The 71,725-nt window shown below is 40.7% G+C and overlaps 5 protein-coding genes across 5 annotated transcripts in view; 1 reads left to right on the top strand and 4 right to left on the bottom strand.

The window, feature by feature from the left end:
* The window catches only part of LOC141008112 (tetraspanin-8-like), a 10,944-nt gene extending 29 nt beyond the window's left edge, over positions 1 to 10,915 (top strand). Inside the window, exons 1-9 of the mRNA XM_073480335.1 lie at positions 1 to 370; positions 2,558 to 2,614; positions 5,277 to 5,396; positions 5,876 to 5,950; positions 6,639 to 6,734; positions 7,488 to 7,610; positions 8,183 to 8,215; positions 8,302 to 8,385; positions 9,749 to 10,915. The exon at positions 1 to 370 is cut by the window's left edge and continues 29 nt beyond it. Coding sequence (XP_073336436.1) covers positions 311 to 370; positions 2,558 to 2,614; positions 5,277 to 5,396; positions 5,876 to 5,950; positions 6,639 to 6,734; positions 7,488 to 7,610; positions 8,183 to 8,215; positions 8,302 to 8,385; positions 9,749 to 9,841 — 741 coding nt within the window. The 5' untranslated portion in view covers positions 1 to 310 and the 3' untranslated portion in view covers positions 9,842 to 10,915. The remainder of the gene's footprint in view (positions 371 to 2,557; positions 2,615 to 5,276; positions 5,397 to 5,875; positions 5,951 to 6,638; positions 6,735 to 7,487; positions 7,611 to 8,182; positions 8,216 to 8,301; positions 8,386 to 9,748) is intronic.
* A 5,458-nt stretch (positions 10,916 to 16,373) lies between these two features.
* On the bottom strand, positions 16,374 to 18,011 carry LOC141008179 (E3 ubiquitin-protein ligase TRIM21-like). The gene has a single exon (XM_073480427.1). The coding sequence runs from the start codon at positions 18,009 to 18,011 to the stop codon at positions 16,374 to 16,376; it is 1,638 nt and encodes a 545-aa protein (XP_073336528.1).
* A 25,517-nt stretch (positions 18,012 to 43,528) lies between these two features.
* LOC141008178 (uncharacterized) lies at positions 43,529 to 44,811 on the bottom strand. The gene is made up of 3 exons (XM_073480426.1): positions 44,713 to 44,811; positions 44,358 to 44,545; positions 43,529 to 44,261 (listed from the first exon to the last, which is right to left on the bottom strand). The coding sequence occupies exons 1-3, from the start codon at positions 44,809 to 44,811 to the stop codon at positions 43,529 to 43,531; spliced, it is 1,020 nt and encodes a 339-aa protein (XP_073336527.1).
* Positions 44,812 to 45,641: 830 nt separating this feature from the next.
* LOC141008177 (uncharacterized) lies at positions 45,642 to 47,333 on the bottom strand. Its single transcript, XM_073480423.1, has 3 exons — positions 47,163 to 47,333; positions 46,423 to 46,610; positions 45,642 to 46,326 (listed from the first exon to the last, which is right to left on the bottom strand). The coding sequence occupies exons 1-3, from the start codon at positions 47,331 to 47,333 to the stop codon at positions 45,642 to 45,644; spliced, it is 1,044 nt and encodes a 347-aa protein (XP_073336524.1).
* Positions 47,334 to 50,705: 3,372 nt separating this feature from the next.
* On the bottom strand, positions 50,706 to 52,061 carry LOC141008176 (uncharacterized). Its single transcript, XM_073480422.1, has 3 exons — positions 51,891 to 52,061; positions 51,304 to 51,491; positions 50,706 to 51,201 (listed from the first exon to the last, which is right to left on the bottom strand). The coding sequence occupies exons 1-3, from the start codon at positions 52,059 to 52,061 to the stop codon at positions 50,706 to 50,708; spliced, it is 855 nt and encodes a 284-aa protein (XP_073336523.1).
* Between the last annotated feature and the right edge of the window lie 19,664 nt (positions 52,062 to 71,725).

The raw sequence follows: 71,725 nt of genomic DNA, 5'->3' as shown, positions 1-71,725 counted from the left end.
AGGGTTATTTGCAAATGACTCATCTGTTGTTACCTTTTTAACCTTTTAAAATCAAACGAGTCACTGGCGCGTGAAGGTTGGGAGCTCTGCGTGACTTCAAGCCGAGACTTGTTCCTGAGAGTCTTGCGTGGGTCCCGTGAGGTCTCAGTCGGTCCCACGGTTTGACTGCAGATCAGCTCTGTGTGACGTAGCTCTGTGTTAGCAGGCAGTTTATCTCAGCACACACTGCGGCACATCATCACACACGCTGTGTTACATGCAACCAGGTTTACTTCTTCATCTCTGAGAGCCAAGTGCTTAAAAACTGAAGATGGGAAAAATAAACGGATGCCTGAAATGCCTCTTTATCTTCTTCAATGTGCTGTTTGCAGTAAGTGGAAATACTTAATTTTGGATGATTTATGATTTATTTTTTAATTTCTTTCCTTTTTTTGGTTATTTTTCACGAGTTCGGTGTTTGTGTTTGGAGAAAAAGACTAAAAAAAGAAAACTGAAAGCACAAATCCACCAAAAACAACACATATCATTTTTTTCCTGTTGTTTTTGCTAAATGGGTTATCATCCAGGTGGAGAAAAAAGACTAAAAATATAGTTAGTTGATTTTCAGCTTTTACAAACAAGAAAAAGGGTGTGGAAAACTCTAGTCTGCTCAAAAGAAAGCAAAATATACGGATTTTCTTACAAGAAAGAGAGAAAATAGATACTTAAAAACTTCTGTAAGTCTTCAAATTTAAAGTTTTAATATTAAAATAAGCACATATATGAAAAAAAACACTAAAAACGTCATTTTGTCTGATTAAAATGAAACGTGATAAAACATCAAATAAAGCTGTGAATCATGTTTTTCTGACAGAAAGACGGACCAGATTTGTTTTTATTGTTTATGTTCTGTAAACCGTCACTTCCAGTAACAGAAACAGGCAGTGTGTGTGTGTGTGTGTGTGTGTGTGAGTGTGTGTGTGTGTGTGTGTGAGTGTGTGTGTGTGTGTGTGTGTGTTGGGGTGCATCAGAGGACGGCGTCATGTTTCAGCCCCACCGTCCGACAGAACCGCCATTTCTTCTCCCTAATGAAGTTTCATTCCTCTGGAGGACGTTTTCAGCTCCGAGCGCTGATGGAAACATTTTTTTTTTTTTTTTTCCTTCTTCTTCTTTAAAGATTCAATTTAAAGAGGGCGGAGTTTGAACGGGCTGTTTTTTGTTTTCAGGAAAGTTTAGGTTTTGTTTTTTTTTGCTGAGAAAAATAAAGAAAAACAGCAGAAAAAACATTTTATCAGAATAAAACAATTAATAATGTATGAAAAGAGAAAGAGGCTGGCTTATTTTTCGTGTTTATTTATTTATCTATTTATTTATTTTTACAATAAATGAGACATTTTTTGATTAGATGATGTTAATTATAATCAAGTGATGTTCGGTGTCTGAAGTTAAAGCAGATGTCTGCAGGTGTGACGGAGGAGGTTCGGTTTTATGAGCTCTGTCTCCCTCTAGTGCCTCAGCGCAGGAATTACAGAGAGACTGAACAAAAGTCCCAGCATGCACTAGTACGGATTTAATTGCCTCCACATGTGGATGTAACAGAGATAGTAAACACACTTGACGCTGTGGAAACCGAACGATGTGGTGGTTTTATGCCCTGAAAGAGATCTGGAGGAGATGTTTAAGCTCCTCCTGTGTTTACTGTGTGTCAAAGTGTGTATTTTTTCAAGCCTATCAAAATCCCTCTTACATAACTTTGAGTCGTAACAACGTATATCTAACCTGTCAAATGTGAGCTGGGTTGACCAGCTAACCCCACCTCGCTCAGAGAGCAGAGTCACAGGAGGAAGTGAATGTTTGTATCAGAGCTGGAAAAAAAAAATCCTTTCTGTAACCAAACTGCCCATTTTCCATTTTCCTCTGAAACACGTCACGACAGCTGTTTCGCTGTGACTGTGACGTCCTTTAAAAAGAGCTGGATAACAACAAACAGATCATCTCGCGTGTTACTTAATAACTTAATGTACAATTTTTTAACCTTTTTAAAGACACAAAAATGTAAACAGTGACTTTAAAGCAGTGCTTCACAAACAGTTTCGGCATTTTTCCACAGCATCATCATCATCACCGCGGCTCTGCGCCCTCCGTGGGGGGTCCTGCTCCGCAAATTAGGAAATCTGCTTCACAAACTCATCATTTGTATAATTTTTTTGTGTTTAACGTTTTTATTTTAACTTCAGGACAAACGAGGAATTACAGAAGTAAACAGAAAAAAAACGTGACAGACGTGCTCCTGTGCTTTCAACACACTAAATCTGATTCATGTGTTCTCGTTGGACTTCTGGATACTTTTAAAGTTTTGTGGGTTTGACAAAGTTTAACTAAACGTGATGATGTTTATAAACGCGTCGTCTCATTTTCAGTCGATTCTTGCTCCGTCCTTTTTGTCCTGTTTACACTTCTTCTTCTCTTTATTCAGATTTATTAAGTTGTTTTTGTTGTTTTTAAGAATAAATATTTGTCGGCATGTTCCAGCCTCTGCACTCTGAGCTGTGATCTAACTAACGTGATGTGTCCTCAGATCTTCGGATGTCTGCTGATCCTCGCGGCGGTGAAGTCCAGCGCCTACAACCACCAGGTAAACAACAACAACTGTAATCCATTGTGTCATAATCACGTATTAATGCATTTTTTAAATGTAATAAAGGTAATCTCAGTCAAATAAAGACCAGATGCAGTAAGATTAAATTGCTCGCTCTCACTTTTGTAATTTCAGTTACAAACGTTCTGATGTTACGTTTGTAACTTAAGTTAAAATCTGAGTCTCTGTGGACGTTTGGTTTCACACTGGACACGAGCAGCGACCTCCTGGATGAAGTCCTGAGATTTTTTACCCCGACCATCAACTTCGACCTCCTTCGCTATTCAGACTTTTTCGCCTGACTTCCTCCTTTGCTGCCGTAATAATTACTGCAGCCACTAGAGGTCGTTGCCTTACGACAGACTTCAATATGAGTTGTAATAAGCTGCTTTCACGGGCAATTTACGAGGATAAAGATCTGTGTACCAGCACCTCCAACTCTCACTAGTTAACTTTATATCTCATTACTAAACCTGGAAGTAGATTTGTTTTGTATCATTATGAAGTTAATGCTGATTGGACGATATAAAACACCACTGGCTTTTAGATCAGTTTCCTGTAAAGCCCACGTTCACTGTGCTGTTCTGTCTCTACTGGGCACAAAGTCTCTGAAGCCGGGCCGGCAGCCTGGCGCCGCTTCTATCTGCTTTATTTGTCTCCATTTTGTCCCGAGCTGTTGGCGGCTGTGACTCTGAGGAAAACGGAAACGATACGATTGTGACGGCGATAACATCAGTTACAACTATTTGTAAAACACAAGTGGGGAGAAAGTTGTTTCCGCTCGGTCTGAATGTGTCAGACTCTTTTCTTCCCTCTCACTCTCTGAACTTTCTCTCGCTATGTCAGCATTAAACTACGTCCACTGTGACGGCCGCTGGTCAGGAAAACATCACCTCATGAATCCACCAGATGAATTCTGTCCTCGTTGATTATCTCTGTCAGATCGACGGTCGCTGCCAAACATTAGCTCGCAGCCTCCCATGATGGGAAGCCTGTTGGCAGGACGAGCTGCAGATTTACTGTAACGTGACTCGCGGGGTGAAATAAGGGAAACTGAGTCACATGTGAGCAATTAAATCAATCAAGTGTCAGTTTGGAGAAAAGCAGAGAGGGTTTGTTTCTGTTGATTACTTCAAAATAAACCATCTGGGATTCATATTTTACTGTAACCTTAAAGAACCTTTTAAAACCAGCAGGATAAAAACTGCATCAGTCCGGATTTGGTCGTCAGGTCTTTCAGTGAAAACAAAAGCAGCTGTTTTGTGAAAATAATGTCTGATTGTTTGAGTCAGGACGTCTCGTGTGTAATCCTGCAGAGAATACAGAATACCTGTTTAGAAACGTTGAGGGGCTGTAAGTGTTTATAAGGAGGCGAGCTGCCAAGACGTAGCGGAGACTTTGATTTCTCTTCTTAATGAAGAACACATGCAGCAGTTTTTCCACTCGCTCAGTCGACTTTCTCTGCCGCAGAGAAAACAGGAAGGTCTGTGACAAAGTTATCAGATCTGAGAGGCTGTTGGCAGCGTGACAAAACAAAAAAAAGAAAAACTCCTCATGGCATGCAGCCTTTTAGCTCATTGTTTTAACAAATCAAATGTACTTTCCATTACCGCTGCCAAAAGCAAATCATCAATCAGGTTTGCATCGGCCATTTTGTGGAGTGCAGCTGTTGATGAAACTTGATGCACACACTGACGGTCCTCTGTGCAGCGTGGGCACGTGGGAAGGAAAATGTTTTCGGTGGGAAATTACACAAAGACAGTCAAAGACAGAGGACACCAGTGTGAGCCTTACCAACAAAGCTGGTTTCAATTGAATGTAATTATATTTAACTGGTGAATGTATTTAAGGATATACTATATTCTTCTTGTTGCCAGCAAATCCAATGAAAACACCTCAACCAAGCCTGGACTCTTCCTCTGTGAAGACATGTTCACTGACGTTCAGCAGATAAAGTTCCTTTGAAAATGTTCTCTGTCAAAAACATTCAAGGTCTTACAACATTTTTCTGAAGACAAATCGTTCTTTATCGTTCTTAAACTGTGTAATTACAACATCACGTGCTAACATTGTGAAAGAAGCGTCTGTAAAATGGCAGATACATTTTTTTGAGCGTCACAACTGCCGAGAAATGACTCGCTTCACTGTCAGAATTTGAGCCAATTGATCCAATAAAAGTCTAGAAGAGCCGCACGATTAAATTATTTTATCTCTATTCAAGTTAGTCGGGCGCTAAACTGGAAGTTAGCCGGCTCGGTTGGAGGAAGTCTCTAGTGCGCACCGAGCAGCTTTCGTAGGAATGAGCGGGGCTCCACCTCCAACGCTGTGTCCAGATGTAATATAACGTCCTTGGCTGGCTAGTGTTAGCAAAGTTAACGTTAGCTAATATTAGTAATGAGCTAAGCTACTCTGGTTAGCTAATGTTCATGGATGTCGGCCATTTGAGATGCTGCTGTACATGAAGAATATCTCTTATTTGGCAGTAAACAACATTTTGGTTCCTGAAGAAAAGAAAGCTTGTCCTTTTAAAACTGGAATTAATTGTTAAAAAATTCTCAAACTTTTCTTTTCTCAAACAAAATGTGTTTTGTTGCAGTTTGAAACGAAAGCTTTGCAGTAATTAAGTGTTTGTGTTTGTGTTTGTGTGGTGGCGGAGCAGCTGTCTGCAGTCGGGACTCCGAATCTGGCGTGGAGCTGGGTGTTTGCCATCGGCGTCCTCGGCATCTCCGTCCTGGGAATCTACGCAGGCTGCTCTGAGAAAGTCCTCGTCCTCAAAATAGTAAGTACCAGAGTCCACGTCAAACAGAGGAATTAACTGCATATCAGGGTTTTTTTGTTTATTTGATCATTCTGTCGTGATCAACCCGACCGCTAGAATAAATGTCGGAAATGTGCATTTCTGCAAACCACAGACATGTTACAACTATATGTTTGTGTTATAGTTTGGGACGCACAAAAACCACTTGGTTAGGAAAAGATCATGTTCGCTCACCTGGTTCAAGACTGTAAAATGTCCTGACGTCTCGTAAAACAACACCCGGTGGTTTCATGCTACGAACGTTAGCACGAACATGTGGTCTCTGGCTTGTCACGTCACCATCATCCCCTCCACCTCACAGCATAAAAGCCAGCTCGTATGACGTGGACGTGATACGACACAAACGTATCTGTGGTTTGCTTAAATGTGAAATGCCGGCATTTTATTGTGCCACCGGTCATGGTGTCTGTGAATATTGCTCATATTGTTTTCATGTACAGTTTGCAGGATTCATGGCGATTGGAATGGTCATCATGATGATCTTTGGCATCATTATCGTTGTCACAAGGAACAAGGTCATCTATCTAGCTACCATCTATTGATCTATCAAGTGTTCGTCTCTGTGTCTTGATCCTATTGTTCCTTCTGTCTCTGTATCTATTACTCTCTCCTTTGGTTATTTTGACAATTTTCTTGATGCCAAAAATGCTAAATTGCCTCTACGTATATAGTCTGTACCTTGACGCTACCTTTGCTTACTCTTTTCTGTATGCTAACGTTTTTAACTCTACCTTAATGCTAACACTCTCATCTTGACCCTCTTGATTACTTTTCTCTGTATGCTAATGGTTTTCGCTCTTTTGATGCCGACACTCTTATCTTGACGCTACCATTGCTGACCATTCTTTCTATGCTAACGTTTTTTGCTCTCTTGATGCTAACGTTATGATTTCAACTCTACCACTGCTTACTCTTCTCTACCTGCTTACATTTTTTGCTCTTGCTTGATGCTAACACTTCCTACTCTGCTCTGTAGCCATATGCTAATATTTTTGGTCTAACTTGTTGCTACCACTGTGTGTCTTTCTACCATAATACTAGTTCTGGTTCATTTATTATCTGTTTCTCAGTCTACCTTATCCTGTTGTGATGCTAACAAATTCTCCCTATTGCCACCGTGATGCTAATGTGTTCTCTCATTGTCTTGATTCGAATGTTTTCTAACATTTCTTTCTTGATGATGACAACGTTGTTTTTTTCCAGCTGAAATCAAGCTTGGAGGACGCCTCCTCTGAGGTGGCTCAGCCCTTCATGCAAGACAAGGAAACGAGAGACCTGCTCGAAGCGCTGCAGCAAACTGTAATGTTTTCTTTACATTGTCGATGTCTATGATGAATGCTTGCAGAAAACCTTCACATAATCACATTTCTTACAGTTAAGAGTTTCACATTGATGATTACCGTCACAATAACAGCCTCTTAATGTTAAAAAAAGTCAGCAATTCATTATTTTTACAACAACGTACTGTAAAGTCCAACCAGTCTTGGTCCTGCAGCTACAAACATCTTTCCTCTGTGATACAGACAATTTTATGCTAAACTGAGAATTTGTAATTAAAATATAGTCATAAAACAAGAGAAATTAAAAATAAAAGCCCTGCAAAAATATACATAAATGAGCTAAACACACCCACTGTGAGGATATACAGTAATTAAAATATGTTTAAATTTGTTGTTTATGTCTTGAACCTGTTGAATTTATACTCAAAATAAATACGTGGCAGCGTATCAGTAGCCGCTAACTGTAGCTACCATTAACTCAGTTAGCTGTGCAGCTAGCGGGCCGGACTAGCACTAGCACAGGAGTTTTGGAGCAGGATGGGCCGGGGCTAGCTGGTTAGCATGCTAACTTCAATAGATCTCTCTGCAACACAATACACAGACCTCCTCACATCATAACTGTGATTTCTTCACATTTTGTTTATAGTTCATAGTGGATTTAAAAAAAAATCTTCCATATTGCACCTTTAATATTATTGATATCTACAGTAACAGTGCAGGTCCCGTTGGAGACCATTTCCAGCTGTTATAACTGGTTCTGGTGTGATTGCAGTTCCAGTGCTGTGGAGTGGTGAGCGTCTCGGACTGGGGTGATAGGATCCCCGACTCCTGCGCCTGCTCCTCTGGACGTGGTTATTCAGGATTTGGAAGCTCTTCATGTAAAGCCAAGCCTCAGGTTTGTTCCCGTAAAACGGAAATCGCTGATGTTAAATGGCGGTGATTACCAGATTGTTGGTTTTGGAAAGTTAGCAAAATTGTTGGACACAGCACCCCCAACAAAAGAAAAATGGTTTCAGATGCTTCCTGACAACCTGACACACTCCCCAGTCTCATCGTTCTTTGCATTTTGTGATATTTGACAGAAGATAAGCAGCAGTCTGTGTTTCTTTATCTGTTTAAATCAAATCAAATCAATTTTATTTATATTGCCCACAATCACATTGCCTCAATAGATGAACAGAACAGAACAACAAAATCACAGTTTACAAGTTGCATTGACAGAATATCTGATACAAATTATAATATACGTAAAGTGTGTGGATCCAGGAGACGACTGAGCAGGACGAGGCATCGCCAAGCAGTAAAACAGAAAAGATCAGAGCGAAGAAGCATCAGATTTTACAGAAATACAGATATAAGGAAATAGTGAAACAGAGGACAGCAATGACCCAGCAGAGCCCAGGGTGACGATCCATAAGCATCAGTGTGTGTTTATGATGAACTTATTTTGCTCTTGTTTTCTTGCAGGGAATCTCCGGCCCGGACCAGGTCTATTCACAGGTATTTAATGAATCAATCAACCCATCTAAGCTACCAGTCAGTGATGTGTCCAGATTATGACCGCGTCTCTGTCTCCTCTCCTGCAGTCATGCGGTGACTTCATCATGCCGTGGGCCGACTTCTTCTTCCGGATCGCCATGGGCATATTCTTTGGATTTGCTGTTACCGCAGTAAGTTATGCTTTTATTCTCTCCTGTTGTTTTTGACACGTTCTCAGACTGCGTTGTTTATTAAGACAATGTCAACAAAAAACACAAAATGTGTCAAAATCCGAACTCGTAACGAAGGAAAATCCTCACGTGGTCGCTGACATAAGTTCATTTTAGTCAAATTTATAAAGAAACTTAAAGTTCTGCTGGTTTTGTGTTCTGTGTTCTGGTCAGTCCCACCCTCTTCTGGTTTAAGCTCCGTCCATCCAGAGTACGGACACAGATAACGGTTTTCTCGCTCATCATTAGTCTTGGACGTACATTAAACCCTCCTGTGTTAGAAAATCTTACTTTTTAAAAATAAAGTTTAAAAGGTTCAAGCCTGTGTGATTAAAGTCCCAAAATGCATTTTTGGTGGAAACGTCCAATCACTGAGCCGTCACTGAACAGCAAATCGAAGCCAGATATCAAACTCTGAGAAACTTGACAACAGTTTCGATCAGTCCTCTTCCAGATTCGGAAGAGACCACGGTGAAGTGTGTCGTTCCCAACTGTAACGACAAAGTCTTAATCTTAACTTTACTTTACGAGAATGTTTAGCAAGTCACTAGCAGGTCATGTATTTGTAAAGATGTTCTGAGTCAAGTAAAAGACAAGCAAGTCTCACGTCAGGTTAACTTGAATGAATAAACTTCAGTCAGCTACTAAATTATACGCAGATGACACTGATACCTGTAAAAAGTACATTATCTGTACCTGATACTCGTCCCAGCCTCGTACTTGTTCAACCCTTCAGCTAGTATTAGATGAAGTAAAACAAAAAGAAGAGTCTTGGGTCACCCGTGTTCACTAACTCCACCTTTTAGTGTCCGATCAGTGTGCTCGGTATCTCAACAGAAGGTTGACGATTATAAAGGATGGCACAGAGCGGTTCTTTTGGTACCGAGGCTGCGTTCTCAGCATTAGCCCCTGAAACTATAATCCTTTATACCAAACTGGAGAATGAATCTTGATTTATCGGATGCAAAGTCATAATAATTTGATCCGATGGCCACAACGTTTACCTCCTTTGTTTAATTATCCAGGAGACTTGTTTATTAGTTAGAGTATCTCAGTAGAAGCACTTGATTTTCAGGAACCAGCAGCTGTATTTTGTCCTTTCAGCTTCACTCACAAAGCTCAACAACTCCTTCAGCTATCAGACTAACAACATGCAGGCAGTTAACTGGAAAAAAAAACATCTTTATAACAGCTGCTGGCCTCCAGACAGCAACTGTACACAGTGTGGATGGGACAGATGGTTGCCTCTGTGATGTCTGTAGCTTCTGATGTGGATCCGAGGTGTCTGAGTGCTCGTCTAATGTTGGTCTACCTGTCTCTGTAGCTGATGGGCCTGCTGGTCTCCATCCTGATGATCCACCAGGTCAAACGTTACGACAGCGCCGGAGGAGCGTCCATCGCTATGAAGGGCTACTGAAGGGAACCCTCCGCCCCCTGACCTCTGACCTTTAACCTCTACACTATAACAGGAGGTCACAGCGGTCAATGCATGACCTCTTCATCTTTACTTTTAAACGACATCGCTGCATTTTAAAGAGAGCGTCAGGGAAAGCAGAAGAAAAAGGGACGGTGAGGTCGTGCTGCAGGAAGATTTAACTTGGGAGCGAAAGTGTTTCCTCCCTCCAGCTTTCTGTTGTAAAAAATATTACAAACATTTATTTTTTTGTGAATCGTTGTATCTCTTATGTGTTATTAGACATTTTGTAGAAAAGAAGCTCAGCCTTCACCACATCTGACTGTAGCTCGATTAACCCCGAGGAGGTCACGGCAGCAGAGTTATCATTTTAAAACCAATAGAGAAAAATTTCATGAAACTGCTAATTTTCCAATTTTAAGCACTAGTCGCACTTACAAATATCAAAACATCCTGGGCCCTCATAAAAATATCCAATGGCTTCAGGCTCACATATGCCTAAACGTTATGTTCCCACGTCGGAGATATCCAGTGGTTTCATGCTTACAGATGTTAAAACACAGTCTTGAACTGTGGTCACTGGCTTGCCTTGTTGTAACTTCAGGTTTTATTGCTCTTATGTCCGTTAGCAGATATCAAATAAAGACTTAGATTCATTGTTTCTGGGCGTGGTCAGTAACCCCGACATTATTTCTGAAACAATCACCAACACTAAATTTGAAACATTTTCAGACCTTCCTCGGTTAAAAAGATAACGTCAGACGAAGACTTCAGCTCGTTGTTGTGCTTGTAAAAAATGTAGACAATGAACTTGCATATTTTCCAAAGCTACGTGTACGTCTATGTAAACACTTCAGTCTTGTAAAAACAGATCACCTCACAGGTCTCCTGGGTTCAGTTAACGAATGTCCCCATGAGAATTTAAATTCATCTGTCCAGGGCATTTAACACAGAACAACACCTTAATAAAAAAAAAAGGGACAAGGATTTAAACGGAAATCAAATACTGTAACAGGAACTGTTTCATTGTGAAATCTGCACTCATGTAATTTCAAAATAAACTCGACTGGATACCCACGTTGCTCTCTTGTTTTCTGTTGTGATCAGTTTTTCCTCACGTTCAGCCGATCTGACACCGCGTGAAGGGTTGAAGGAGGTCGATCCAGAGGGCGAGCAGGAGGTAAAGTGGGCTGATGAACGGGTTGAAGGGTTGGAGTAAAGCTACAGGATGAGATGGGATGGATGACAGAGGAGTGAGTGTAATGTGGATGAAAGGTATTTTTTTTAAAAGCAGCTTTTACTTCAAAAATTATAATAATAAATATATTATTATTATACATAATATAATATAATACATTCATTTAAAAATGTGCTGCTTTGGCTTTGATGCAGCATGTAATCTGCAAAGTAATGAGTAACTAAATTTATCAAGTAAATGTAGTGGAGTAAAAAAGACACAAAAGAGTCAGAGTGGAGGTATGAAGTAGCAGAAAATGGAAATACTCAAGGAAAGTACAAATACCTCAAATTTGTACTTATTTACAATACTTGAGTAAATATACAGTCATTTCCAGGTGTCCACATACTTTTGGCCATATAGTGCTTCGTCGCAGAGGAATCCAGCAGCCATTAGATGGCAGCAGAGACCAGAGAACAGCTGATGCGAAACAGTTCATGTATCATCTGTCTGATCCTCCAGAGTCAGACTCCACCTCCACTTTACCGATTCACCAAAAACTCATGTTCGTCTTTGTGTTTGTGGCAAAAATCCACAAATCTAAAACCTGACGGAGGATCTCTGAGCTCAGGAGTCGTGTTAGCAGTTAGCATTTCTTATCTTTTTTCACTGCCACTGCTGTCAGGTGAGCTGAACGCACCTCTGTGTTCAGTCACCGCTGCTTTATTCACTCAGTTCATCAAACAGCACCACAACAAACACAGTGAGAGATGGTTTCAGTCGGTGACAGCGTGCTCTTTTAAAAGCGCTGAGAAAAGCAGCGAGGGAAAACACAAGCTGAGCAGGTGACAAAGATTAAATTCACGGACCTTTTCCCTGACAGATGAGTCCTTGCTTCAGTATTTTCTCGTACGCCTGCTTCACACTTTTCATTTCCCAAAAAGACAGCGTTACCTTGATCTTGGATATTTTCTCAGGAATTAAAAACATCTTTTTTAAAACGCAGTCTTACAGGACGGTAATCTGACGGGCAAAAATACAGTTCGGTGGATCAAGAAATTTCAGTTTGGACATCCTGGTGATAAAACATCCAGGTATTAAAACCATCCACATGCTTATGAGAAGAAATAACTGTGACTAATACAATCTGAGGGCGACAAACACTCAAATCAGCAAGAGGCTGCAGACTTAATAAAAACACAGACAGCTGCTCATGTTTGGGATTGTGTCTGTTGCTTTACGTTGCACCGCCGGCCTTTAGCTGGAGATTAATGGACATAAAGTGCACAGCTGCCAGCGCTCAGAGGGAGAAACGTCCGACGGCTGCTCAGGGTGAAGTGAGCAGGACGGTATGAGTTCAGGTACGAGTCAACAGCGATGACGTCGGTTCATCATTTTTACATCACAAATGATGACACAGTGTTTTCAGAGCATTCATGTGAACACATTCATACGAGGAGTCCACGGTGAGAGGATTTGTTGTATCCATCGATTTTCTCTGAGGAGCAAACTAAATGTAAAACTGACTCCAGGTCTGGTGTGAAGGACTTGTGGCTCGTTTCCACACAATTTTGCAACGTGTCCATAATTACAGACGAACGGGAAATACGTTTTTTCAAGCACAATTAACGCAAAGTTTCTGGGTTTTTTTGCATGCATGGAGAATAATCGAGACTAAAACAGGACCAGTAATGCCCATTCCATCCCTTATTACGATGGAATCACACCCGCTGCGATACATCAACCTTTTCATCTTTGAACTTCGAACTCACGCTTGTGACACGATCGCAATTTTAAAAACTTTGCGCAGACGGACAAGTGTGAACAACAACAGCTACGCTATAATGGACCACAACGATCAGAACTCTGTCGTCGCACTGATGCGCAACTTTTTAATCTACTCTCGACCGCTGCAACACTAAAACATGATACGATAGTAAACAACCACAGTAGACTCCCGGCACAAGCCAAGTTATTAAGAGAGGCAGAACATTACTCCAAAATGAATTTCTTTCTATTATCGATTATACTTGATACATGATATTCTCCCCTCAGACAATTATCACCACATAAAGTACAACAGCTTTTATTCCTTTCCAGACGTTTGTATCTTCCTCTTATAAACTCTGAGATTACAATCAGTCTGGCAGTACAGCCTGTTCATACCGCCTGGTTTCAGCTCCCGTGCTCAGAAACCTTTTAAATGTTTGACGCCTGAACCTGATTTGACTTGTTGCTGCAAAGTCCGGACGTCTCATCATTATCTTCTCTAACTGGCGTTTGAGGTAACTTTATCTGACACACTGTTCGACTCATCTGCTTCACAGTTTAAATCTGTAGCTTGAATTCTGGGAAACCACCTGACATCTGTTGCGAGGCTCAAATGAATTGTTCAGATTTTTCACTTTCTCCTTTTTAAACATTCAGAAAAGTGTTTTTATCCACTCTCGACTTGGACAAACTTTTATCTCATCCTGTTTGGACAACTGCCAGTGAACCGATTCCTCTCTCATGGCTGAAGCTGGTACAAATTGCAGCAGCGAGGACCTTATATGATGTATAATGTATGTCAATGTGATGGCAGCCAAACAATGGCGTTAAATAATGCTGGCAGCAGCGGTGAGATGCCTGCTGCAAATTCCTTCATCTTCAAAGCACATACTCAGACCTGCAGGTGTGCAGGCTGTCTACAAACATACAGTAATAAGTGATCAATGTAGCCGTACCAGCTTCAGAACAAGAGACTCTTAAACAGTCGGTCTTATCTTAAAGGATGTGCGTGACGGTGAAAGTCAGATGAGGATGAAACAGCTGCACTAAACGAATGAAGGCCGAATTTCATCTTCTTTAGTTTCAGGGTCCTTTCACGCTGGCTCGCTGCCACGCTGTCACGGCTTAGTGAGAACAGAGCGGAGTCATTGTTGATGTTCTTGGTAACACCTGTGAGTTTCCTGCTCGGTCACATATCTGCTGTGAGAGAGGCCTGGTCAGAGCGTACTGCAAGCAAACCTGTAGTTTGTCTTCAGGCAGGTTGAGATAATTTGTTAAATCATAATCTGACATCAGCGTTGTCTTCTCCTGGTTTTAAAGGCTCATTACAGTAAAGTGATGTCATTTTCTGAACATATCAGACTGTTCTACTTGTTCGAATACTTGTCTTTACACACAGAGTCATTATAACCACATTACTAATTATAATTGATGTGTCATTCCTACAAAATTGTATCAACAGCCAACAAGACAGCTGCGGTTCCAGTTGCACCACTGGATATTTTTAAGGACAGCTGGAAACATTTCCAGCTGTTTTTGTGGTGACTAAAACATCTCCATCCATGATCATGGCAACCAAAACACGTATTTGAAGCCAAACCATGATGTTTTTTAACCCTAACCAAGTGGTTTTAGTGTCTGAACTTAACCAGAACATAAACACAGCGTTGTGACAAGAGAGAAATAGAAAATTCAACCTAAACAAAAGAAAGAATTAAAAAGAAATGTTTAACTTGCACTAACATACTTTAATAAAATGTATTCTCTCAGTTGGGTTGAAAAATATCACAATATCATTTTGAAGCCGTATCACCCAGCCCGAGTTTGTTTGCTCTGGTCTGAATCAGTGAATGAGTTGATGAAATTGTTTTGTTTTGTTTTTAACAATTTATGAATTTTCCCACAATTTAATTGCCAAACAAACAAACAAACAAACAAAATAAAACACTTAAAAGCATTTCAACATACATTACAAGTCTTTCTGAAACATGCTGTGAAATCAGGAGCGTTAGGCTGCAACAATCCCCCAAAAATCAGGCAAAATCATAGAATGTAAACAGAAAAAAGGTTGGTAGCAAAAAAACGTCACAGCCGTTGAATTCTTTTAGAAAACAATGTTAGGGTAATTATTGAATCCATTATATAAACCCTGAAGAGTTACATACAGCAGGTTTCTATTGCACGAAAACATCCGTTAAACCAAATATGACTCAAATCTGCTCTTAGCTTCAAAGAAAAAGTACATTTATCAATTACATACATTTCTTTCATTGTTCACTGTATTACATCAAACACAAACAGAATCCTAATCTTAATCACACTCTATAACCTTATGCATGCCCTGCCAGAATGCACAAATTACACTGTTGTTTCATAAAACACGTTAATTATTGGCATTCACAAAACCACATCATCTACATACAGTTTAATCCTCTGAGCTGGTGTCGTAAAGGGTCTTTGATGGTGGTGTTCAGTTGGTGTTTCAAATGTTAATTAACAATGAACGCTGTTCGAGGACCATCATTTCAACTTACCAACTCCACCTGGAGCATGTTGTATTATTATACTGTTCCCTTATTATTTATCCACTGAGTTCACTTTCTGTTTTTCAATTTTCTGTTTCTTTTTAGGGCTTTACGGTTGGTTCGGTTTAGGGGACTGAAATACTCAGTTGTGTTTTTTTTTCCTGTTTTATTTTGAAGTTCTGCCCTCATGTGTCATGTTTTGCTTGTCATTTCCTCCCTTTGTGTGATTTCCCGCCCTTTTTTTGTGTTCACCTGTGTCCTATTAGTTAATCAGCCTTTGTGTATATAGTCTGTGTGCTCCCTGCTGTCTTTGTCAGTTCGTCTGTTTAGTGTCTCTGAGCCTGTTCCTGTGTCTTTGTGTCCCTTCTTCCATGATTTGTTTCTGGTTTTTATTCCTCGTGTTTGTACTTTGCCTTTTGCTTTTTACTTTTTTTTGGATTTTGGATTTTATGCTCCCCTTTTGTTCAGCACTTGTCTGCCTGTATCTTGCGTTTGGGTCCCTTTCTTTGCACCTTGACAAACACTTGGTTTGGTTTAGGAAAACATGCTTTGGGTTAAAAACTCCAGGGGGGAAAGGATAACTTCTCCTATCTGCTTATTTTGAGTCGCTAAGCTATGGCACAACAAAAACATCATCGATCAGTTTCAATAATGGTCCTGGAACAACATTAATTATGATGTTCTGGGAACAAGGTCAACGCAGCGATATCAGGTCGTACATGTTCAGATATAGACAAAACAAACTGAAGCCTATTTAACCAGACTAAACAATGCATGTTTTAAAATGCCCTTAGAAGAGGAAACAGTCTGAGGGTGTCAAATCAGGTGCAGGGCAGGTGTTGGATGAGTTCAAATCTGCATTCCTGGATGGCAGCCATCGCCACTGTTGCCTTGTGGGCTGCGGTGTCGTCTCAGACAGTGCTGGCTTGCAATTTTCAAGTAGCCAAAACCGAAAAACCACAAAGTTATTAACTTCAAACTCTCTGCATAAACATTCAGAGTTGAACTGCAATTCCTTGGCCCATGAATTTGTATGAAGGCTTGATCACTGCATCACACAAGATCAAATCAAAACATCAGTGTGATTCACTTTAGAAATGATCACAGGGGCGGAGTTTATGCCATCATCATTAAGACCAGGACTGAAGAACGGGTACAGCTTCTCAGTGAAGGAGAAGCCAGCAAATGTGTAAAGAAGATCCCCAGCATTTACGTCATAGAAGGAGACCAGACCCTCGTCATAATCCACAAACACTCCCACCTTCTCAGGCTTCGAGTTTACAGTGAGAGGGAGAGGAGAGCCAACAAGAGCGGCATACTCTTCTCCATTCTTCAACCACACAGTCCAGTGGCCGTTATCTGGGCACAGCGGGATTATTCCCTTTCTTTTGATCGACTCGTTGGCCACTCCTAAAGTCCATCGAGTCTTGTCTTTAACTTCGGCCTCGAAGTAGAATTTTCCAGAGGAGAAGCTCTGTTCTGCTAAGACACAACAACTAGGATTAAATCTCTTAGATGTGTCTTTGAGATTCTTCTTTTTAACACCATGATGTACTTGCTTGCCGTCATCAGACAGGACGAGAGCAGCATGTGCTGTATTAGGATCCAGAGTCAGATCCACTGCAAACTGCTGGGCCCTGTGTAGCTCGGCCACGTGTAGCAGCTTCTTGATCTCTTTGCCAAGAGTCTCCTCCAGTTGATCCACAGCTGTCTTCACAGTCCCCTCATATGATGGCAGATCCACGTTGACCTCTGTCCAGTCTTTGGTGCGTACTGAGGCATCCAAGGATGCAAAGTTTTGGATTAAGTGGAGGTGGTCTTTTGAGCGTGAGAGCTGCTCCAGCTCGGCTCGTTTCTTTATCAGCTCAGAGATTTCCTGCTCCAGCTCTCGGATGACACTTCTGACCTCTTTCTCTGTCTCTTCCTGCTTCTCTTCAATCATCCCGATGAGGTCGGCCTGGGCTCTTTGCAAAGACTCCATCAAAGTGGTGAAGACCTGAACACCATCTGCCATCTCCCTCTCTGCAGCTTCCTTACTGAGCTTTAAAGAGTGTTTGATATCCAGAATCTTCAGTCGTCTGTCCTGGATCATTCGATGGATTTCATTCTCTCTCCTCCCCAGCTCGGCCCTCTTTTTCTCAAATTGTGCTTTCAGCGGGACGACTTCATGTGACTTGTGGTCTAAAACGGGGCATAGCATGCAGACGCAGGTCTGGTCGGTCTTGCAGAACAGCTCTAGAGGTTTATCATGAATCGTACACATCCTGCCCTCCAGGTTCTCCACAGGATCAGTCAGCTGATGTTTTTTCAGGCGTGACGCCGTCAGATGAGGCTCCAGGTGAGTCTCACAGTAGGATGCCAAACACACCAGACATGACCTCACAGCTTTCATTTTGGTGTCGGTGCAGACATCACAGGGAACGTCTCCTGATTTGGCAACCTGGCAGCTACTCCGTCCAGCTGACTGTCGGAACTGAGTCGCCATCTCAGATATGAAAGTGTTGACTCGCAGGTCAAGCTTTTTATAGAAGGATTCTTTGCATGAGGGGCACTGACAGTTGGTGCTGCTGTCCCAGTGCTGCATGATGCATTTTTTGCAGAAGTTGTGTCCACATGGTAAAGTGACTGGATGATTGAACACATCCAGACAGATGCCGCAGAGAAGCTGGTCTTCAGTTAGCAGACAGCTGGCAGCCGACATGGTGACACTCTAAAACCAAAAGAATAAAGCATTACATTATAACACTGTCATGTCAATACTTATATCAAACATAAATTGATATGTCTGCTGCAAAATGTTAAAGCTGGATAATCAGTTAATTACCTAAAATCTTTCAGAATAATTGTATGTTAGCATGTTCACTATTTCAGTGTGAGTACAAAATAAAAAGAGGATGCTCAGAGACGGGTCCACATTATTATACTTGCATGCCCTTGTTTTAAGAACAAATGGGGACCCATTGTTTACTACAACTGGCTGCATCAGAATCTTCTTTGAAATCACTTACTTAACGAAATACAAACAAAAGACTTGTAAAAGACTAATAAATGTGTTTTTATGATTTTAGGTTAATTTGTTTGTTGAGTCTGTGGATAACAAGACAAGTAAAAAGAACAGCTGAATAAGGTGATAGAAATATTATTATACAATAATAATTAATTAATTAATAACATTTTACCTGTTCATTTTTTTTGTGTGAATGAAAATACATTTTTGCACTCCAGTGGATGTTATGCACCAAAGGGAATATTCTCTGTATTTAGATTCTGCCTAATGTTGTATGTTTTGTTAAAGATGAATATATAATTTACAATTGAATAGCTTTATTTCACAGCAATATTGAATAGTTTTCACTTAAAAGTGGGTCCAACAGGCAGAATATACCCTCTCGCAACAGTTTTTTTTTTCTGAATCACTGTTAATGAATGGTGTCTTCACTGCACTGGACATTTACATAACTCCTTCAAAATATCACCTTTTTTGTGAAAGGAATGGCATGACTTCTTTTAATTAATTGTTCTTTATTACTTGCGGTTTAATAATTCATACATGAAAGGCTTTAAAACAATAAAATACCAACGTTACTCACTGATTTCCAATGAAGATGTCAGAACAGAGTGGAAACTTTCTCAGAAATAGGTCTTTCCTTGTTGTGCAGGACGACAGCTCTGTCACGACAATGAAGAATGTCTTCAGTGTTGCTGCGCCTTCTTTCTGCAGGCAAACCAGTTTGGGTGTTGCTGGCGGGAAGCTTGTCACATTTCTTAATGCTTCATTCCTCTTCTGTTCTGGTTCAGGTCCAAGTTCAGTCAAAAATGCTCCTGCTTGATTTGTGTTTTCAGTCTGTCTCAGGATTTGTCTCTCAAAGAGGTCCCATATATTCTTGATGATGTGATGTCGGACGTGACACCAGAAAACAAAAAAATATGACTAAAACTACTTTTACACCAAAAATGTATTTTAGTGTAAAAGTAGTGTTAGTCATATTTGAACCCACACAGGCCTCTGTTGATCGGATCAAATCAGAAAAGTACATAAACACAGTCACACAACACAACAAACCTTTCCCAGTATCAGTATGAAATGGTAGAGGACTGTTCAGATCACAAACACCCTCAAACAATGATATTTAATTTCATAAGAAACAAAAGGAAACTCTTACTATTAAAAAGTAAGCAGGCAGGGCTTCATACATACACACACACACACACACACACACACACACACACACACACACACACACACACACACACACACACATTGCTGTAGTCATTTTGGATTGTCGGCCTCGTTCATGAATGACATTAATAACCTCCCTGTGTGCTCGAGTGTGTGTGTGCTGACCCATATTTTTCTAATGGCTTCTCTAATATGTTGTGAATTTATAACGACATCGACACCTCTAATATATTCTTAATGACCTCTGTAATGTATTTTGTGCGCGAGTGTGTAATAGGTTTTAAATGGATGAGCTCCTCCAGATTGAACTTGTACCATAGGCTACTGGCTATCGAACCGCTATGCTAGCTCTCACACATCAGAGCTAATGAGAGAGGGTGAGACAGAGAGAGAAGAGTCACAGTGTGCATTGTTTGTGACTGTTTGGGTTTGTTTGGCCTCCTCAGGCTCTCATCAGTGTTATTACTATGATAGATTTCATTCACTGTTATCCTCCTCCATCAATATAAAAGACAAATACTGCTGAAGTAAGTTAAGACAGTGGTTGGGAACATGCTCATTTGCTTTCTGGCCTCCTACAACTAGCAGCTAATTAGCTTAGCTTAGCACAGAAAACACAACTTCCAGCCTGTAAATAGCAGTAAAGTCAAGTGGAACAAGGATTTACTTTTTTTTTTCAAAGATTCCTGATTCAGTTCTTTTCCTAAATCAGTTTTTATAAAATTAAAGCGTAGTCCTTTTGTTGATAATAATAAATAATGGCAATTACTATTAACGTGCTAACAGAAATAAACATTGTTACTGCGGTAATATTTTCTTAACAAAAAAACAAACAAACAAACATGTTACCGCTGCAGATCCCACTGCTTTGCTTGTAAGCCCTGCCCTACTCTGCCTCTGATTGGCTTGTGTCTATCGTTTCTCTATGACGAAAGCCTCAAACTTGTGGTCCCAGTACTCCATGCTAAATATATCCAACATGTATTTCGATAGGAGAGGGCAAAAAAAGGGATGAAGTTCAACTGATAGGTGCCTTCCTCCCTGTGATAAAGCAGAAAAAAAACTGTCATATCTTCATGGCCCTTGTTGTCTACTGGACCACAAGAGGGAGGTTAATCACACCACAATTCAGACAAGTATTAGCCAGCATGCTATTTCCTAACTATGTTCAGTGGTCATCTGCTAAAAATGTCAGCTAGCCATAGAGCTGATACAGCGGATTGTGAGCTGCTGTTTCCCCGGTAAACACCCCAACCTCTTTGGCAGTCAGAGGAGGCCGGAGAGGTCGGTGTGTTTACTGGGAAAACTACAGCTCATAAACCACTGTATCAGAACTGCTAGTAAAACAGACATAACCAGAGCTTAACTTCAGAGTTTAGTGCAGAGAATGCAACCAACGAAGGCTACCAATCAGATATTGAATTGCAATATTTGCAACCAATTATTGTGATAGATACATGTGAGCATATCGTCCCCGCCTACCAGGAACCAGGCCTTCATTTTGATCTCAACTACACAGCTGTAAAGTTTTGTGGCTGTGTATTGCGCTCGTTGTTATGCTATCACACTGACAAAAATCTGCCACAGACAGACAGACAGACAGACAGACAGACAGACATGTGAATCACTGGACTTATTAGTGATGTGTGCAGGAATCAGGCGAGACAAGATTGGCAGACGGATTAGAGATCGTACCAGATTAGTGTGGTGAAGCCTGAAGACAAAACTCTAGATTGACATGTTGATCTACATTCCAGCTCTCACCAGCGGGCATGAACTTTGTATTGCGACCTCAAGAATGAGACTCTGGATCTACTGTAAACAACCCAGATCAGTTTTTTCTCACAGGGCGTCGGTGGCTAATAATTAGGAGCAGGGCGAGGAGCTCGAAATAGAACGGATAAACAGCCTTTCTTTGTGCACAGTAATCATAATTCAAGTGTTTTCAACTGAAATATTGTACCGGCTGCTCAGATTTTACAACCTCAGCTCAGTATATTTGCAGGAAACACTCTTCAATCTCCCTCACAAGTAACTCCTTACTACTACAGTTTGTTGTTGAGGCAACACACAAGCAAACATCAGCTCTTCTCTTTGTGTCTCGTCTTGTTCACTCAGTTTCTACTTGTCAGCGTCAAACACGAGGGATCGGTGGATATATTTTTGAAACACTTCTATGATATGAAGCTGCTCCTCAGCATCAAGAGGAGCCAGTGAAAGTGGTTTCAGGCTCATTAGGATCCCCCCCTCATGCCTCTCTGCGGACTCCAAGCACATCCAGCTCAGGGGAGACCCCGGGGCGGACCCAGAGCACACTGGGGGATTATACATCCCATTTGGCCTGGGAGAGCCTCGGGATCCCCCAGGAGGAGCTTAGGGAGGTACCGAGGGAGACGGGCGACCAGGCTGAGCTGCCACCACGACTCTGAGCTGGATAAGTAGCAGAAAATGTTTGGATGAACGGATTAAACTGCTGCAGCTTGTATGGAGTTATTTTAACTGCCATTACCACATTAAGTCCTCCTAATTAAATCACAAAAATGTCTTTGCTCCTGACACATAGGTGCATGACATAAATTAAACCAGTCTGCGTGTTATCTCCCAGTCCCTTCAGAGCCGGGGGCGCCAGGACCTGCCGTACCGCTGCTGAAACAGTGGTGCTTGTCTTCGCTGAGGGATACAGATGTGCTACTCTGCCTCTCCGCCAACTGCATACAAGCAAATACACTGATATTTAACTCAGGAGGAGGAGGAGGAGTGCTGCTGTGCGTCCCTGTGTGTGTAACAGTGATGCGCAGGTCAGGACGGGTCATAAAAATGATTATTCTGATTAAAAGCTGGTGGGATGTGGGTAAAAAATGAATAACATTACCTGCAGCGGTCCTCCAGCAGCAGAAACAATGAATGTATCTCTTTATTAGAGCTGCTGTGAGTGATTTATTCTTATTAAAGATGTGTTAAATAGTCCAACAGTAATCACTGTTATAGTGTTTGAGCAGTAACAAGTGTCTCTGCTCATACAGGAGAAAAGAATAGAGCATTTCTGGTATCCCTGCTCACTTTATCCAATCAGGACAGAGAAACCCATTTAGAGGCGGTCCCGTCTGCACGAGCAGGATCCTCTTGTTTGCTGCTTTGTCTGGTGATTAACGCTCCGCCGTCATGTGGCGACGTAGAGAGGAGGGAGGGGACTGCTAACGGCTAAATGAACAGGAAGTTAGCTAGAACGACGACAACACTTAGAAAACACATAACCAACACACACAGCACAGCAGCTTTAGTTTGAAGTAAAGCAGCCATCCTGCTGCTGAATCCAGATCCTGTCTTCAAATATTTATTTTAGAAGCTGAAAGGTTTAATTCTGTTTCCTCTGGAGAGTTAATGTTAATGTACGTTGAAATAAAAAATGTATATATAAAAGGTAATATTCTGGCAGCAGTGGGCGCCAAGAATACTGTAAGATAAGAGAAAATAACTCAAATAAAAAACACTATATTTTTTTACATGAGACATTTTTCATTTGGCCTTTTAAGTATATATACATAAAAAAACTGACATTATCTTTAAATATGGCTGAAAACTGCAGAATAGCTTTTTTTGTGATTTATTGATATTTGGTGTATTTTTCTTTTTCAATTTTTTTTTACAGTGTAGAGGTTACTCCGAACTGTACATGTAATAATTAAATAAACACGTGAGGTTTAAGCGTAAGTCTGCATTAATCAAATTAATGACGATGATGAACTTATAATAAATAAACACATCGTTTAAACAATTAACGTCACTGTTGTAGGCAAATCAAACCCACTGACCTACCAGACTGCAGGAGAAACACAGTATAATAACGTTGATTGAACATCTGCAGAGCGTGAACTCACCTGATCGACCGGCGAGGAGCGTCAGGACCGTTGCTATGGTTACCTTCAGTTTAATAACCGCAGGGCGCAGATTTAAAAAAAGGAGGTTACACCGTTGACTGGACCTCTCCCAGACAGACAGTGATATCCAGTGATATTACACCCAGCTGTGATATCCATCAGCTCTGCACACACACACACACACACACACACACACACACACACACACACAGATTAGGAGCTCTGCCTCCATGACGACAGTTTTCACAACATGTTGGATAAAAAAAAAACGTGTTTCTGAAACTGATCCGACGTCTAAATGTGTTCTAGTCACATCGCAGAACACCTGTGACGTTCTCCGACTGTAATCGAGGGCCGTCATTGGTTGATTGACAGACCTCATTCATCTCTGTGATTGTGTTTCACCCTGTCATTTAAAAATATTACCCCGTCCTCAGTGTGTGTTTGTGTGTGTGTGTGTGTGTGTGTTTTGTCAGAAAGCAAAACTCGCCTTGAGGTATTAACCAAGTCAGGCCTCATTACACACACACACACTAACACACTAACACACACACACATGCACACATACACACACACATGCACACACACACACACACACACACACACACACACACACACACACACAGCTCTCACTCCTTTCTTTCATTTCTTCTTTCTCTCAAGCGTGAAATCTGTTCAATCTTTCTTTTTTTTGGTCTGACTGTACAGTGAGAGCACACACACACACACACACACACACACACACACACACACACACACACACACACACACACAGACTGACACTACACCTGTCATGAACTTGATTGAGTCTTTCTGAATGTGAGCAGATTTAAAGTTTGACTGGTCGAGGCTCTGCTTGGTTTACCTGAAGCAGTCAGAGAGGGAGAGTTGTGATCTCTCTGATCATTCAGCTGTTTTCGTCCTCTGTTGCCTCAGTAACACCTGAACAGCTCCTGGTGCTGAAGTGACGCCATTATCGAGCGGTACGTTCACAGCTCCAGCTGTGTGGAGCTCCGGCTCTGATCGTCTGGGATGGAAACACTAATTAACGGCTCTTCTTCTGGTGTTGAAGTTTCCGACTCCACTCGGAGTCTGATCCTCTCCACTGGAGGACTCTGTCATCCGAACATGCGCAGTCTGACCACGTCTGAAGACAAAGAGTGATCGTCGTTTTGATGAAGACGTGTCCTTCTGGGTCACTCGCTGAAATGACGCGGTCTTTTTTCTTGTTCTGACAGTCTCGTCGTTAATGAAAACCTCCTGAGCAGAACAGAGTTAAATGACTCCCTTCGGTGTTCAGCACATAATTACTTTATGTTTTTGCACTTGTGTTTGATTCTTCTGTGTGGAACGAATCCTTTAATGTCACACTGAGGCCCTTAATTCTTGACTTGTGGCAGCAGGAGGCTCCTCTGAGTGGGCGATGTGAGGGTCGTCTGAAGTCTTGCTGTCTCCTTTTGCTTCTGATATTCACAGTTTAAACCTATTAAAAGTTAGCGGCCCGCCCGGGTGGCAGCCTGTACAAAGTTTTGGCTACAAAAACAGTTTTCTCTTATTCCAGAAAGTCAGTACTTCCTGATTAAATGGTGACAAAATGGCAAAAATCTGCGATCGTGGCTGCTTCTTTGCACTTTTATCTGTTCAAAGACTCAGTGGAGCAGATAGGAGCGTCTGTGCCCGCCCTAGAGCCCGCAACAGCCAATGAGTGATCGTTTAGGCAAGTGGCCCACTCTCTCTTCTTTCTCCTCTCTCCTGAGCCAATCACACACCAGCCTCCTGATGATTGATGCATCATGTAGCCAATGAGATTTAAAATCCAGTAATATATAGTTTATATCAGTTTTTAAAACCCTCAACATGGAAGTTATACAAATATCTGTAGTTTGTGCTCTTTGTACAGGCTGTTTTTCCACCTCAGCACTTGTTTTTGACTCTTTTATAGGCACAAAGTTTGTGTAAATGAGGAAATAAAGACCTTTAATGAATTTATGCTCCTGTTGTTCTCAGGCAGGCGTACTTTGAGTTCACACAATGGGATTATTTTTGCCAGGCACCTGAATATTTCCTCATAAAAACATGTGTTAAGTGTTCATTTTCACTGATATTGTTATTAGATTTGAGCTTGGACCATGTCAGACTTTACGATGTGGACTCAGTGTGTTTTCCAGGCAGTAGAGGCAGTTACAGGTCATCTGCAGACTGATTTATGCTTTAAAAATTCAGGTGAGAAAAATAAATAAATAATTCAGTGTGTTCAACCTTTCAAAAGAGCCTAAAACCATCCCTGTACTCCAGATGCTTCAACAACAGCTTTGAGTTTACTCTGGGCTCGAACTTTTAGGATACTTTAACGTACATTTCCAGGAATAAGAACGAGTTCATGTCAAGTCGTCGTTACAAAGACAACTCAAACAACGTCAACTTCACATTCAAATGTAAAAAATAACTGAAAAAAGAAACATAAAATGTCTCCATGCAGCTCGTCCGGTGTCATCCAAGTCTTTGGTATCTAAATTGATTTATTTTAGACGCTTCAGACGGGGTGCACGCTAACGATTTTAGCTTAGCAGCTACAGTGAAGACTTCAGATTAATAAAGGCTGTAAATGACGTCTTTTCAGATCAGTTTGTGATCTCGGGGCTTCTGCAGACTGTGATCACAGCAGACGAGCTGTATGGAGACATCTGATGTTTAAATCATCTCCAGCTGCTTCAGGTGTTCAGCAGAATGCTGCAACTCTGTTTTACTGTGAAGCTCCAGAAATGTTCTGTGGACGACGAGACTTCACCTGACTTTATATCATCAGGAGGAGATGATGGCTGAGCCTGACTTTATATCATCAGGAGGAGATGATGGCTGAGCCTGACTTTATATCATCAGGAGGAGATGATGGCTGAGCCTGACTTTATATCATCAGGAGGAGACGATGGCTGAGCCTGACTTTATATCATCAGGAGGAGATGATGGCTGAGCCTGACTTTATATCATCAGGAGGAGATGATGGCTGAGCCTGACTTTATATCATCAGGAGGAGATGATGGCTGAGCCTGACTTTATATCATCAGGAGGAGATGATGGCTGAGCCTGACTTTATATCATCAGGAGGAGATGATGGCTGAGCCTGACTTTATATCATCAGGAGGAGATGATGGCTGAGCCTGACTTTATATCATCAGGAGGAGATGATGGCTGAGCCTGACTTTATATCATCAGGAGGAGATGATGGCTGAGCCTGACTTTATATCATCAGGAGGAGATGATGGCTGAGCCTGACTTTATATCATCAGGAGGAGATGATGACTGGATTTTACTCTTTGGGTGAACTGCTCCTTTAAAACAACAGGAGCTTATAAAACTCGCTGCTGTTTTTTTGACCCTTTACATGTTTGGACTAATTAGATATGATGAGCTCAGACGATCTGAATATGAGGTGAATATTCGCCTCCCTCAGCATTCAAACTCTGCTAATAAAACCCTCTGTGTGTCCTTGTGTGTGTTTCTGTCAGTGTGTATTGTTTGTGTATTTGTGTATGTGTGTGTGTGTGTGTGTGTAGTTGTGGGTATCGCTCACAGAAAGACTACTATTTATTTCCCCCACGGGAGTCATGAAAGCTTCATCTGAGCTTTTGTTCACATGAACCTGAGTGGGAGACAAGTGTGTGTGTGTGTGTGTGTGTGTGTGTGTGTGTGTGTGTGTGTGTGTGTAGTAGCAGTCTATGTTTAGCCTGCAATTTTCATGACCAGGTGTTCCTGTTACCGTGGCAACCCTCAGAGACAAGAGGTCAGGTATAACTGGATCGGAGCATCTCTCCGTTTCTCTCTCGCTGATTTTTTTCATTTGTATTTATTTATTTGTTTGTGTTTTTTTCGGGGGAGTTTTCACTTTAACCCTTCGCACGCTGTCGAACACGACATGTGGCTGTTTGATGATTATAAACGCAGATGTCGCCTGTTTTTTGTGTTTGTTTTTAACATCCTGAGGGTGAAATTGTTTGTTTCTATTACAACTCGATTGATTTCTCTCAAAATACTGACGGAGATTTCCTGAGAAGAGATCTCATCTTCTCCACACGGGCTCCCGGCAGGACGGGCAGCGGCAGGCGGCCACGATGGATCTGCGTGATGTTTTCTGCTGTCCGTCCTCAATACCTGCAGGAACATCTGACCTGCGAGTGAGATATCAGTGGGTGTTTGTGGGCTTTTTCCACCTCATGAAATCACTTTTCTCTGTTTGACAGAACTGTGAACGCAGCGGACGATAATGACATCGATCAGCACCGCGAGCGTCAGGTGTTGCTGATGTGTTACTGAGGGAACAGACGACTGCTGTTTTTAATGTTAATTGTGCTCATAGACGCCTGAACATAATCTGTGTGTAAACTGGATGTTAAATGTCGTATTAACATCCTGTGAAGGCTGACTCAGGTACAGTTAGCACGGGGTTCAGTCACATCCTCTGCTTTGTTTTCATTCCACTTTCTCAAAGCAGATCATGTGAGGACAGCAGCGTTCATGTGGAGTCAGATTAATCGCTCGTAGTGCTTTCACAGCATGAACACAAAACCAGAACAGACAAACAATCAAAACAAACCACAGAACACAACGTTAAAAACACAAAGGGGAGAAATTTGCTGCAACGACGACGCTCGTTATGGTCTGAACTAAGGAAAGAAGTCGAGGCTTCGTCACTTGAAGTAAGACGAGCTGCAGCAGCCAAACGCTGGCGGGTTGATTTAAAACTGAAAGCAAATAATATAATTATTCCTCACAGGTACGATTGTCCTCACAAACCAAATCTACTGATCGTCACTCTCAACGAGACGGTGCCTGAAAACACGCGTCCTGCACAGCCGTGGGAATGTCCACGTTGGACCCACTGTTTACAAAAAGAAGCTACTTGAGCTCTTATGTTTTCAAGGCTAAAGACATCAGCAGAGTAATATATACGTGAAGAGATCAATAATGTTGAAGGATACGTTTCTGATCTGAAGGAGACACAGATACAGAGAAGTTTCTTTGTGCGACCTCATAGAAAAACACACGATCAATAACGGAAACCTGCCACCTGCAGAGTCACCGCTATAAACAAACAGCGGAAGGAGAAGGAGTGTGTGTGTGTGTGTGTGTGCGTGTGTGTGTGTGTGTGTTATTAATTGGCCCGGGGGTGAAAGTTAGAGCTCCTTTCTCAAAGTCTCCGTAAAGAAAACTTTGATTAATGCCGCTAAGAGACGGAGACTAACTAAATCCTTTATTGATCCCCGAGGATAAAATTCATCCAATCAGGGATTCATCAGATCTTATCGATACTGATTCATTACCGGTGTCGTCCTAACGAAAACCTCATCAGTTTATTTAAAGCTTCCATCTATTTCCTGGGTGTTTGTGTTTCTCCTGCACAAGTTTTACAAAGTTGACTTTGGATATATTTACTCAAACAGGCCGCAGTTTTGAGGTATTTGTACTTAAGTGCATCAAATGTATGATACTTTATACCTCGACTACATGTCAGAGGGAAACATTGTACTTATTACTTCATTTATTTAATTACTTTGACTTTGCAAACTAAACATATGAGAATATGATGCTTTGTTATAGATGAAATGCCCCTCAGACCATCACAAGGTTTGTTTGTTTTTTACACACAGAAAGGAAGAACTTCATGTAAAACATCAGCCGAATTTACAAGAAGGTCCAAATAATGAAGAATTAGTCAGAGACAGCGTTTCATTAAGTTTATAAAGTTTGTCCCAACTCAACAACTCACTAACTTGAGTGTTTTTTAAAAGGAGTCTGGCGACTTTCTCCTCTATATTAGTTACTGTTTAGTGTATTTGTAAAATGTGACATGTTTAGCGTCAAGAAAATGTTTCTTCTTTCATAAATTGAGTGTAAATGGTGAAATCAGTGTAAACAGTGTGTTCAAACAGCTGCTAAATGTTGGCTAACAACTCACAAAATTGATTGTTTTTTAAAGGGAGTCTGGTTAATTTCTCCAAGGGGACAAAGAAGTAGCCTATATCGGGTACTGTTCACTGTATTGGTAAAATGTGACATGTTAAGCGTCAATAAAACATCGTCTTCTTTCATAACTTGAGCGTAAATGTTGAAATCATTTGAAACATTTGAAAAGTTTCATGAAATTGTTCCTTGTCACGTTCTCCCCCTTCTGTTTCCTCCTCCTCTCCTCTCAGGTGCTGCTCATCAGGTAATTAGCCCTGAGCCATATTTAAGGGAGGGTGGCGGAGAAGGAGCTGCCTTCTTCTTCCACAGACCGAACAGTCCTGACCGGTTTGAGCTTGTCTCTGGTTTTGTCCTCAGTTGGTGTTTTCTTTTGTTTTGAGGATGGAGGTCTGGTAGTCCTGTTTTTCGTGTCTTTGTTTGTTAGTTTAGTTTATGTGGTCTTCTCTTAGTTCAGGGAGTGAAGTTCTGGGTCCTACGGCCCACCGTGTGGCTGACCCAGACTTCCTCCATCCTTTTTGTTCATTTTGGCCTCCAGACTCTCATAGTTTTCTTCATTTTGATATTATTTGTAAATAAACATTCATTTTCTTTTGCAGCCTTTTTAATATGTTGCAGCTCACAAGGTAGAGCCAACTGTTCTGTATCCTGCAAATTATCTTCATGCACGAGCGTGTCGGTCTTTGAAATTCAGCATTAAATGTAAGACATGAAGTTTGTGTTTACCAGCCTGTCTGCTTCTGTGTCTAAAGTGCTAAAGTCTTACCTGCCAACATTTAGCAGCTGTTTGAACACACTGTTTACACTGATTTCACCATTTACACTCAATTTATGAAAGAAGAAACATTTTATTGATGCTAAACATGTCACATTTTACTAATACACTAAACAGTAACCAATATAGGAAACTTATTATAACCCAATTCAGTGAGTTGTTGAGTTGGAGACACTTTATAAACTTTGTTAAACTCTGTCTCTGACTAATTCTTCATTATTTGTTCCTTCTTGTAAATTCGGCAAATGTTCTTCATTAACTTCTGTCTTTCTTTGTGTCAAACATTGTGTCTGTTTGTCCCAGTGGTGTACATGTTAGTTGGGAAGACCCCAGACTCCCTTTTAAAAATTGCTAAATTCTGAGAGTCCTTGAGTCAGGAGGAATTTATAACATTTTTGAAACTCGGTCTCTGACAGTTTCTTATTTATTCAGGCCTTCTTTTCAACTCGGCATATGTTCTACATGAACTTCTTTCATTCTTTGTGTAGAAAACATCGTGCCTGTTTGTCTCAGTGATGTACGTTTTTATTTGCATATAGAGTGGGGAGAGATTGAACCACCGGGTCTGATTGTGCTGCTAACATGGCTTCATTCACAGTGGTGCTGTAGCTGTAGCAGCATTACTGATGGAGTTTTCCACAGTGTAATTCTGCTGGTGGAGCGGTCGTAGTATTAACAGTAGTATTACAGTAGAATTACTGTTTCAGGCCGACGTTAAAGCCGTACAGAGACGGATGGAAGCAGATGAGAACGTTTTAATGTGTCGTTCCTCTTTTCATTTAATTCCTCCGTCGTATTAAATGTAATTTCAGTGAGATATTAAACTTCCATCTTCGTGCTCTCCCTCCTCCACCTCTGACTTCTCCATCACTTTCCCTCATGGCCGTCCTCCCTCCCTCCATCTGTCTCTCTCCAGCTAAATGCCAGCTGAAATGAATATGTTAATGCGGAGGGCTGCTGGCTCGTAGCTGTGTGATCAATGAGGCTGCTGGCTGTTGGTTCAGTTTCGCTGAGGATCTATAGGGAGCGCCGATCATTAAAACACCAGCGAGACCGGGCCCGAGCTGCTTAATGAAAAAATTATCACTCATTATGTATCGCAAAGGTAATATTATCTTAATTTAAATAATTTTTCTAAAATCTGGATCAGCCGGTTTCCTGACGGCGCTCAGGCACAAACAAAGTCTTTTTTTTCTTCTGATTTTCATCAGAAAGGAGCAGCTGAGGACAACGTTTGTTTCGCTTCTGGGTAATTCTTTTAATCAACTCGCTAAATGAGCAATTAATGTTCAATTAAACCTAAATCATTAACGGGGGCTCAGTTTGACGAAGTGTGAGTCAGCAGGAGCCTGGAACTGACTCACCTAAATGAAATGTATTGTTTTTAATATTATCCCCTGTAACACACGTGCTTTCCCTGCAGTGAGAGGACAACATGTCTGCTGTGAAAAAGGTCTCGCTCCTCGTTTTGTCCTCTGAAACCTGAAAATCAAGAGTAAAAGAGTAAATTTGACTTATCAAAACCAGCGCACTACTGTGAGGAACGACACAGGCTTTGAGGTTTTCACACAACCGCTAATCAACTATTGCAGAAATAAGATGAATATTAACATTTTACAACCATCTCACAACACACAATATGCAATTTCTCCTCCGTCTAGTGCAGAGCCAGACCTTCTGGAGGAATAAACACTGCTCTGATCCGGAGTCGTTTACTGATGGGAGGAGAGCTCAGAGATTACTTTTTGACTTTTTAGTGGCAGCTACAGTTCATATCTGCACCACATACAATCTAAACATCAGGGATTGTGGCTCATGGTTTCCCCAGTAAACACACCGCCCTCTTCAGCTGTTGCAGTCCCTTCTGACCGACCGGCTGCTGCTATTCTTGGATCATACTCCTCCGTCAGAGCCAGCTCACATGTATAAATGTATAAATGCATAAATGTATAAATGCTCACTGCTCTGTGTAGAGGGCCGGACGAAGCGGAGGGTAGATCCAGACCTTCAGGAGGAATAAACACCAGGAGTCTCATCAGATTCTGCTCTGATCCGACGGGAGGAGAGCTCAGAGATTACTTTTTAACTTCTGGGATTAAAAAGTGGATTTATCTTCACTCCTGTTTATCAACCTGACTGCAGCAGTGATCCGGAGGTGACTTCCATTGTCGGGTGTTTCTGTTCTGTAATGTCGACTGCTGACTGGAGCTGGAGGGGAAATGGACTTTACTTCATGAACGTAACGTTACAGAGAGGAGACAGAGAACCAGAACCAGAACCAGAGTCTCTGCCGAGTGCTGAGTTTAGTCCTGTTGCTAGCTAGCTTACGGCTAATGTTTTCCGTGAATAAACACAAATGATACTGCAGTCAAAACCACCATTGTTCAGGCACACATGTTCACAGACGAGGTAATGTTTTAAAGTTTTATTCCCATTATATTTAGTCACTTCCTTCCTCGCTCTCTGAGTCTCTCCTGGACGTTACAGCGACAGAAGACCAAATGAAACACAGCGTTACCTTGAATGAACTTGTGGATTTGTCTCTCTAATGTAGGAACACAGCTCATCAACATATACAACAAAGGTCTGGTCGCTTTTAGACATTTTAATGTAGAAGTGTTGCAAATCTTTATGGAGGAATCTCCAAAGCAAAGAGAGAAGGGGCGTGGTGAAGGAAGGTAATCAAGAAGTCAAGGAAAGACAAAAGGAAAGAATGAAATGTAGACGGAAACAAAGAGACTACAAAAGAAGAGGGAAATGAAATGAAGTAGTAAAAAAGGGGAAAAGGCAGCAGGGAAGGAGAAGCATTAGTTACAGAAAGACAGAAGGAGGCAGTGAATTAAACGAGACGGCAGTTAATGAGAGGAGGAGCTGGCAAAAAGAGGAATTTTAATGGAAATGGAACCGAGCCGAGGAAAAAATGTAAAGAGGAGAATGAGGAGGGAAGATAGTTGGAGAGTTTCAGACGGCGTCATTATCGCAACTCAGCAAAGTGTTTTGCTCCGGAGAGACGGAGAGTTAGTGTGTGTGTGTGCGTGTGTGTGTGTGTGTGTGTGTGTGTGTGCGTGTGTGTGTGTGTGTGTGTGTCTGTGTGTGTGTGAGAGAGAGAGAAACTAAAAAAGGTGAGACAGTTTTTTCTCGTTGCCAAAGGTCGCCGGATCAACAGCTCGTCTGCTGCTCTGATAACACACTCTAAATTAGACTGCAGTGTGTGTGTGTGTGTGTGTGTGTGTGTGTGTGTGTGTGTGTGTGTGTGTGTGTGTGTGATTGGAGGACAGTGATTTATGGAGGTGAAGTTTATCGTCATTACGTTGAAGGATGAATATTCACAAAATTCTTCTTCCTCTCTCCTCCTCCTTCCTCTTCCTCTTCTTTGTCTTGTTTTTTTTCTTCCCACCTCGTGCTCTTCGTCTCCTCCTCCTCCTCTTCGTCTCCTCCTCCTCTTCCTTCTCTTCTCCCTCCTCCTCCCTCCTCCTCCTCCTCCTCCCTCTTCTTCCTCCTCCTCCTCTCCCTCCTCTTCCTCTTCCTCCTCCCTCTTCCTCCTCCCCCCTCTTCCTCCTCCTTCCTCTTCCTCCTCCTCCTCCTTCCTCCTCCTCCTCCTCCTCTCCCTCCATCCTTCAGGTGGAGGCTGTTTAACAGCAGCTGAAGGATTGAGCCTCCTCTCTGCTGGAATAAACTAAAAACGAGTCAATAGGACGTTAATGGAAACACAATTTATGACTTTAATTTGACCAAACAGGGTCAAACTCGTGCGTGTGTGTGTGTGTGTGTGTGTGTGTGTGTGTTTTATTAAAGGTCGGTCAAAGATCATAAATTAAAGGGCACTTTTGTGTGTTTAAAGCAGCTGAAACTAAACGAGGCTTCAAACAAAGTGTCATTGATTTTTGTTGACACTTCACAAAAACCATCGTCATTAAACTTTAGTTAACGGTGTCACAAATGACCCGTATTAATAAATAAATGATAAATGATATTATTGTGTATATCTCTGGATCCTGACGTTGGTTTTCAGCTTTATTTACTAACGCTCGCTTCTCGTTCCTTCACCTGCCTTCATGTGTGTCTTGTGTTTGGGTCTATTTTTGTGTAATCTGACAAAGCTGCAGATTGTTTGCTAACCCTGGAACATGAATGTCACACTGAGGTCTTAGTTGTGTTCTTGGTGTTGGACGTATTTTCTCTGTGAGGCAGCATCAAAGGAGAGAGAGAGAGAGAGAGAGAGAGAGAGAGAGAGAGAGAGAGAGAGAGAGAGAGAGAGAGAACCAGGGATTCAGGTCAACTAATGCTGTTTGAGTCAGTAGAAGAAATAACAGCGAGCCGTGGCTGACGTTCATGCATCACAGTGGAGTTATCTCACATACGAACTCTCAGCTGGTTTTCAGTTGACGCTGTATTGATGACAGATGTCGGAGCTTTGGGGTCTTTGTTCATCTGGTTGCCTTTTCACGATTCATTAAGTGTAATTGTTTTTTTTTTGTACACTTACAGTCCAGTCAGGGTCACACAGACTCTCTCTCTGATACGGTGACAGCTCTATTTAATAGTTATTTTACTGATAAACAATGAAATGCTCCACAAACCATTTATTGAGCGGTTGTAACTTAATAATGGCCGTCCAAATAATATTTATAGATAAACTACTATATTTATTACCCATTTACAAGGTATTATAAACAAGATAAAGATGAAGATGAGACTGAGCATCATGTGACATCCTGAGAACCACTAAGAAGCTTCCCAGTGAAGCTGTCATCCTGCCTTTGGGTTTAATTTCAGTTGATTTGTTTCCTGAAGAGCCAAAATCTGCCCAGCTGTGGCTCACCAGGAAATGCCTTTTTTGATCTTGGTAATGCTCCGACTGGTTCCCTCCTCCCCTCCTCGTACACTTTAACAGCTACAACACACGAGATCTGACAAGAGAGGGAGTCGCGGTTTGGCAGTCAGGAAAATTGGGTCTGAAAAATGCTGCTTTTACCGACGACTGTTCTCATTAGCTTCAGATGACACCAGCGTGGTTTTAGCCATGTTAGCGGCTCGGTTCTAGGGATGACAGAATCAGTTCATCGAGCCACCACTTTGGTCCAAATATCTCAACAACTGTTGGATCAATTAATTAAAATGGTAAACATCGTACCTGCTAAACGTTAGCATGTTAACATTACCATTGTGAGTATGGTGTTAATATTAGCATTTAGCTCAAAACTGCACTCGGCCAAAGAACAGCCTCACAGGACCGTTAGCACGGCTGTTTGCTCTTCGGCTTCGTTGCACCAACAAAGATTATTCTTAAACAAGATTAAATCATGTTTTCATTTTACATTTTAATTTAAAGCTAATCTTAAAATAAAGAAAGATTAAATTCAAACCCCTCTGCTTAATTTGGGATTTTTTCACCCAACACTTTGGTCCAGAGGAAGATATCTTGACAATGATTTGCCATTCAGTACTGACAACATTAACTGTCCCCAGAGGATGGACCCTTAGATTTGAACCTTCCCTCAGGAAAAACCATTTCAAACCATGACATTTAATTCTGATTGCAGCCTGTAGAGGGCGCTAGCAGGGCATTAGTATGTGAGTTTAGTTTTCTTTGACCCTGAGCAGATCGTGATGAGGAGGATAATGTCAGGATGAGGATCTTCCCTGCAGATCTGCTGAAACCAGGAAAAATTTAAATGCAAGCTCAACACTTTGTTTAACTTTCCTCTGCTGCTTTGTTTATTAATGGTTTGTTTTTTGCTCTCTCTTCTTCTATTTATTCTTCAGAGCTTCACACAACGTCCCCGTTTTATTCATGACTGCTTTTATGTTTGCTGTGTCTTGTTTTTTCCTCTATGTTTTTATTTGATCTCTTACACGAGTGTTATTTTTTATGCACTAGTTAAAGAGCTCCGATTTGACAAATGTTGCTGAACAAACATGATTGATTGGTTTTATCTGTAATTCTCTCTCTGACTCAGTAAATCTCTTTGAAGAGGAGTTATAAAACCAAATCTCTTACACTGTGTGTTTCCTCGTGTAGTTCGATCGATTTCATACCTGCAAAGTGAGGACATGTATGAAAAGTGGGGACATTTTGCCTGTTTGTCACATTTTGTAAGACCTGTTGTTTTATGGTTGACTGGTTTAATTAAATTTAGGGTTACAGATGAACATGTTCATTACCAGGGAAAGGGAAAGCCCGTTGAGCTTGTTGCTGTAGTATCCATGATTTGACCCATTTAGTGCGGCTCCTTCTTATTTTTCACCTCTTCCTCCTCTTATCAGACATTTTCTCAATCAGAAGTGGCTATATTAGCAAAAGCGGTGTGAAAATGAGGCAAACACTGCTTTATTATAACATCAGTTTTTATGTACACGGTCCTTCTGGTTTCCTAGCCCCAGAACGTACAAGCTAGTTGGTCGTCAGCTGTCGTCTTTGCGATGTGTTCAAGTGCAGCTTTTCTGTGACAGAACAGTCGGCTTTCGTTGCCGTTACTTCTTTGATGTGGTGTGTCTGGGCCTTTATAGAAATATGATCGTTCAACAAGAATTGTTGGACTTCATGAAAGTCACAGTCTTTGTTTTCTTTGCGGTCAAACTGGATTAAAACCTGTGTGATCCAAATCATTGGAAGACTTTTCCTTCTTTTCTCAGACTGAAATGCTCACAGGCACCTGGTCGCACTCTCGTGGGCCTACATTAGTAACAGGATGCATTTTTTAAGAAAAAGAAAAAATCTAAATAAAGAGCAACGTATTTTAGAAACATTTTGTTTTTGTTTTACGTGACCTTGAATCAGAATCAGAATTGCTTTCATTGCCAAGTTAGTTCACACATACGAGGAATTTGCTGTGGTCTGTAGGTGCAAAACAACGAACGATACTAAAAGTACTTAAGAGACATAATAAAAATATAAAAATATGAATAGAAGTGGGTGAAGACTGTCCACATTTGTCCAGTAGTGCAAAAAGTTTGACCTGGATGGTGCAGGTCGCAGCAGATACTGATATTACAATGTGCAAAATAAGAGCGTGACCATGCAGCCGTAATGTTTATATATTAAAAACACATTCTGTGTGCGGCAAGTTGAGTAAAAACAAAATAATAGATTATAATATATGCTTCGCTTGATCAGTTTAAAACTTTTTAATCTCAACTCTACATTGTTGGATGCCAGGGGCGGCGAGTCATACACATGAAACACCATTAAATGCTTGAAATGAAGCTGCAGCGGCGCACACACACACACACACACACACACACACACTTTGCAAACATGAATAACACATTTCTCCAACATTTTGTCCAGCTTGGACTGAGGACAAACAGAGGCCACTGGGAGCTCCAGTACGACGACAACAAACAAACACACACACACACAGACACACACCAAGCTTCTGAACAACAACTCTGTGTGTGTGTGCATCTGTGCGCGTGTGTGTGCACGCGTACCAATCGTGTTCTTGTTTTTGTTGTCATTGCATGTCGTATTATTGTAATAGTTTGTGTTTGTGTGTGTGTCTGCCCCCTGGGGCCGGTTGCCATGGGGACAGTGATAAGGGTTCTAAATGGACCTAAATAATTCATGAGCTCTTGATAAGATGCACAACACGACACACACACACACACGCACACACACACACACACACACACACACTGCACATTCAGATACAACACACGCAATTACGAGGGAACAAGACAGACCCTCCTCTCCAGACAAACAAACACAAGGAGAAACTGAAGTACAAACAATACAAGAACGCACGCACACACACACACACACACACACACACACACACGCACAGGCCTATGAGTGTGTTATGAATAAATGTTGGGCAATGCAGCTTCATTACACACTTCAGCTCCAGAGTTCAAACGTTTTTATCTAAATTTGAAGCATCATCGATACTGTGATGTGATGTGACACAGCAGTCGAGCTCATGTCTGGGTTCTTTTCTAGAGGTTTACATAAAGTTGTGTGGGTTTGAATGAAGGTCAACGTGAGTACAGACGCGAGATTTTAAAGACGGACTCCCCGATTGGAAAAGGCCATGAAATGTGAAAGAAAAAAGGAAAAAAACACAACATTTGTTTTTACATTTTTCAATCGGCAGAGGCAGGAAAAGATTTGGCTGGAGCTCGTGTGATTACGTCATCTTGATGCGTCCGCTTCTTCAGCAATGGTTTAACGGCACCTGACTTCAACATTAGCACCACCTTGTGTTTATCTGGACGACTCCAACATTTGCGTAACAGTGCTGGATGGAAACATGCATACATTTTCATTTCATCTGCCAATTTCCTGAAATACACACGCTTACATGCTCACAATGACAAGATTGTTTACATGTTAATGTTTTGCATGTATAATGTTAAAAATCTAAGTTTAGCTAGTTCCCAAAAGGGTCATAAAAAAATGATTGGACAAATCAGGGGAGCTAACTACAGTTGAGGGATTACAGAGGTTATTAGCGTACATCACCTGAGAACCATGACAGCAACGAATTAGCATCCGTGTTGGCTTCTTAATTGGCTAACATCAAGTTTAGCTTTTCCAACAGTGTAACGTCATTGTTAGCTTCTCCAGCAGGCAATTTCAACTGTAACGCCTCCTGAAGTCAAATTTCTGACTGGGAAAGTTGAACGCACTTCACCAACATTGACCTCCAAATACAAGATGGCAGCTCTGTGCATCAACAGCATGACCCCAGGAAGAGCACCAGGCTTTGAAGCCAGTAATAACATCGTCACATGATGCACTGCGGCTAAAAAGACTTTTCCCCATAAACTAACGTTGTGAAAGAAGTGTCTGTTGTTGTAGAGAATGTATACAACAACTGTATCTGTTGAAGCCGAAACTCTCAGAAAGACGACACAGAGGGAAGGTTTGTAGAAAGTGGGTTCTCTTTATTCCTGGACTGACCGGGCTTTATATGCCTCAAAATCTGTTGACACAATCACACCTGCGTAGTGGTGACCTGGACCACCACCAAGAAGCCACGATGATCTTTGCCTCATTGTTTCATATCCTTCCTAGTATTATTTCATGTACTTTCCAATAATCTTTCCAGAACTTGTGTGTGTGTGTGTGTGTGTGTGTGTGTGTGTGTGTGTGTGTGTGTGTTCATCCTTGTTGCCTTGACCATACATGCTGGATTGGAGTGCAAACTTCCTGTTTTGCACCAGTTTGGAAAGTTTTGGCATCTCCATGCGGTTATGTGTGTGTGTGCCCATTAGGTGTGGTGTCATTCGTATTTCCCAATCTTTTGTTTATCACACATTCACATTCAAAGGTCAACACCGGTCACTTAGCCAGGCCAGAATTCTCAATACTGTAAAACGGTGGATAATTGTTTTTGAGCCCTACAACCCCCAAGAAAAGACTTGTTTGACTGTTATAATTTGAGCTGTTAGGTCCAATAAATGTAAAGTCTAGAAGAACCACATGATTTAAATATTTCATCCCCGTTCAAGTTAGCTGGGCGCTAAACAAGGCGTTAAGGGAAGTCTCTAGTGCGCACACTCTATGGGCCCAACAACACAAAAGATCTTGGTACTTTCATAGCTGGGAAGTCGAGCTTTTTTGGCTTCAAAACACCACTGAGCAGCTTCAGTGCTGCATCTGTAAAATAACAGTTTGGACCGTTCTGTCATCACTAAACTTCTTACCTAAGATATGATTCGAGTTTCAGAAACGTGTCTATAATACCAAAGGTCCGACTGTAAATCAAGATAATTGAGGCTTCTGGTCGGTAACTTGGTGCTTGTTGAGCTGAAACGTGTTGGTCTCTCTGATCTTTGGCTCTTCCTCATGTTCATTGATCCGATCACAGTGATTGAACAGAGCGACCAGTCCGACCAATCAATCCCCGATCCGTCCGTCAGCTGACCTGCAGACAGACCCCGATAGAACTGATCAATCGGCCGACCAATGAGGTCATCCGGCCCGGAGCAGAGGACAGCTAACCAATGAAGGCTCTTTGCCGTCCAGGGCTCCGATCACAACGATTGATCAGGTGATTGATCACAGAACTGAGGTGGCCAAGTTATTCTTCCTTTATCCAATCTTCTTAATCATTCTCCTCCATCCATCCATCCCTCTCTTCTTCTTCTCATCTTCATCGTCTATCTTCTGTTTCTCCTTCTATCCTTTCTCTTCCTTCCTCTTCCTCGGTTTCCTCTCGTCTCTCCTTCTCATCCTCCTCGTCTGCAGAAGTGTTTTCTTCTTACTCTGTACACATTTTCTGTTTCCCCCCACCTCTTTTATTTTCTTCTCGATGTAATAAAAACCTTATGCTTCTCCATCTACTCCATCTCATCCTCTTTTCTCCTAATCCTCCCTCAGCAGTGATAAAACTTGTATTTCTCCGTCGTCTCCTCTTCTTTACACAGTAATAAAACCTCCTCACCCCCTCCATCTTTTAATCCCATCTCCTCAAGTTCTGCTTCACTTTCTACTTAAAATAAACTTTTCTTTCTCACCTCCTAAACCTTTTCTCCTCCCTCTCCCTCGGCAGTGATAAAAACAGTATTGCTCGTTCGTCTCCTCTTCCTCCTCTTCCTCTGCTGACAGTGATGAAGAGTGTTTTTCTTCCTCAGACAGGCATTTGTCTCAGAGGCAAACTTTTTAATTACTTTATTGTTTAGATCAGGGAAAACAAGCTGCGTTAATATGGACACACACGTACACACACAAACACTTATAACACTGATTGCTTTATTCACAGGTGTTCCAGCGACAGAGGATTGAAGCTGAAATCTCAGCTTTGTGTGGGTTCAGATGAGGCAGGATAGGCTCACTGTCGCCCCTTGTGGTCGCTGTGAAAAATGCACCTGTGGTTTTCAACAATCAACGACCCAACAGCAGCTGCAGTAGATGTTTTCCCATCATTAGTCAATGAAAAGATGCAAGCGGCAAATTAAGGTGAAGACCTCACGTCAAAGTTGAAAATGTTAAAAACTTAGGACGTCCATTTGCAACGCAGTCTCAACAATCTGAACTCAAATAACACAAATTTACAGTTTACATTAACCAATTTATGACAATACTTATACTCAGAAAGGAATGTATTTAATCATATACCTAAAAAAGATTTTTATTAAAAAGAAAGAAAAGAAATCACAAAAAGATGTTGGGAAAAACACTATCACTATCTATTTTTTCTCTCTCCATAGTCTGTCCAGTTACTCTCATCCATCTGCGTACAAATAACACAAATTTACACTTTGTGCCACGTGCCATGTATACACCAAAGTCCACATTTGGACAAGTATGAAAACAAGAGAAATAAAACAGGAAGAACTGGTGTTCTTGGTGAGTTTTGACATTGAGCTGTCACACTAACACACAGGGAGATGCTGCGGTTCGAGTCGATCGCCGAGTCGATCGTCCTACCAGAAACACAAGTCTCGCTGAAGGAGAAGTCTCGCTCAGAAATCTTGCGAGATGAGTGGTCACAGTTTTTTTTTTGCAGAATTTACGTTTCTGCAAACCACAAATATGTCGAAATTTTACATTTGTTTATTTTTGCAGCTTTATGTTTCTTGAGGTCTGGTTTTCAGTTTTATGTTGTGATAATACTGTGATCATGGTCTGGTTAGGTTAAGCACAAAAAACAATTGGTTAGAATTTGGATGAACGACATGTAGAAATTTGAACGTAAGCATTGTTTGCAGAAATGTTAAGTGCAAACATTTGATGTGTCATCTCACGAGTCAGTTTCAGAAAGCAAAAGGACTCCTGCTTTTCTTAGGTTTCTACAATTATTCTCAAACTGGATCAGATCGTTTCTGTTAGATTGATTTCAACTGCTAGCTTCTTATTTCTCCTACGGTGAGGGGTTTATGAATAACAGCTCAGAATTCTGTAATTTCCATGATTTATTTCTGATGCGACCACTGTGAGCAGCAAAATGTAACCCCTACCAGCTCTGTATGTACCAGTTTCTCACTCTTTATTTCTCACCAGACTCTGAAGATGTGATTTAGTTCATCACCATGTGCAGCCTGCAGAATGTGTCTCAGGTAATTGACTCATCGCTGCCCCAGTTTTTATTCAATCAGTGACCTAATCAGTGCAAAAAATTCAATTCAGTGTACAGTGATTGACTTGTTACTAAACTATAAAGCAATTTAAGACACAACAAGCAAAATCCATTTCAGACCAATGCAAGAAAAAAAATCCAGATTTCTTTTCAACATCTGAAACTGGACTGTGCAGATATAAAACAGGACATCTGGTTCTATGTGGTCGAGGTGAAACCAAACGGATGTTGATGCAGAGTCCTCACAAGAGTGATAAACTGCTGTACATGAGTGTGTGCGCTGCAGGGTGTTGTGTAAACAGGGAGGCTCTGTAGCGTAAATGAAGTGCCTCCCGGCTGCTCTGGGCTCAGATGGTGCGTTGGGTTCGTCCTTCTGCTGCCGCCTTCAGGGCACCGGGAGCCGGGTGGAGCTGAGCAGAGCGGAGGAGGAGGGAGGGAAGGACTAGTCGGCATCTGGGGCTGCTCTCTCCCTCTCTCCTTTTGTTTCAGATGCTCACTCGCTCTCTTTGTTGTAACTCTGTCAAGATCACTTCTGCTTCTTTCTCTCCGTTTAAAATTCAGATATGAGAAAAATAAGAGCGTCACATAACATGTCACAGAACAAGAGGTGACAAAAACAGCGAGATGATTGACAATAGAAAGAAAAAAGAGACCTCAAAGGCTTCGAGCAGTGACTGAACCCTCAGCTGATTCAACTATATGATCAAGAAACCTTTTATTAACAGTCACAAATGTTTCCATGTCAAACGACAGGCCAACAGTGATGAAGGTAAATGACACTCATGTTCTATTAACTGTAGAACAAACACACACCTTTCATCTGTCACTAACCACAACTGTAAAAATAATTAAAACAGGAGTGTGTCATCAACAAAGAAGCTACCATACGACACAATTTAGAAAATTATAGCATTAAAGGTAATGTAGATTTGTTTATTTTTGTTTTTTTGCTATTTATTTATTTTTTATTTTTTTGCCTTGTTGCAGACATTCACAAAAGAGGAAAGGTGAAATGAACTTAACTGTTTTTTTTGTGCGGTCTGACTGTAACAGAACAACACGACGCAGAGCCATGCGAGCGGCTCTGTGGGCTGCATGCTAACACCTACTTGCTATACTTGGAGTTATTGCTTAAAAATTACATACATTTGCAAAATTTCAACAAAGTTTGATGCACTACTGAAACATCCACACACTTAATTGGTAAGTTGGCCAAAATTGCGAGAATGTAAGCTTTCTAACGATGTGGGCCCCTTAACAGGCTAATCCACAGTTAGGAGTATTATTGTAAATCATATCAGTAGATGACAGTATCTGTGTTGTCTCTATCCTTTATTGCTCTTTTTCTCTCTCTGTCTATCTCTGCCTACATGAAGATGACTGTGTTAATGCTGTCATCATTCATACTGATGTACTGCTAATATCATTGCTGTCCATTCTGCTGATATCATTACTGCTATAATTGCTGTCCATTCTGCTGATATCATTGCTGTCCATTCTGTGTATATCATTGCTGTCCGTTCTGCTGATATCATTGCCAATATCGTTGCTATCCATTCTGCTGACATCATTACTGCCTGCTCTTCTTATATCATTGCTGTCCGTTCCGCTGATATCGGTGCTTTCCATTTTGCTGATATCATTACTGCCTGCTCTTCTGATATCATTGCTATCCGTTCTGCTGATATTATTGCTGTCCATTCTGCAACAACACACAGAGGCCAAAAGCTCGTCTATGATCCCTTTCTTCATGAAAACATATAGAAGTAAGTCTGCAAGGGGACTCAGCTGGACAAGCAAGTAAGCCACAATACTGTGATGTATGTCTCCCACTCTCAGGAACAAAATGATGAGGGACAGGAACAACAGTGTGTAAATAAGCAGCACCAGGACCAAAATTCCCACAATTCGTCGTTTTTCATCAGAGGGTACAGAGATGGAAGTAGACAGAGCTTTAAGAGTCCCGACCAGGAAGAATATGAACAATGGGATGGAAAGAAGTAGGAAGTTAGGTATGCCAATTAGAGGCCAGATGAAGAAAATAGGAAGGACCCAGATGACAACACAGATCGCCACAGAGCTCTTGATGGTACGTCTGAAGCGGTACCACAGTGGGCAGGCGATAACCAAATACCTGTAATACAAGATGGTCTATGATGAGCTTCATAATGTTCTAGTAATAAAAATGGTCGGACACATAAATAGCTACACATATACTGGAAATAGTTACCTTTCCATGGCGACACACACCATGAAGCCAACACTGACTAGCATGAAATAGTGGTATATAAGAAAGATGTAGAAGGATACTGTGGGATTTATATTTTGTGCCGGCCAAACAACCATGAGGCAAAGCTGAAAGAGGTCTGTGATGAGAAGGTTGATGACATAGACTGGAGTAACATGATCATCTCGCACCTGCAGGAAAACATTGGTGAGAGTGAACAAGTAGTTGTAAACATGTTGTGAACTTCCTCCCAAATATGTAAATGCTCTGCCCAGAAACTGTGGTCAGAGACATTTATATCTTTTATTCCTACCGTACACTGATCAATACCCGAGTTTAGTTGTGATTCTTATTTAACCTGCACACCACCACTTAAAAAGGAGCAAGATGGATCCATGGCAGCTCCTCCTCGCCTCAACGGGTCAGAACCAGGAGCATTGCACGGTGGGGCCTCCATGGACTTGCATTAAAGTTTCAATATGTTTGATATGAATGAAAGTTTTGTTTCTAATAAAACAAGGCATCTATATTTCCCGTATTTCTGTTATATGTACTTACTCAAATATCTAGTACCAACAAAGGTCCATGTTGTTCCAGCGCACGCTTTCTTTGAATTGTTCAATTCAATTCAATTCAATTCAATTCAAAATACTTTATTTCTTCCTGAGGGGCAATTAAAGCCATGTGGAGTAGTTGTAGACAGACACAAAACAAGTCAGATAGAATACAATAGAGTAAATAAACTAAATAAGATATTTACAGTATTAACATCGTTAATGTTGCATACAGAGTAAAGTTTTCGCTGTCTGTAGTTTTAATCAAACAAAAGGGAGGAAATAGTACATTTATCTGGGACTATTTTCAGTGGTGGATTAATCCACATTTTTTCATTTTTTAATAGTTTTCAGACAATAATGGAACAGAGAATTACAGAAAACATGAACTAAAAACACCAGAACAGATAAATAAATGAGATGATAAAACTAACTGTAAAAATGATAAAACTCTCTCTCCTCTCTTATCTTCCTCTTTTTTCTGTTTCTTTTCATGTTACTTGTAAGTAAATAAAGCTTTATTTGTGGAGACAGTCATTTCACTCAGAAAGTGGAAGCTAGCAAGCTTTCTAACGATGTGGGCCCCTTAACAGGTTAATCTACAGTTAGGAGTATTATTGTAAATCATATCAGTAGATGACAGTATCTGTGTTGTCTCTATCCTTTATTTCTCTTTCTCTCTCTCCGTCTATCTCTGCCTACATGAGGCCGACTGTGTTAATGTTGTCATCGTTCATATTGATGTACTGCTAATATCATTGCTGTCCATGTGGCTGATATCATTGCTGTCCATACGGCTGATATCATTGCTGTCCATACGGCTGATATCATTGCTGTCCATATGGCTGATATCATTGCTGTCTGTTCTTCTGATATCATTGCTGTCCATTCTTCTGATATCATTGCCGTCCATTCTTCTGATATCATTGCCGTCCATTCTTCTGATATCATTGCCGTCCATTCTGCTGATACCATTATTGTCCATTATGCAACAACACACAGAGGCCAAAAGCTTGTCTATGATCCCTTTCTTCATGAAAACATATAGGAGTACGTCTGCAAGGGGACTCAGCTGGACAAGCAAGTGAGCCACAATATAGTGATGTATGTCTACCTTTACCAGGTACCAAATGATGAGGGGCAGGAATAACAGTGTGTAAATAAGCAGCACCAGGACCAAAATTCCCACAATTCGTCGTTTTTCATCAGAGGGTACTGAGATGGAGGCAGACAGTGCTTTAACAGTCCCACCCAGGAAGAATATGAACAATGGGAAGGGAAGAAGAAGGACGAAAGGTATGCCTCTTGGAAACCAGAAGAAGAAAATAGGAAGGACCCAGACGACAACACAGATCGCCACAGAGCTCTTGATGGTACGTCTGAAGCGGTACCACAGTGGGCAGGCGATAACCAAATACCTGTAATACAAGATGGTCTATGATGAGCTTCAAAGTGTTATAGTAATAAAAATGGTCGGACACATAAATAGCTACACACATACTGGAAATAGTTACCTTTCCATGGCGACACACACCATGAAGCCAACACTGACCCCCACACAATAACGGTACATTGAAAAGAAGTGGTGATATACTGTCGGAATTTTATCTTGTGCCAGCGAAACAATCATGCCGCAGAGCTGCAAGAGGTCTGTGATGAGAAGGTTGATGACGTAGATCGGAGCAACATGATCAGCTCGCACCTGCAGGAAAACATTGGTAAGAGTGAACAAGTAGTTGTAAACATGTTGTGAACTTCCTCCCAAATATGTAAATGCTCTGCCCAGAAACTGTGGTCAGAGACATTTATATTATTCATCCATCTGTCTTTTGTGCTGTCAGAAATACCTATGGAAGCCCATTACAGCCAAAAAGGAAAAAACAATGAAGAAAAACTTAGCCTTGATGAAACAATTCATGATTATGAAATAAAAAGTCAAAATTCTGAATTTTTTATCTAATAATTTCAAATTTCCATCTCAAAATTATGACTTTCTACTTCATCATTTTGACTTTTTTGACTTTTGACTATCACAAAATATGACTTTTATCCCATAATCATGACATTTTAATCTTATAATTGAGTTTTTGTGTCACATTTATGTGTTTTTATTCATATAATTATGACTTTCTATTACACATTTTATTGCATAATTATGATATACCAAAGAAGTTGGTTGAATGGGCTGCCATTAATATCAGATACAACACAGGCAGATAATGAAGGATTCTCAGTCATGATGTACAGTACATACCAGAAAATACTGAGCACAAATCGCCACGAGGGTGAGAGGAAGTCCAACAGAAACGATAATGTATGACAGCACATCCATGATGAAAAAGACTTTTGTGTAATAATCAGAGTAGCTGAAGTTGCTGTTATTAAAGCTTCCATCCAGTGAGGTGTTCATGGAGAAATCTTCCATTCTTCAGAGTGAAACCTGCTGAGAGATCAAATTGTGCAAGGCTTTTTTTCTAACATTGTTTAGTAACATCACTAAAGCTGTGAGGAGCAAGTTCACATAAATACAGTGCACCAACAGTATCAAATCAAATCAATATATATATATATATATATATATATATGTATGTGTGTGTGTGTGTGTATATATATATATATACATACATATGTATGTACATATGTATGTATGTGTGTATATATATATATATATATATATATATATATATATATATATATATATAAAATATTGTCATCCTCAGTATTTGTTACATTATCTGCTAATAACAATATTTAACCAAATAATACAGATGGTTAACAAACTGGTGATATATACAAATACCTCTGGGTGGATTAATGTTGGGTCAGAACCTACAGTAAATACAAAACAGAAAAAAATAATAATATAATGATAATAATAATGTTTTAATCAGTTTCTTTTAGTTCAGTCTGAATATAATTTTATTTGCCTTTTTGTTTCTTTACTTTTTTTTTTCACAATCATGACTTAATTATGACATTTATGATAAAATAATGAGTTTTATTTCATAATTTAGACTTTCTTCTCATAATTCTAAGTGCTGTAGTATATACAATAGTATAATGTACGCCTACCGTCTGCTGTTAACACATTCCACATTCATTTTCATGAGCAGTTATTTGATCCTTTTTAATCAACATAGAAAAAATAAATAAAGTGACTGAAATTACCTTTGAAAGCTGCGAGACGTCAACTGAAATAGTCCCTTCACCAGCGTCTGATGTGTTGTCGCCTGCGTCCAGTCATTAAATAATGTGATAATATGTAAATATGGTATATGGCCACCATATTGCAGTAGGTTGATGATAAACTGCACCTGCTGTTCTGAGTAATAGTAAACAAAGTGGCCTTTCATGAACATGTAAATAACATCAGAGGTATAACCAGCAGGAAATTCAGCCTCTGTACATGGGACTCACACTTTACCAACTGAGCTACCGGTTGTCCCTCCCTTTAACTTTTTATATGTATGTTGCATCAAATAGTTCCAAACCTAATATTTTGTTTCATATTTTAAACTATTTATTGAATAATTATGACAATTATGACACAATTATTACTTCTTATCTCATCATTTTGACTTTTTATCTCATAATTTAGAACTTTTATCCAATATCATTTTTTAGCTCATAATATAACTTTGATCTCATAATTATGTCTTTTGTCTCAACTTTTTGAACTTTTATCTCATCTTTATGAGTTTTTCGCTCTTATTTATGACAAACAATGGGAACCTATTTTTTTGTTCTTATTCCTATCGTACGCTGATCAATACCTGAGTTTAGTTGTGATTCTTATTTAACGTAGTGTGTTAATCACCACTTAGTGGTCAAATAGTTCCAAACATTCAGTTTTTGTTTTTTACTATTTATTTAATAATTATGTCTTAAATATGACATGTATGATGAGTTTTTATTTCGTACTTTTGACTTTCAAATGTCATATTTTTTTTCTCTTTTATCCAATATCTATCACCTTTTAGCTCATAATATGACTTCTATCTCATATTGTCTTACTTTTATAATTTTGACTTTTATCTCATAATTTTATTTCACCTTTAATATGTTTTAGCTCTTAGTTAAGACAAACCATGGGAACCTATTATTTTGTTTTTATTCCTCCCATACACTGATCAATACCTGAGTTTAGTTGTGATTCTTATTTAACCTGCACACCACCACTTAAACAGGAGCAAGATGGATCCATGGCAGCTCCTCCTCGCCTCAACGGGTCAGAACCAGGAGCGTTGCACGGTGGGGCCTCCATGGACTTGCATTAAAGTTTCAATATGTTTGATATGAATTAAAGTTTTGTTTCTAATAAAACAAGGCATCTATATTTCCCGTATTTCTGTTATATGTACTTACTCAAATATCTAGTACCAACAAAGGTCCATGTTGTTCCAGCGCACGCTTTCTTTGAATTGTTCAATTCAATTCAATTCAATTCAATTCAATTCAAAATACTTTATTTCTTCCTGGGGGCGATTAAAAGCATGTGGAGTAGTTGTACACAGACACAAAACAAGTCAGATAGAATACAATAGAGTAAATAAACTAAATAAGATATTTACAATATTAACATTGTTAATGTTGCATACAGAGTAAAGTTTTCGCTGTCTGTAGTTTTAATCAAACGGGAGAAATTTGTGCAATTAACTGGGACTATATTCAGTGGCGGATTAATCCACATTTTTTTTTTTTTTTTTTAACAATTTATTTATTGAAATTTTTCAAACAAAGAACAATATTTCAGAGTGAATACAATTAACATTAGGTATTAAATCTCACCCCCCCTTGGACAAGAGTGGGGAGAAAAAAGATAAAAGTAATAATTATAATAATAAAAATGATAACAACAACAATGACAATGATAATAATAATAATAATAATAATAATAATAATAATAATAATAATAATAACAAAAAACAAATTAAGTTACAACAACAGTAATAACCCATACTCACATCTGTAGAAAGTGCACTATAGAGGTGCAACAAAACAAGACATAAAGAGGTTGGTACAGGAAATAGAAATAACAGCAGGAGGCTTGGATAAGGTTATATCATTCTCACACATAATGTTACATTACACCTAACCTTTTGGGCCATTTACCCAAACATTGAGTGAATTCCAGAATCAAGCCCTAGTTCAATTCTGACCATGGACGTCACCTATAGGAGCAGCTCTATTATGTAAAAAGGTTACAAATCCTCCCCAACACTTATCAAAGACTGATGTTTTTTTCTTAAGATTAAACATGATCTTTTCTGATGGCAAGTATGACGAGAGCTCTTTAAGCCATAAAGAAACACCAGGGGGGTCCTCGCATTTTTTCGTTTTTCAATAATTTTCAGACAATAATGGAACAGAGAATTACAGAAAACATGAACTAAAAACACCAGAACAGATGAATAAATGAGATGATAAAACTAACTGTGAAAATGATACAACTCTCTCTCCTCTCTTATCTTCCTCTTTTTTCTGTTTCTTTTCATGTTTCTTGTAAGTAAATAAAGCTTTATATGTGGAAACAGTCATTAAACTTCAGGCTAGCAGGAATGCTAACATGAAAAGTTTGACCCATTGTGTTTTTAGCTTGCATTTCACTCAGAAAGTGGAAGCTAGCAAGCTTTCTAACGATGTGGGCCCCTTAACAGGTTAATCTACAGTTAGGAGTATTATTGTAAATCATATCAGTAGATGACAGTATCTGTGTTGTCTCTATCCTTTATTTCTCTTTCACTCTCTCCGTCTATCTCTGCCTACATAAAGCAGACTGTGTTAATGTTGTCATCGTTCACACTGATGCACTGCTAATATCATTGCTTTCCATTCTGCTGACATCATTGCTGTCCATTCTGCAACAACACACAGAAGCCAAAAGCTTGTCTATGATCCCTTTCTTCATGAAAACATATAGGAGTAAGTCTGCAAGGGGACTCAGCTGGACAAGAAAGTAAGCCACAATAAAGTGATGTATGTTGTCTCCCGCTACCAGGTACCAAATGATGAGGGGCAGGAACAACAGTGTGTAAATAAGCAGCACCAGGACCAAAATTCCCACAATTCGTCGTTTTTCATCAGAGGGTACAGAGATGGAGGCAGACAGTGCTTTAACAGTCCCACCCAGGAAGAATATGAACAATGGGAAGGCAAGAAGAAGGACGAAAGGTATGCCTCTTGGAAACCAGAAGAAGAAAATAGGAAGGACCCAGACGACAACACAGATCGCCACCGAGCTCTTGATGGTACGTCTGAAGCGGTACCACAGTGGATGGGCGATAACCAAATACCTGTAATACAAGATGGTCTATGATGAGCTTCAAAGTGTTATAGTAATAAAAATGGTCGGACACATAAATAGCTACACACATACTGGAAAGACAAATAGTTACCTTTCCATGGCGACACACACCATGAAGCCAACACTGACCCCCAAACAATAACGGTACATTGAAAAGACGTAGTGATGTCCTGTCGGAATTTTATCTTGTGCCAGCGAAACAATCAAGCCGCAGAGCTGCAAGAGGTCTGTGATGAGAAGGTTGATGACGTAGATCGGAGCAACATGATCAGCTCGCACCTGCAGGAAAACATTGGTAAGAGTGAACAAGTAGTTGTAAACATGTTGTGAACTTCCTCCCAAATATGTAAATGCTCTGCCCAGAAACTGTGGCCAGAGACATTTATATTATTCATCCAACTGTCCTTTGTGCTGTGTAATTATTCCGATTTTCTTTCTCATAATTATGACTTTTATCCCATAACCTAGGTGTTTAATCTCATAATCATGACATTTTAATCTTATAATTGAGTTTTTGTGTCGTATTTGTCTTTTTATCTTACAATCATGACTTTCTATTATACATTTTATCGCATAATAATGATATACCACAGAAGTTGGTTGAATGGGCTGCCATTAATATCAGATACAACAAAGGCAGATAATGAAGGATTCTCAGTCATGATGTACAGTACATACCAGAAAATACAGAGCACAAATCGCCACGAGGGTGAGAGAAAGTCCAACAGAAACGATAATGTATGACAGCACTTCCATGATGAAAAAGACTTTTGTGTAATAATCAGAGTCGCTGGAGTTGCTGTTATTGAAGCTTCCGTCCAGTGAGGTGTTCATGGAGAAATCTTCCATTCTTCAGAGTGAAACCTGCTGAGAGATCAAATTGTGCAAGGCTTTTTTTCCTAACATCATTCATTGATCAGTAACATCACTAAAGCTGTGAGGAGCAAGTTCACATAAATACAGTGCACCAACAGTATCAAATCACATCAATATATATATATATATATATATATATATATATATATATATAATATATTTTCATCCTCAGTATTTGTTACATTATCTGCTATTAAGAATATTTAACCAAATAATCCAGATGGTTAACAAACTGGTGATATATACAAATGCCTCTGGGTGGATTAATGTTGGGTCAGAACATACAGTAAATACAAAATAGAAAAAATGTATAATATAATGATAATAATAATGTTTTAGTCAGTTTCTTTTAGTTCAGTCTAAATATGACATTTTTTGCCCATTTTTTCGTTTTAAATGATTTTCTCATCAACATTTTCGTCTTTGTTACACGATCAATGACACCAGATTAATTTAAAAAACGTCTTGAACCATAATATAATGTACACCTACAGTCTGCTGTTAACACATTCCACATTCATTTTCATGAGCAGTTATTTTATCCCTTTTAATCAACATAGAAAAATAAATAAAGTGACTTAAATTACCTTTGAAAGCTGCGAGACGTCACCTGAAATAGTCCCTTCACCAGCGTCTGATGTTTTGTCGCCTGCGTCCAGGAAAACATTGGTAAAAGTAAACAAGTAGATGTAAACATGTTGTGAACTTCCTCCTAATCATGTAAATGCTCTGCCCAGAAACTGTGGTCAGACACATTTACATTATTCATCCAGCTGTCCTTTGTGCTGTCAGAAATATCTGTGGAAGCCAATTACTGCCAATTAGGAAAAACTAAGGATGGAAAACTTATCAAACAAATCATAATTATGAGATAAAAAGTCGAATTTATTCATTTTTATATCATAATTACAAGTTCCCATCTTAAAATTAAGACTTTCTATCTCATCATTTGGACTTTTTTCTAACAATTTTGACTTCATCATAATAATGACTTTTACCCCATAACTTAGGTGTTTTAGTTCATAATTATGACTTTATTTCACAATCTCAACTTTTTATTTAATAATCGACTTTTTATCTCACAGCTATGAATTTTATCTAAAATTTTGACTTTTTAATCTTAAAATTGAGTTTTTTGTCTCATATTTATGACTTTCTATGTCATAAATATACATATATATATAATATAATAAATATCAAACTTATCTCATATTTATAATTTTTTAATCTCATAAAATAACTTTCATCTCATAATTATGTCTTTTGTCTCAACTTTTCAAACTTGTATCTCATCTTTATGAGTTAAGACGAATCATGGGAACCTAATATGTTGATTATATTCCTATCTTAAATTGATCGATGAGTTTAGTTGTGATTCTTATTTAACGTAGTGTGTTAATCACCACTTAGTGGTCAAATAGTTCCAAACATTCAGTTTTTGTTTTTTACTATTTATTTAATAATTATGTCTTAAATATGACATGTTTGATACAATTATGAGTTTTTATTTCATAATTTTGACTTTCAAATGTCATAATTTTTTTCACTTTTATCCAATATTTATCACCTTTTAGCTCATAATATGACTTCTATCTCATATTGTCTTACTTTTATAATTTTGACTTTTAACTTTTAATAATTTTATTTCACCTTTAAGATGTTTTAGCTCTTAGTTAAGACAAACCATGGGAACCTATTATTTTGTTTTTATTCCTCCCGCACGCTGATCAATACCTGAGTTTAGTTGTGATTCTTATTCAACCTGCACACCACCACTTAAACAGGAGCAAGATGGATCCATGGCAGCTCCTCCTTGCCTCAAACAAATGGGAGGAAATAGTGGATTCAGGGACTATTTTCAGTGGCGGATTAATCCACAATTTCGTTTTTAATAGTTTTTGGACAATAATGGAAGGGAGAATCACAGAATAAACTAAAAACACCAGAACAGATGAATAAATTAGGTGTAACATGATAAAACTGTCTCTCCTCTCGTGTCGTTGTCTCTGTTCTGTTGATGAAACATCTCAGTCTGCAGCTCCGCTTCGTTTTGTGTGAGTCTGTGAATCCATCGTGTTAATGTGACACATTTAAACTCACTTCTGACGCGTCCGAATGAATTAACGGCGAATTTAAAGCGACAGCTGAGATAAATGTTTCACGGACGACGGTGACGGATTAATCACCAGCAGACAGTGAAACACATGAATCAGCGCAGCACTGTTTTAATCACACTGCTTAATATGCGTGTTGGTGCTGCAGCGATGTGACTGCCGGGTATCGATCCGTGTTATTGATTGTAAATCGATCGATGAGCGAGCGGGTGAACGACCAGCCGACCTTCCTGTTGACCTTTACATTGAGTTGCATGTTGCATGATGGGAGAGTTCATCCATGTCGGGACTGATTCTGTTAACAAGTTGATCTGGTTAAACTCCACATAGGACTTATGGAGGCTTAATCTCATGATGCTGTGAGTTTATTTCACGTTTCACCCTGTAAAACAAACATCTTCAGTACTTCAAGTTGGTTTATTTTGATAAATTATTAGTCCATCGCATGATTAGTGAGGTTTATACCACCAGGTTACTCGACAGGATCATTTCAATCACTAAAACTTTTCTTGAAAGTAAATAAAACTTTATTTGTGGAAACAGTCGCTAAACTTCAGGCTAGCAGCAATGCTAAAATGAAAGATTTGACCCACTGTGCTGTTTAGCTTGCATTTCACTCAGGAAAGTGGAAGCTAGCAAGTTAAGCTAACTAGCTTTTACTCAGAAAGTTAGCCATTGACTAGGCCTACCACGAGACGTTACTTTTGGTTCATGTTAGATATTTACTGAGTCATTGGCAGCCATAGATGATACCGGATGAAAAGGTGACTTGTTTGAATATGTGCATTAGAGTTTCCCGCAAACAAATATAAAACCTCCATGGATCAAAAATTCATAATAGAAAGAGTCATAATCGACCTCTTTGCAGTTCTTGGTGTCCTGTCAACACTTTTACAGACGTCTCTTTTATCATTGCAGTCTATGGGGAAAAAGTTTTTTGAGCCGCAGGGGAATTCAATAACTCAATAACGAGAGTGGCCACCGGGCAAGCTAGCTAGCATTAGCCACCTCTGGTAGTGATGGCAAAGAACGTAAGAAACAGTTCAACAGACTGTTACAACTTGGGGTAACGTATCGAGTAACGTACCTGAGACTGCTGGGTTTAAAAGATTAAAGACTAGATCAGGTGTGTGTTATTCAGCGCTCTTGGAGCCCATTGGCTGAAGGTGATATCATAGATTTAGCGTCTGTGGGCAGCCGCCAATGTTTCAGGGGAACAGATATGCGTCGGTCATTGTTTACAGTCCGAGTAGCAGCTTGAGACACCAGAGTGGAAACTTATGATTTGAGTTTTTATGGTTTTGTCATTTCCTGTTTTATTTTGGATTTTTAAAGTGTTTTCCCGCCCTTTTTGTTCCTCACCTGAGTTCCATTAGTTATCACCTGCTGTGTATTTAAGTCCGTGTCTTCTCCTCCGTCTCTGTCTGGTTATATTGTCCAGACGGCGTGTAGCCGACTGTACATGAACCTTTGAATGTCTCGACTCAGCCGCCATTTTGCAGCTTCTTTACGGCCCACGGTCGGTAACTCTGCAGCCTGCTAATAGGAATGACAGACACGATGTAACATTTACATCTTTATTCTGCTTCTACCAATCTGACAGTGAACTGGGTTCGTTACTCGTTACAACAAAAAAGTAATCTGAGTACTGTAACAGATTACTTTGCAATGAGTTACCCCAAACACTGCTCCAAACACAGTCATCATGGACGAAACAAAACGACACCTCTAAACGTGTTTCATGAGGCTGGACAACTATCGCTGACTGAAGGCGTGAGCCAGCAAGGCATTCTGGGATTTGTAGGGTCACTGTTAAGAAAGTGTGTGTGTGTGTGTGTGTGTGTGTGTGTGTCTTTAAGATTTCCAGTTTATAATGTAGAAATTTACACGAGCGAACGATCGAACCTGAAGAGAGAGAGAGAGAGAGAGAGAGAGAGAGAGAGAGAGAGAGTCTCAACAGAGCAGAAGTGACACCAATCTGTCAGACATCCCACACACACACACACACACACACACACACACACACACACACACACACAGTAATGAAGATGAAATGAAGATGAGGAGGAGGAGGAGGAGGAGCGGAGGAAGAACAGAACAAAGAGGAGGAAGACGAGACGAATGGAGACTGTCATTCACACGACGAATCATGTGTTTTCAGCCTCTCTCTGCTTCAGCTTTCAATCTCGTTTGTCTCATTGTGAACACTGACACCATGTACACAGCTGAGTGTGTGTGTGTGTGTGTGTGTGTGTGTGTGTCTGTGTGTGTGTGTGTGAGGTGGAGGTGAGCTCAGTGACAGCTCTCAGATCTGATGAAGCGTCTCGCTGTGGGTATAAATATCGCTTCAAAATATTAAGAAACTACGAGCGTGAGAGGCGAAGCGCAGACAGCAGCGGGGGTTTCGTGGTGCGTTTAAAGGAGCAGTGCCCAATTTAGGCCAGAATCCGAAACCAAACGTGCACAGTGCACGGCGGCGAGAGGCGTAGCAGCGTGAACCCTCAGGTAAAAGTAATAAAACTGCAATGAAACGAATCTGAAAAAATGATCCGCTGCCGTTCTTCAGTGGAGCTCAGTGAAGACGACGCTTCCTGCACGTGTTTTAGATGGAAGGTCTCCAGAGACGAGTGCTGGAGGGCTTTTAATGTGAAACAGGAAGACAGCAAAGAAATCCCTCTTCAGCTCAGACAGACACGTGTGTGGGCTTAGATTTGAGGACAGACAGTAAATAATGTGAAATTAGTGTAAAAATGTACTTTATATTTTGTATGCACGGTAACGTAAATGTATCTGTTTTTAATCCTGTATTCACTCATCTTTAATCTGCTTTATACGCTGTTTGTACCTCTGAGCACACTGAGCCTGTATTTTTGATTTTGTCTTGTTGCTTATACAAACAACCATCAAGGATTCGTCCTCAGTGGTTTTTCAAGGTTAAATAAATAAATAGAAATGATCAGAATCACCTTCATTGGCAGCGTATATAAACTTAATTCACAGGAAGATAGAAACAGACACGTTCAGCGGCTTTAACCTTCAAACCACGACGCTCTGAGGGGCTCCAGTCAGACATAATATGCAACGTCAGCTCAGTTCACACATTGTGACTTCTGGACTGTTATTGATGTTGTGAAACGGTCACGCTTTGGTTTGGTTTGGTTTGGTTTGGTACAGTAATTTGACGAAAGTACAAGACTTATGTTACGTAATATTACGTGATAATATCGCGATGTTTACCTTATAACCTTGATGTTAAAAAATGTAATCGTGTTAATAATACACATCAGCGAAGATGTTCAGCTTTGTGCATCTTTTTGTTAATGAGTTCGTCTGGCTGGTTTCAGTAGTAATGGAGTATTTGATAGTAACTCTTCTGTATGTACACTTATTGTTACAGACTCTCCCCTCACTCGTATTTTGAAGGTAATTTATTTGCCAACAAAGACTCAAAACACACCGTAAACAACGTTAAAGACATCTGATTTCAAGCATTTATTTTCAGATTCCTTCAGATATTGTGATCGTTTGTCCGTAATAACAATGTGGAAAAAATCTGATACCATGACGGCCCCACACTGAATAAATCAACTGAGACTCCTGGACACAATCTGGACAAGAACCCAGACCAGTCTGGTGTATGATCCGAACTTTGCTCGCAATTACAGCATCAAACTTAGAAGGATACGGGCGACTGACCGGGCTGAAGTGAGACGGTGAGAACGGCCGAAAATCCTGCTAAAAACAACGAATCTGAACGAAGACAGCTGAACAAACACAAGTAGGTTAGAAAACAGATGCATCAGCAGGTTTAAGGTGAAGTTTTGAAACGTCGCAAAAAAATGAAAGAAAAATGCAAATGTAAGTCTTTCTTCTCTTCAGAGATCTTCTCTGTAGCTGCTCGGCTACAAGCGTTAGCGTGGGCGCACGAGCTCGTCTTCTTCACATGGGTTTTGGATCTCGGGGCTTCTGGAGACGAGAGGACGAGCTGCACGGAGACATCTGATGTTTATTTCTGGTCTCCAGCTCCTTCAGTTGTTCAGGAGAACGCTGCCACGCTGTTGCACTGTGAAGCTCCTGAAATGTTTTGTGGAAACTTCACCTGAGGAGGAAGGAGATGAAGCTGTGATCCTGCTGAGGATGAGCCTCTCCTCTGTAACATCAATAAACACCTCCAGTTGTGAAAAGCTTCCAGACTTCCTGACACGCTCAGAGAGGAAACATTAAAGTCACGACGGTGATCTGAGGACTAAAGTGCGATCTGTCAGCAACACACCTGTAATGAAAAGTGTTGTACGCCGCGATGACGCCGCTGCTGTCGCCGCTGCTGTCGCCGCTGCTGTCGCTGCACTTGAACACACGCTGTAATCAGATGTTACGCAGAGCGGGCAGGCGAGAAACACTTGGAATCAGGGGGATGGAGCGCCTCGACACGAGAGTCCCCGCTGATCTACAGCAGCGACGCCGATGTGACGCGCCAGCAGGAGGTGAGACACATTTACACTCAACAACAAGGAGCACAGAAATAACAACGCAGCAGCAGAACAACACACAACCAAGAAGAGACGGCAGAGGATCAGACCCAACAACAGGTTTCCCTCCCAGTCCGCCTCACTTTCACTTTGTCTTTAAGTTTAACCTCATTAAACTCATTTGACAGAGGAAACCTTTTTCTTTTAGGACGACTCCGCCTGTGATTCCTGACGCGTCCTGTCTCCTTTCTTCTCACCGATGATTGAAATGTTCCTTTGAACTCACAAAGAGCAGGCGGAGAAGAAAATGATTCCTACAGGAGGGTTTGAACGTTCACATTCGCAGGTGATGGGACCTGATTTAAACGTGTCCTCCGAGAGGCCATGAAAACACGTCTGACTGCAGTGACGGCATGTGTCACCGCTGAACGCGTCCTCAGTGAGGGAGGTCAGTGCTGCCAATGACAAGTGCCTCTGCAGCCTGAGAGACAGAACTGAGGGACGAGAAAATAACAGTGTTGCAAGACAGACAGAGAGACAGACAGACAGACAGACAGGCAGAGAGGCAGGCAGACAGACAGAGAGGCAGGCAGACAGACGGGTCTTTTCATGGTCTCACTGTCCATCAGACCGTCCTGTGGTGTAGCGATGATGCAACACGCAGAAATCCCATCAAACACACACCGACACACACTTTCACATGTGTGTGTGTGTGAGTGCATTAAAAGGAGACATAGATTGTGTGTGCGTTTTTTTTATTTATTTATTTTCCCCTGGTTGGTTATGAAGGCATCGCCATGGAAACACACAATTACACAAAACACACAGTTTACCCTGTAAAAAAACCCACAGAGTGAAATGTGAGCGAGTGTTTCTGTGACGAGACAATAAAAAGAGAAGAAGACTCAAAGAATCAAACACGTCTCGCTTTCTGTTCTTGTTCCTGTGCTTCTGATGTGTTGGTGAGCGACATCTGCTCGACACAACACAGGCCGACAACACGCCAGGCGAGACCTTTGACATCTTCAACGCCGCCATTTCAACTCTAATCCTGAGACAAAACCTGAGCTTTGCTACGATGACACATAAACCTAATTGTTGAAATGGTGGACTGAGCGCCGATGGTGTTCGGTCAGGAGGGTTGTGGCTGGTCGTCAGCAGGAACACAGCTGGAGAAGCAGAAAGAAGAAAGACGGACTGTAGCCGCTATAAAAGGTTGATGGAAGTTGCAAAATGTAAAAGAATGGCCCTCAGTTTCGTAGGATGTCGACGCTCGATTAAGGCGCCTTTTTCAAAAAGAGTTAATGCACTTAAAGGAACAGTTCACCTAAAAAATGTAAATCCAGTCATCATCTCCTCGCTCCACGCCGATGGAGAGTCAGAGGAAGTTTCTGGAGCCTCACAGCATCGCACTTGTTGTTTTATGTTGAAAGTTCATCCTCACGTGTCAAATTTTACTTCCTACTTCCTGTCTTTGTCTGTTTTCCCGCCCTTTTTCTGAGTGAATCACTCCCTGTGTGTTTGAGCCTGTGTTGTTGCCTCACTCTTTGTTGGTCTGTCTGTTTTCTTTCATTGTAGTTTTCTGGTTTGTCCTCAGTTTCTGTTTTACTTTGGTATTTTCCTTTGTCTGCCATGTTGTTGTTCGCACTTGGATGTCTTTGTTTTCAACCCGCCTGCCTCTGTTTCTGCATTTGAGTCCTGACCTGTCGTGGCAGCTGGAGACTTGTTTTTAAACGTAAAAAACAACCGTCTGCTGTAATCCAAGTCTCCAGAAGCCCCGAGACCCCAAACCGATTTGAAAAGACGTTATTTACACCCTTGTGCGGGCGACTGCACCAGCTTCAGACGCGGTTTCAGCTCGAAAAAGGAAGTAACGTGTTTTTAAATCAATTTGGAATCGCAAGGCTTCTGGCACACTACATTACCCAGAATGCAGCTGGGTCAGTTTATTCAGAGATTCAGGTGTGTTATGCTCGTCACAGCTAATGCAGGGCAGCTACATTAGCTTTAACTCTGCAGCAACAGATTTGCTTCACTTTCAAGCTTGTAGTTTTCACCGTACGCTGACTTGAGGACATTTATCAGACGTCCCTCAGGAGACACTGAAGGATCAATGGTATTTAAAATGAGTTAAATGTACTCTTAAATGCAAACTGACGCTTGATAAGCCTGCACACCGTTACAACCACATGCACGGGAACAAAAATAACAAAAAAGGAACCCTAAATAGCAACTTAATGGAGAACATGATCGCTGAAGGACGGAGACGATGTCAACACGACTGCTGTTAAACTAAATGTCACACAGGTTCTTCAACAAAAGGGGAAAAGTAACAAAGGAAAATGCAGCTAAATGAAAATGTTTGACTGAGAAAGCTTAAATAAAAAGACAACAGCTGTGACGACTGTCAAACCAGAAAAGAGAGAAAAGAACCCCTGCAGATCAGATAATGAGAGAAACGGCAGATTCAGGGAGGAAATTGTGATAATATAAAAGATAAGTGAGCCGTGAAAGCATTCACATTTAGCAGAGACGTAATCAAAGCTTCAACCAAACTTCTGGGACTTGTGGAAAAAAATAACTCGCAGTGCAAAAATGATTTAAATTTGAATATTAAAGCAGAGATTCAAAGACATTAGTTCGAAAGTCTTTACCCACAGCAAGACAAACAACTGACTAAGCTTTTCTCAATGAGCCGCTGGAGGAAATTAACTGAGCTAATAATGGAGATCATTGACTCGACCGCCTAATCAGCCTCTCCAACACGGATAGAAGCATTTATTAACGCTGTGGACTGGACGCTATCAGCAGCAGAGACACTGAAACAGCTGCTACGAGCTGAAAGGAGCGACACCACACGGGTCAATATGCTGATAAGATAAGAGAAGCTGCTCTCCTGACATCGGCAGTAAAGACATTATAGCAGCTGCTGTATATATTACATCAGGCGAGATGTTGCATGATGTAATTTTTCAAACACATGAATTCTTCAGCAGCCCGCAGGGCTCGAGACGGCGTCAGAGATTTCTCCCTCTGGGACGTTATCGCTATCGCTTAGCAACTGACGAACCGAAGTGAGCACTGCTCAGCACGAGGCCGAGGAAAATACGAAGCTTTAAAAAAACAAAAAGACGCAGATAACTCTGTATCGAATGATGACCACCGTGTTTTTAACCCTGAATCAGCAAATCCGTGTTGAAATCAGAGGAGAGCTCGTTAGCTGTTAGTGCTGCAGCGTCTTTGGCTAACAAGGCTAACGATGCTAAAGAATAATGAAGCTAAACACACAGCAGGACAGAGAGTTTCTATTAAATTCGAGCTGAAACGGACGGCAGAGTGATATTTGCAACTACAAAGTAGCCGTTTCTGTCTGACTGGATCACCAGGAGCTCCCGGTGAACATGGGCTGGCCAAACACGAGCAGGACCTAACACAGCAAACAGGACCGATGGCTGCCAGTTCAAAAGTTTAGCTCTTGACAACCTGGGCCAATCGTTAATCAGCTAATAGGCCTGACTAAATGACTAAACCAGCAAGTGGTAACCAGCAGCTAAACTCTGTAAACCAGCTCAGTACCAGGTTCCCTGTCTTCAGACTGGCTGTAGTTTGTGTTGGGGTTTGTGTTTGGACCCGACACTGTTCTCTTGGAGCCCGGTACAGTTAGCCGCTGTTAGCAACACAAATTGGCTAAATCTTTGCCTTGTTTTCATGCAATTACACAAGTCTCTTTCACTCCTCATGTCATTAGGAGAACTAAAAAAGTGTCTTGGTTCTGCTTAGCCTGCATTAGTTGGTTCTGTTTTTTTTTTATTCTAATGATTTTAATAGATAATTCTGTATTTTTTAATACTTTCTCAGCTCTGTTTTGGGCATTAATCTCCTCTGCTTGTGGAATATATCAAGCTTGTTTTATTTTTGCACCATACGCTCAATTTTTTTGCCAATTAAGTTGGGAAAAAAGTTTTGAGCAATCTCAAACGTGAGAATAATGAGATTATTAAATTTCACTTGTCTTTATAAAAGTAACATCAGGGCGACATGCAAAAAACAGATGTCTCTTTTTTTAAATGACCCCAAACTGTTTCTTTTATTGTGCACTTCAGGAATTATTGATCTAACTGCTGCTGCTGGCGTTCGCAAACTAACTCTTCATATATAATCCACACACCATCGTTCTGTTACAAGTCCGAGGCAAAGTGCTCTCATCTCTGTGGAGCTTTTGAAAAGCCAATTTGATTCCATTTGATAATAAATGAACAAAAATCTTTTGCTGTAACGTGACTTTGCCCTCTGAGCTCCACCTGATTCATCATTTATAAAGCAGAACGAGTCGGAGACAACCCTGCAGTCATCTGCATCACTTCAGTTCACTGCGGGGGACAGAGAAATAAAACGTCTGTTATATGCAGACGACCTTGTACAAGGACTGCGGGAGGAACCTGTCCTCGACTTTCCCGCAGGGCCTGAAGATTATCAATAAATACTGAGGACACCAGAGTCGCAATGATTCAAAGATTCAGGTGTCAGAGAAGAAGCTTATATTTCAATTTTAAAGGAAAAGTTTCTCTTACAGACAAGGTGCTGACTCAGACAAGAGCATAAAGCTTTCAAACTTGATAACATCAATAATATTATATACTTGCCCTGTCATAGAGAGCTGCAGGGATGACTTACTTTTGTAGGCCACCCTGGAAGTTATCGCCCTGGTTAGCTGAACAAAAAGCCTCAGGGAGTTTTACTTTACCAGCAACTCCCAAAATGACTTATATCACCGTTCTTAAACAACATGACCGGTGCAGCGTACCAGCGTCAGTGTCGGACCGTCCTCTGTTAGGTTTAGGAAAACATCATGGTTTGAGTTAAAACAACTACTTATGTGACTTAAGTTACAAACACACTTGTGTTACAGAAGTATCTTATAACATGCAGAAACTTAATTGTGTTTGTAAATGAAAATAATTCACTGCTGACTTCTGGTTTCACACTGGACACGAGCAGCAGTGTGAATTAAAGCGTATGCATTTTTCCCCTTTCCTTCAGTGTTTTAAATGTTCTCGTGCATGTAAAAGATCTTGAAAGTTAAAAAAGTCAAAGTCCGCACCAACAGAAGCTCCTCTCTCCCACAGAGAACACTGCTCCTTAAACGCCTCGTCAGTTTAAGGGTGTGTTAAAGATACAGGAGCTAAAACGGACCGAGGGGGAAATACAGAGCAGAACCTGAAAATGAGCAGAATATGTCTCCTTTAAAGTACAAGTAAATGAACAGTCCTTGGCAACTGTGGGATGTAACTAAGTACATTTACTTAAGTACTGGACTTAAGCACAAAGTTGAGGTACTTGTACTTTCACTCCTCTACAATATCTGACATTAATACATGAAACGATCAAAGAAATATCACTTTTTTATCGTGATTTCCACGTTTTTCAGCACTTTGAACTTTGACTGCAGCTCCTTTTGTAAAAGCTCAGAAATGACAGCCTTGAACCCAGAGGCTCAACTCAAAGACAGGCAGGTTAAGACAAAGTTCACACTTAAAAAAAAAACAGGCAGACAGATGAAACAGGCAAACTTTCCCAAAAAACGGGTTCAGTTAAGCGGGAGGAAGAACAAAAAGACTGGCAGGCTAAAGCATGAGCAAACTACATGATTGAGCAGAGAACGAGCGGACACGGGCCGGCACACTGCAGGGCTGGTGAGGGAAATGGGGAACAGGTGAGTGGGTGGGCGAGGGAGGTCAGGTGTTACCGCGGGGCAGCAGAGAGTGGCTGCTTCTGAAATAACAGGAGTTAATATGTGGGAGGAAAAACAGCCGACAACTGGATGAATATGGGAGCTGAGTACAGTTTTAATGATGTAATGTGAAGTTTGCCTTCTCACATGTGGAAATCTCTCCTGTCTGCTTTCCCTCCACACCTGCACTGCATCTCCTTCGTTAGTCCTGATCCCAGTCTCTTTCCACTCGTTACCCTCACCTGTGTTTCTCCACCTGTCTGCACCTCATCCCCTCGTTAGTTTAGGTTTTATTTAAGTCCAGTGTTCAGTTCAGCCTTTGCTGGGTCATCTGGTGAGTTTCCATGATCCTGCTGTTGTTTCCATGATCCTGCTGTTGAGTTTCCATGATCCTGCTGTTGAGTTTCCATGATCCTGCTGTTGTTTCCATGATCCTGCTGTTGTTTCCATGATCCTGTTGTTGAGTTTCCATGATCCTGCTGTTGAGTTTCCATGATCCTGTTGTTGTTTCCATGATCCTGCTGTTGAGTTTCCGTGATCCTGTTGTTGTTTCCATGATCCTGCTGTTGTTTCCATGATCCTGCTGTTGAGTTTCCATGATCCTGCTGTTGAGTTTCCGTGATCCTGTTGTTGTTTCCATGATCCTGCTGTTGAGTTTCCATGATCCTGCTGTTGTTTCCCTGATCCTGCTGTTGTTTCCCTGATCCTGCTGTTGTTTCCATGATCCTGCTGTTGAGTTTCCCTGATCCTGCTGTTGAGTTTCCATGATCCTGCTGTTGTTTCCATGATCCTGCTGTTGAGTTTCCCTGATCCTGCTGTTGTTTCCATGATCCTGCTGTTGTTTCCATGATCCTGCTGTTGAGTTTCCATGATCCTGCTGTTGTTTCCATGATCCTGCTGTTGAGTTTCCCTGATCCTGCTGTTGTTTCCATGATCCTGCTGTTGTTTCCATGATCCTGCTGTTGAGTTTCCATGATCCTGCTGTTGTTTCCATGATCCTGCTGTTGTTTCCATGATCCTGCTGTTGTTTCCATGATCCTGCTGTTGTTTCCATGATCCTGCTGTTGAGTTTCCATGATCCTGCTGTTGTTTCCATGATCCTGCTGTTGAGTTTCCATGATCCTGCTGTTGTTTCCATGATCCTGCTGTTGAGTTTCCATGATCCTGCTGTTGTTTCCATGATCCTGCTGTTGAGTTTCCGTGATCCTGTTGTTGTTTCCATGATCCTGCTGTTGAGTTTCCGTGATCCTGTTGAGTTTCCGTGATCCTGTTGTTGTTTCCATGATCCTGCTGTTGAGTTTCCATGATCCTGCTGTTGTTTCCATGATCCTGCTGTTGAGTTTCCGTGATCCTGTTGTTGTTTCCATGATCCTGCTGTTGAGTTTCCGTGATCCTGTTGAGTTTCCGTGATCCTGCTGTTGTTTCCATGACCCTGCTGTTGAGTTTCCATGATGCTGTTGTAGTTTCTACGATCCTGCTGTTGAGTTTCCATGATCCTGCTGTTGTTTCCATGATCCTATTGTTGAGTTTCCATGATCCTGCTGTTGAGCTTGCCTGTTCCTGATGTTATTCCTGAAATAAACTTCCAGCTTATCTGCTCAGTGTGACAGGATTTGCTTTTTTCACATATGAATGAAGACATTGAAAATTCTTTCCACATGTGAAAAAATACAAACAAATTCTTCTTGGGGAGCAGTTTAATGGCACAGGACCGTAGAATTAACACCACCAGCTGTTTTTCCCAACATTAATGGATAGAACTGCATCATTTTTTTGCATTTTATTTTGTCACTTCTGATGAAATTTGTTAAAATTTGGTTGTTGTTGTGAAAATCTTGAGCCTGATGACATGTTTTACACTGTAAATATCAGAAAAAACTTCTTTCAGTCTTCGATGAAAATAGAGCAACAATATAAATATAGTCAGACTGCCCTTGTATGTGTGGATGTATTTATAAAACATGTGTGATTACATATGTAAATGTTTCCCTGTATGTGTGCATACATGCATTTATGGATGTTATTCCTCTCTTTCCTTTGACCTGATCGTGTTATTGACTGTTGAATATTAATGCGTCCGCTGGTTAAGCAGTATTTGGGTTGTGCATGTTCTCATTTTTGTACGTTGTGTCATATACTCACCCATGCAAATCGACTGCATTTGAATATGAATTGGGGGGCGAGAGACAAAGAGAGAGAGAGAGAGAGAGAGTGTGACAGACAGACAGGAAGTGTTTGGCTGTGATTTCCCTGCAGGCTGTTTTTACATTTAACTGTGTTCAACCCACAACATTCACATGACATAAATTATTCATTACATCCCCAAACTGTGTGTGAGTATGTATGTGTGGGTGAGTTTGTGTGTGTGTTCCCGTGTGTGTGTGTGTGGATTCACTCGGAGCTAATAACTAGTTTATAGCGCTGCTGACTGTTAGCGTTCAATTCGTTCTTCCTTAATGTTAAAACCCAGCAGTGAGATCAACGTCTTTTTAAACACAGTCACATTAAACCTTATTCACAGAAGGTGTGAAGCATGTGAGTGTGTGTTTCTGTGTGTTTCTGTGTGTTTCTGTGTGTAGCTGCAGATGTATTTGACGGTCCAGCGGCTGCAGGAGCTCTGCTGCTGGACACAAGATTTCATATTTGTTTTCTGAGCTGCGAGATGCTCCAGAAAAACTGTATTTAGTCGAGTTGAGTCATAGCGATTATAATATCCAATACAGTTTGATAAAAGTGACTGACACATAATAATGTTTGAAACAAAGACGACAGACTCACCAAAACAAAGAATACAAGTCATGAAGTCTTTATTATTATTATTATTATTATTATTATTATTATTATTATTAATCTTGACAGACAGACTGAGGTTCGCAGCAACAGACGGTTTGTTTAACAAACACGTCAGCAGATAAATGTTAAATGTAAAAACTGCTGTTTTTAACACTTTCAAATAAAACTAGAGAATATTTTTACGTTCAGCCCGGCAAAATGTCACTGAGATGAGACATGAAATGACCACAAAGACACACTAACAGACAACTAAAAGACTCTGAACAACCACAAACAACCCAGAATGACCAACAATGAATGCAATATGACAATAAAGATACATAAACTGACCACAAAGAGACAGAAAAGGACAGAAAGTTATGCAAAATGACAATAGACACTCAAAATGACGTCTAAGTAACACAAAAATATGCAAAATAACTGCAAAAAGATGACAAGGATACACAAACTGACCCCAAAGAGATGTGAAACGACAGACAACAGAAAAAAGATGCAATATGAACCACAAAGAGACACAAAAAGACCAAAACATGTATGCAAAATGACCACAGAGACACAAAATGACAACAAAACAGTTGCAAAACGACAAAAGGGACAACAAAAGACTGCAAAAAGATGCAAATTGACCTAAATGAGATGCAAAATGTTGACAAAGATATGTAAAATAATATCAAAAAGATTCAAACCATCCAAAACAGACCCAACATGACCAACAATGTATTCAAAGTGACAATAAAGAAACATGAAACCACCACAGAGACAAACAAAATGACAAAGACAAAGACAGAGACACCCAAAAGATAGCAACAAGATGCTAACTGACCAAAAAGAGACACACAACAACAACAAAGAGGCAAAAAAAGTACACAAAAAGATGAAAAACAACCACAAACAGACCCAGATTTGTAGAAAATGTTTGTAAAATGACGACAAAACACACAAAATGACCAACAAGAGTTGCAAAATAACAACAAAGAAGCAACAAAAGACTGCAAATTGACATGAAAAGACACAAAAACAACCAAAAAGAGCGTTCACAAACATCTCTTTCAGTCTTTTGTCTCATAGTGTCGAACATCAGAGGTGTATAAAGTGTGAAAGCAGAAAAAAACGAGTGAAAACATTTAAATTTCTGCTTCTCGGGTTCTGAGTGTAACAAAGAGAACGGCAGACCTGATTGTGACCCTGAACGCTGCCTGACGGGAAACATCAGAGAGCAGCTGATCACTGAAATGATTCACCGTCGGTCTTCAGTGTGCTGGACTTTATTATATCTCTGCAGCTAATCTTTTAAACGATATGTGTCTTTCTCCAGTAACAGGGCAGGTTAACAACTGCGGGCCAAATAAAATAACTTCTGATTTATTCCTGCTGGAACTTATAGGAGTCTGACAGAGGAGGTGAATCTTGTGAAGATGTTCCAGCAGAGTTTTATTTGAACAAACTCGGAGACTCTTCGTCTCTGCGAACGCACCTGCTGCTGCAGACCAACGACAAACACGAGTGCAAGATTACAGAAACACAAATATGAACCACGGACGCTTTAATGTTTCACCAAAAGCTCCTGGGTACATTTATGAAGAGGAGTGTTTCCTGTATCGCAGTTTCCTCTGCTGATGTCTTCACACTCTGGTGGACACAGTGTTCAGGATCCAGCCTTCGTCTCCTGGCTCGTATCAGTGCACAGAGAGTCTCTTTAAAGGGACAGTCCCACACACTCGGACTGACTCTGGTAGTTTTCCTCTCCAGTAAAAATTAATGAAAAGTCGACGCCCACGCTGAACAACCCGACTAAACGATCAGTCATCACATTAATTCAGCCACCAGCGCAGAAAATCTTTCAGCTCCAGTCTGTGTGGGAGCAATCTGGTGAAATAAGAGTGAGTCCTCATTAAAACTTTACAGAGGGGAGCCGCGGAGGCTCGAGGAATCAGAAACTTGCTCTGTGAATTCTCATTACTGATCACTAATTGACACATTTATTTTAAGTTACCAAACTGGTTTTGTAAAGCTGCGTTGACCATCTTAGTTTTTTGTTGTATGTGTTAGCAAACAGTTGCCGACTGTCACAGCCAGCAAACACTCATCTGCACATCTGACGTTGTTTTGATTCGTCCTCAACGCGACTTCATATCCGTTTGAGAAGCGGAGCGTGACGCCCGTCTGATGCTGTTGACTTGTTCAGATTGTGTTTATTTCATTGTTTCTTCTTGATTTTTGTGCTACGTAGTTAAATTGCTTATTTAATCATTATTTGTCTGTTTTAAGTGTGTTTTCTGTGTCCGACTTCCTGTCTGGCTCGATCTGCACTGTGCAGCTCGACATGGCTGCGTCAAAAATCCATCAAAAATCACCCCAGACAGCCGTTTCTGGGACACTACTAAATCATGCATTGCTTTGGTGGCCGTGTCGCAGCTGTAACGTGACATAGACGTGCCAAGTGGAACCGGCCGGTAAAGACCAACGTTAACTACTTTTTTTTGCTCTGTTTTTGGTCGCCACCAGACATTCATGATTTCCTCAGGATGAATTTTTAATAACTTTGGTGTGTTACAAAAGCAACGCGTTACAGTAATATATTACTAGTAATATGATGCACTACTTATAATATTTCAGTAATGTGTTACTAGTTATCTCACGTAACGCGTTACCGACCGAAGTGAAGCGTTTATTGTTGGGTTTTTTAAGAATCTGCTGATAGCGTGGCTGTAAACTCTTCCACTGTGGCTGAACATGAGGTAAAGCATGAGCAGCATTAGCCATTAGTTTGCCATTTTAAAGCCTCAAGTTTGGCATTACAGCAGTTGCCATCTTGTTTTTTTGGATCCAGAAGTGACCATATTTGGACGAGAAGGTGAAGCTGGGGAGGACGTCCTGATTGGGTTTGACTGACAGCCAGAGGACACGCTGTGGTAGCGACATAACAGGCAAAGCTTACCCTGCTTTATTATCTGGGACCATCATTTACAAACTGAGCGTCATGCTGTGTTGAAACTAGAGATTGAGACCATAAACACATCAGGAAACTGTTCAATGAGGTAATAAATGAAGTGAGAAGTCGAGTCATTTTCTCATAAGCTTATATGCAACAATCACAGAGCTACTAGCCTGGCTGTAGATGCTTAGTTTTGTTAATGTATATTCAAACAGACCATTTAATTGCATCTAATTGCTCTGTGAATGTTAACGTATCTGTTCGTGTTGGAAAACAAAGGCCTGATATCGTCCTGATGGCGAACGCCTCCACAGAGAACACCATCTTCTGTTCTTCACGGTCAGCTGAAGGAAAGCGTTTGGCAGGTTTCCAGCGTGTGATGTCGGCGGCTCCTCCGTCTGTCAATCAGGCAGCTGTGACCTCCGACCTCATCTCCATTCCAGTTGGCTGCCTGTGAAGTTGGTGGATTTCAGGGTGACGCTCAGGAAGACAAATGACGGGCAGGAAAAAAAAAACGCAGAAACAAATTCAGAGTTTTTCTGCTGCAGTTGACACGTTCGCCTTGTTTCCAAGGAAACTGCATTATTCTCCGTCAGATGCATCCTGATGCTGTTTTCTGTTGTTGGATTGATTCGTGCTTCATACAGGGAAGATTACCTTCCACATTCTGACCACAGTCTGTTGCTTTCTCTCTCTCTAGGTGTAGAGATAAAAATGTAAAAGAAACATTGCTGTTTCAGAAGTTGTTATCGGTGATCTCAAACTTTGTGTCCTCGCCTGTCAATGAAAAAACCTCAGAGCAGTTCAGCAAGGTTCGTTCAGAAGTGAGGACACCGCCGTCACACATCTCGACCTGTAAAATCTCCTGTTCTCAGTGACACTTTGCTCTTTAAAAGCCTTAAAGGATCTGAATACTTTGCGGTCGCTTCGAGGCGGAAAAGTGTGTTTCTGCGTGTCTGTTTTTGTGCCGCGGCTGCAGTTTTCTTGTTTTTATGGAACCGCTCAGAGAGTTGACCACAGCTGTCACACTGCTGAGACTGTAATCCTGCATGTGTGTGTGTGGGTGTTTAAATGTGTGTGTGAATTTGCGTGCGCTTCAGTGGGTTTGGGAAGGCGTAACTTCGTCTTGCCACCGACACTGAAACCTTTTTAAGCTGTCAGGCCCGATGTCTGGTCTTTACAGCGGCGGCTAAAAGGTGTGTGTGTGTGTGTGTGTGTGTGTGTTTACTGAGCCTATTCTCTGTGACAGTACAACAGCACTGTAAATGGAGTTTAAATTTTCAAAGACCTTCGTGACCTCAAACTTTATATCTGGCACACACACACACACACACACACACACACACACACAGACACACACACACACACACACACACACAGAGCATCTCTCTGCAGTGTGACAGCTGTGGTCGTGACCTCGGACGCACTGAGCTGTTTCCCCAAAACAACTGAAAACTGCGGCAGAGACATGCAAAAAAAAAAGAAAAGAAAAGAAACACTAACTTTTTTTAAAGGACCAGACCTGAACCTGATTTAAAGGAACAGTTCACACAAGAAACAATGTTCTTGTTGTCCACAAAACATTTCTGGAGCTT

Source organism: Pagrus major, chromosome 14 (assembly GCF_040436345.1).
Source record: "Pagrus major chromosome 14, Pma_NU_1.0".
Lineage (NCBI taxonomy): Eukaryota > Metazoa > Chordata > Actinopteri > Spariformes > Sparidae > Pagrus > Pagrus major.
The sequence above is the reverse complement of the archived record's forward strand: the minus strand, read 5'-3'. Positions and strand labels throughout refer to the sequence as shown.

Coding starts and splice junctions, on each gene's coding strand:
- LOC141008179 (XM_073480427.1), bottom strand. CDS start 18,011: ATGTCGGCTGCCAGCTGTCTGCTAACTGAAGACCAGCTTCTCTGCGGC.
- LOC141008178 (XM_073480426.1), bottom strand. CDS start 44,811: ATGGAGGCCCCACCGTGCAATGCTCCTGGTTCTGACCCGTTGAGGCGA. Junction 44,546..44,712: donor TTTTAAGTGGTGGTGTGCAG/GTTAAATAAGAA, acceptor GTTTTCCTGCAG/GTGCGAGATGATCATGTTAC. Junction 44,262..44,357: donor GTGTGTGTCGCCATGGAAAG/GTAACTATTTCC, acceptor CTTGTATTACAG/GTATTTGGTTATCGCCTGCC.
- LOC141008177 (XM_073480423.1), bottom strand. CDS start 47,333: ATGGAAGATTTCTCCATGAACACCTCACTGGATGGAAGCTTTAATAAC. Junction 46,611..47,162: donor TTTGTGCTCAGTATTTTCTG/GTATGTACTGTA, acceptor GTTTTCCTGCAG/GTGCGAGCTGATCATGTTGC. Junction 46,327..46,422: donor GTGTGTGTCGCCATGGAAAG/GTAACTATTTCC, acceptor CTTGTATTACAG/GTATTTGGTTATCGCCTGCC.
- LOC141008176 (XM_073480422.1), bottom strand. CDS start 52,061: ATGGAAGATTTCTCCATGAACACCTCACTGGACGGAAGCTTCAATAAC. Junction 51,492..51,890: donor TTTGTGCTCTGTATTTTCTG/GTATGTACTGTA, acceptor GTTTTCCTGCAG/GTGCGAGCTGATCATGTTGC. Junction 51,202..51,303: donor GTGTGTGTCGCCATGGAAAG/GTAACTATTTGT, acceptor CTTGTATTACAG/GTATTTGGTTATCGCCCATC.